Below are 50,919 nucleotides of genomic sequence, written 5' to 3'. Positions count from 1 at the left end.
TGTCTGAAGAGTAGGCTTTGGGAATGGTTTCAGCTCTGGGTTAACAGAACGTCCAGCAGCCAAAGATAATTTTTTAATATTAAAATTAAAATACCATTTAAAAATAACAGTTTTATATACTCCCATCAGAAACCTTACAGTAACTGGCAAACCCATATTCAGTTATGTCATCCCACCAGGCCAGGAAGAAGGTGAAGCTCATGCCACTCTAAGTGACCCACAACACAGTTAACTAACCCACAACCAGACCTGAAAAGACAACGGAAAAATACACTGAGTGCTGGTATTCGAGTTTCAGTCACGTTTCCTGTGAGAGTACTGGTATAGGTAATTTAAACTATAGTTGTTAATACAAATAACTTTCTGAATATTAATAGGTCCATGTTTTTATACATTGGGTTGTTTATGGTACCTAAAGCTGTCAAAGGAATTCGGATCAAAAATATTAAGGGGAAGGTACAGATGAGGGTGAGGTCTCCTAGGAAAGTTTCAGGACTGTTGATAAAAAGCAGTATTAGCACAGTAGCTAAAATTTTAGCTAAGCAAAGTAAGAAGTAATAAACTAACCCGTGTAAAAGCATTCTGCATGATACCTGACATATAGTAGGTTCTCAAAAATTAGCCTTAAAAAGACCAGACTTAATGGTCTGACTGAGACTAAAAGAACCCCAGAGGTCATGGTCCCCAGACCTTCTGTTAGCCCAAGACAGGAACCATTCCCAAACCCAACTCTTCAGACAGGGATTGGACTGGACTACAGAAAAAGATACTGGTGAGGAGTGAGCTTCTTGGATCAAGTACACACATGAGACTATGTGGGCAGCTCCTGTCTGGAGGGGAGATGAGACGATAGAGGGGGTTGGAAGCTGGCTGAATGGACACGAAAACAGGGTGGAGAGGAGTGTGCTGTCTCTAAGGGGGAGAGCAACTAAGAGTATATTGCAAAGTGTATATAAATTTTTGTATAAGAAAGAAACTTTCACTTAAAGCACAATAAAAAAAAAAATTTTAAATAGCCTTATAACCAACCAGCCCAATCCATTTAATAATACTGAAGTCACTCTTCTACATGCCAAGCTCTGTGCTAAGCACTCTATGTACAATCTCACTTAATCCTCACCTTGTAAAGTAGGTGATATTAATCCCGTTGTACAGATGAGCAAACAGCCTCAGATGTGTCCGATGGCTTGCTTAACATCACTGGTAAAGGAGGTAAATGGCAGAGCTGGCATTCATATCCAGTCTGTCAGACCTGCACCACGTCCAGCCCCGACATACCTTTGAGTTCCAAATGCATGCAGCCAGGTTCCTACCTAACACCTCTCAAATGTCCACAGGCAACTTAAACTCAACATGTTCAAAACTAAAGTCATGGAGGTTGATTTGTTTTCTAAAAGGATAACTAAAATTCAAGAAAGGAACCAACTTATACACAATCAAAACAACGTCCACCTAAGAGCATAAACCTTCAAGTACTTCATCAACTACGTTTTCTGCCTCAGTAAATGACAACACTACCCAACCATCCAATTCTACAAGCCAGAAAACGCAGAATCACTTTAGTCCCCTTCAGACTGGGGCGGGGGAGGAGGCAGAAAATCACTAACAAGTAAGCCTGGGTTTGTGGTAAGTGCATTAGATGAGAGCTGGAAAGATGGCAGGAGGAGGACTTCCTTAGCTATGGGTCACAGGAGCCTTCTCTAAGGAGGTGACATTTGATGACAAATGATGAACAGGCCTATCATGAGGAGGAAGAAACAGTAAACGTGGAAGCCCCAAGGTAAGAATGAATCTGTCTTCCAAACCGAAAACCAAACCAAAAAAAAGCAAACCAAACCCCCTGCCGTCGAGTCGATTCCGACTCAAGGTTTCCAAAAACCAAACCAGTTGCCATTAAGTCCAACTAAATGCCAGCATGGTCGCAGCACTGCAAAGGACAGCAACAGACAATTAGGCAGGTGCCAGAAGGAAGAACACTCTGTAAGCCCTGCTACAAAGTCTGAACTTGACTGTCACAGCCCTCTATCCCACACAGCCACACCTGTGCTCCAAGAACCCTCGGCAAGAATGTTTACTCAAGAATTCGTTCACTCAACAAATATTGACTGAGCATCTATCTCAAAGCAGGCATTCTCCTATGTGCTAGAACCTAGAAAGGAGGCAACATAGGAAGCCAGGAGACCAAAAATAGAAGGCTTTTGCAACAGTCCAGTCGAGAGGTGAGAGGGTGGTTTGGTCTAGGGTGGTGACAGCATGAACAGTGGAAAGTGGTCGCGGTCTGAAAATATTTTATGATATAACTGCCAGGATTTTCAGATTTTTATTTGATTTCTTGAAATAAATTATCTCAAATATCTTGAAATACCCAGCAGTTTTTTAAAACGATGAGGTAGAGTTATGTGTCCTGAAGTATGAAGTGCTCAAAAACATATACAATTCCATATATATGCACATCCATACATATGGTGTGCAACTTAATACTTATATTAAGTTTTAATTATACTAAAATGCACATCATATATACAGATATCCTACTATGTACCAAAACCCACAAAACTACATTCCTAATGTGTGAACTTGCATGTAAAGCCCAAGAAAAATACCTAGAACACTAAAGTGATTAAGTGACAACTTCCGGAAAAAAGAGCGAGATTGAAGACACGGCAAGAGGAGCTTTAAGTCACAGTAAAATTCCAGCAATAGCTAGCTCTCATAACATTACTTGTATAAATTAAAGAACAAAGTTCTTTCAAAAAGAAAGGCTATAACTAGCTCGTGCCAGTTGAAGCAGTAGTTTGCCTTTGGTCAAGCGTACATACACATACATATACATACGTTGCTGTCGTTAGGTTCCATCGAGTTGGTTCTGACTCATAGCGACCCTATGAGAACTAAACATTGCCCAGTCCTGCACCATCCCACAAACATTGCTATGTTTGAGCCCATTGCTCAACCCACTGTGTTATTCCATCTTGTTGATGGTCTTCCTCTTTTTCACTGACCCTCTACTTTAGCAAGCATGATGTCCTTCCCCAAAGTATGTGAGATGAAGTCTCGCCATCCTTGCTTCTAAGGCACATTCTGGCTGTCCTTCTTCTGAGACAGACTTATTCGTGCTGGCAGTCTGTGGTGTATTCAATATTCTTTGTCAACACCGTATTTCAAAGGTATCGATTCTTCTTCACTCTTCCTCGTTCACTGGCCAGCTTTCACGTGCACATGAGGTGACTGAAAACGTCGTGGCTGGAGTCAGGCGCACCTTACTCCTGAAAGTGACGTCTTCGCTTTTGAATACTTTAAGGAGATCTCTTGTGGCAGATTCGTCCAATGCAATATGTCACTTGATTTCTTGACTGTTGCTTCCATGGGTGTTGACTGCGAATCCAAGTAAAACGAAATCCTTGACAACCTCAATGTTTTCTCTGTTTATCATGATGTTGCTTATTGGTCCAGGTGTGAGGATTTGTTTTCTTTATGTTGAGGTACAATCCATACTGAAGGCTGCGGTCTTGGACCTCCATCAGCAAGTGCTTCCAATCCTCTTCGTTTTCAGCATGCAAGATTGTGTCATCTGCATAACACGGGTTTTTAAGGAGCCTTCCTCCAATCCTGATGTTACATTCTTCTTCACATAGTCCAGTTCCTTGGACTATTTGTTCAGCTTACAGACTGAATAAACCAAACCAGCTACTGTTGAGTCAATTCTGACTCACAGTGACCCTACAAGTACGGTGTCAGGATACAACCCTGACACACACTTTTCCTGACTTTAAATCACGCAGTATCACCTTCATCTGTTCGAATGACTGCCTCCTAGTCTATCTACAGGTTCCTCATGAGCACAATTAAGTGTTCTGGAATTTCTATTCTTCACAACACTATCCATAGTTTGTTATGATTCACAGTCAAATGCCTTTGCATAGTCAATAAGCACACACACACCCTCACACCCCTACCTACCAGAGGAGTAACAAGCATGTTACGATTCAATCCAGGCGGTGCGGATGAGACAGCAGCTCTCATCGGGTCTAGTGTAAAGACCCATCATACTGTAAGCACTCGACAACTGTGACTTACTAAGGCAGTTCATTCATTCAAACCACTCTGGCTTGAATTTATGGCAGTTCCCAGCCAATGTGCTGCTGCAACTGCTTCTGAATGATCCTCAGCAAAATTTTACTTGCCTGTGATATTAATGATATTGTTCGATAACTTCCATATTTACACATACACATACATACACATGGATATGGCCCTGGTGCTGTAGTGGTTAACAGCTCAGCTGCTAACCAAAAGGTTGGCAGTTTTAATCCACCAGCCACTCCTTGGAAACCCTATGGGGCAGCTCTATCCTGTCCTATGCGGTCCTTATGAGTCGGAATTCCCGTAACGGTTCTAAGAGATGCATGGACAGGGCTCTGAACAGTGGTTTAACGTGGGCTATCTCACTTGGTTTCCCTCTGGCTCTTCTAGCTGCTCCTCCTCAGTCTCCTTTGCCGTTCCATCTTTTCAACTTCTAAACATTCAATCACCCCAGGCTTGGGCCCTTGGACCTTTTCTCTCTACACCCACCCTCCTCTAGGATCTAACACTCAGAGTCTGGGTGGTCTCACCTCATTGGTCTCAAAGCCTTAAACTCCCAACTGCATAGCCCCAGCTGGTCTTCCTTCCACAACTCCAGATTGCCTATATTTATTGTCATCTAACAGGCATTTCAAAATTAACATGTCCATAAGCAAATCCCTGGTATTCTGTCCACCTTGAGTATTGTGCTCTTTTAAAGAATTAGCTATATGGGATCAAACTGACAACAGCTACTCAAAAGGTTAGATAGGAAGCTTCAGGGGCAATGAGTTTATATTAACGGTAGAGGAATAATTCAGGAAAGGATGAGAATAGCTGCACACCCTGAAGAATGTAATCAATGTCACTGAATTGTACGTGTAGAAATTGTAGAATTGGTGTATATTTTGCTGTATATTTTCAACAACAATTTTTGTTTTGTTTTTAAATCCCTGCTATTCCTCCACAAACCAGCTCTTCCTGCAGTTTTGTCTTTCTCAGTTAATGGCAACACGTACCAGCAGCTCAGGCCAGAAACCTTGTGTCACCCTTGACTGCTTTCTCTCTCCTATCCTATATCCAGTTCATCTACAAAACACTTGCCTCTACTTTTAAAACACATCCTAGATCTACCACTGCTCAGCATTCCTGCTGCTACCACCCTGGTCTAAGCCACCATCACATCTCTGGCTTGAATGATACCAAAAGCTTCCTCCCTAATCTCCCTGTTCCTGACTTTGGCTCCCATAGTCCATTCAACACAGCAGCAATCCTGTCAAAGCCAGAAGCCACATCATGTCATGGCTTGGCTCAAAACCCCAAAGCCTCCTCAAATGGCTTCCCTTCTCCCTCAGGTGCAGCAGCAAAGTCCTCACTATGACTTAAAAGGCAACTCTTGACCTTTCTGTTCTCTCTCTGGCCTCATCTATTATCTCCCCCTCAATCGCTCTGTTCCAGCAGCAGGTAGTAGATACAAAGTAGATACTCAATGACACCAAAAGCAGGAGCACAAAAGAAAAACATAGATAAATTGGACTTCATCAAAATTAAAAACTTTTGTGCATCAAAAGACATTATCAAGAAAATAAAGGGACAACCTACAGGATGTGAGGAAATATTCGTGAACCGTATATCTGACAAGGGTTTAATATCCAGAATATAGAAATAGCTCCTACAACTCAACGACAAAAGGACAAAAAAACCCAATTAAAAAATGGGCAAAGGACATGAATAGATATTTCTCCAAAGAAGATAAACGAATGGCCAATAAGCACACAAAAAGATGCTCAGTATCATCGGTCACTGCTGCTGTTGTTTTGTTTTTGGCTGCTGTCGAGCTGACTCTGACTCATGGCAATGCCGTGTGTTGCAGAGTAGAACCGTTCCAGAGGGTTTCCAAGGCTGCGACCTTCAGAAGTAGGTCTCCAGATGTATCTTCCAAAGTGCCTCCGGGTGGGTTCAAACTGCCAATCTTTCAGTTAGTAGTCCGGCGCTTTACTGTTTGTGCCACTCAGGCAGGGAAACACAAATCAAAACCACAACGAGATACCACTTCACACATACTAGGATGGCTATTGTCAGGAAAATGGAAAACAACAAGCGTTGGTGAAAATGCAGAGCAACTGGAAACCTCATGCATTGCTGGTGGAAACGCAAAATGAAGCAGCCACGGTGGAAAAGTGTAGTGAATCCTCAAGAAGTTAAACATAAAACTACCATGTGGCCCAGCAATCCCACTCCTAGATACATACCTAAGAGAAAGCAGGGATGCGAAAAGAGACTTGCACACCAATGTTCACTGCAGCACAATCCACAAAAGCCGAAAGGTGGAAATAACCCAAATGTCCACCAAGAGATGAATGGATAATAAAGTGTGGTATATACAGACAGTGGAATGTTACTCAGCCTTAAGGAGAAATGAAGTCCTGATACACGCCACAACATGAATGAACCTTGAAAACATTATGCTAAGTAAAATAAGACAGGTAAAAAATGAAAAACACCGTATGATCCCAGTGATATGAAATATCTAGAATAGGCAAATGTATAGAAACCGGTCTTTTAGTGGCCACCAGGACTAGAAGGGGTGGGGGGAAGGGGAATCAGCTCTTGGGAGACACCAAGTTTCTGTTAACGGTGATGGAATAATCTGGAAACAGTGGTGACGGCTGCACAAAATGAACGTAATCAACGTCATTGAATCGTACGTATAAAAAATGGTGAATTGGCAAATGTTTTGTTATATATATTTTTACCACAATAAAGCTTTCTTAAAACTTCAAAAAAAATGCAGAGATACTCAAATACTTTTTAAATTAATAGGAAACCCCGCTCTTACTGCCATGGAGTCAATTCTGACTCATAGCAACCCCACAGGGTTTCCGAGGCTGTAAATCTCTAAGAAGCAGACTGCCATGTCTTTCTCCCATGGAGCTGCTGGTGGATTTGAATCGCCGACCTTTCAGTTAGCAGTTGGGAGCTTTAACCACTGCGCCACCAGGACTCCTTAATTAATAGGAAAGCTACCTAATAAACTAAACCTGTTAAATAGACAAAAAGGTTATTAAAAAACATGGACTTTGTGGGTAAATGGAAAATAAGAATCCTTGGAGAACAACATAGGCGTCTACTAATATCTATGTGAGGTCTAAACAATGAAAGACAACAAGACATAAAGGAAAAAGAATATGCTCTGGAGACAAACACGTCCAGTTCTACAACATAACAGATATGTGGACTGGGACAACTTAGTTTCTCAACCTCTCTGACCCTTGACTTCCTCAGCTCTAAAGGGGAATTTCACCTGTCTGTCTGAAGGACTAAGGTTGCTCATATTGCCTGTGCTGCCTGACACAACACCAAACAAACACTAGACATTCAGCTTACAGTAAAACATTCCAAGAGGGAAAACTGAAATTAAGACTAACAGGAACTGGGTAAAAGTAATCACCAAATAATGGTAATGTGAAAGCTTCCTATGGTGAAGCCTTCTCAGGGACAAGGTAAACTTTAAGGTGTTGAAGACTCGAAGATAAAAAGTAAGAACTAAGCAAGACCATCATAAACTGGGAGTTGATGTGATTTGTTAAAACAGGGGAAAGCCTACCTCCCACAGAAAGCACAAGAAACACCCGGCAGGAAAAAGTGGGAGGGATGCAAGGCTCCATCTCGAAGGAAAGTGGGCCCTAAGAACACTGGAGGAGAATGCTCAAAATGGCATAACACAGCTGCCAGGTTCTTTCTCTTCATACACCAAGGTGAAGAAACAGGAATGTAAGGAGAAAAGAGCAGACTCCACAATCAGCACCAAGGGGCAAATGTAATACCACTCAGATATAAGAAGGAGGGAAACCCTTACGATCACTGAAAGTATCATTTACAAACCATTCGATTACTCACAGACCTCCCAACACCCAGGACTCTCCCACATCTCACCACAGAGAAGTGCTTTTTTCAGTCTTCTGACCAAAATCACACTAAGTACCCTCACGCTATGATCTGGTCCTTGTGCATATAAACACATCCATCTCCCAGATCAATTCATATCTGTACTACCTACAATGCATTCCGGTATTTTTCATTGCTTTTCTTTTTTCAATGTTGGTCGTTACTCATAAAACTCGTTAGGCTGATTGAGCAACCCTTTCAGGGACTGGAGTCAGTTGTCTCAGTGCAAGCTAATCTTACCGCCTTTTACTGCGGAATAGCTGATACTTAGAACAGCCTTCCTTCTATGTCACAAGTTTTCACACCAACATCAAAACTCGCCTTTACCAGGAAGTCCTCATTCGACAAGTAGCAGCATCCACCGTGTGCCAAGCATTGTGGTTCAGACTGGCTTCATGGATCAACTCACCCAAAATCTGAATCCCAGCTCTACTACTGCATTAGCTTCTTACTGCCGCCATAACAAATCACAAATTCAGCAGTTTAAAACATTTATTATTTCAGGTTCTGTAGGTGGCCTCAACGAGGTCCTCTACTGAGGGTCTCACAATGCCAAAACCACAGTGTTGACAGGTTGTTGGCCGAATTCAGTCCTTGAACCTGTAGGACTGAGGTCCCCATTTCTTTGCTGGCTGTCAACCGGGGTCCAGTATCTGCCCTTGGCTGCCACATTTCTTCTCAGGCTTTCCATGTGGCCCCTCTAGCAAAGGCAGGGCAAGTCCTTCTCACATTTCAAATCTCTCTGACTTCAGACAGACAAAAAGTTCTCTGCTCGTAAGGGCTCATGTGATCAGGGTGAGCTCCCCTGGATAATCAAGGGTAATCTCTCTATTTTAAGGTCCGTAACCTTAATTACAGGAGCACTGGTGGTGCAATGGTTAAAGTGCTCAGCTGCTAAACTAAAGGTCAGCGGTTAGACTCCACCAACTGCTGCACAGGAGAAAGATGTGACAGTCTACTTCTGTTAAGATTTCAGCCTTAGAGGGGAAGTTCCATTCTATCCTACAGCATCACTATGAGTTGGAATTGACTCAACAGCAATTGGTTTGGTTTTTTCGTTTAACTTCATTTACATCTAAAATCACTTTTCTCATGTATCATAACACATTCACAAGTTCCAAGAATTAAAGTGTGGACATCTTTGGGGGGTCATTCTGCCTACCACGACCACCTGCTATGTGAAGCTGAGCAACTCACTTTACCAGTCAAGTATGTTTTCTCATCTATAAGATAATGCCACCAGCCTCAAAGGGTTGTTGTGAAGACTAAATATGCTGTTGTTGTTGTTAGGTGCCATCGAGTTGGTTCCAGCTCACAGCAGCCCTATGTACTACAGAACGAAACACTGCCTGGTCCTGTGCTATGTTCACAATCGTTATGCTTAAGCCCATTGTTGCAGTCACTGTGTTAGTCCATCTCGTTGAGGGTCTTCCTCTTTTCACTGACCCTATACTTTACCAAGCATGATGTCCTCTCCAGGGACTGACCCCTTCTGATAACATGTTCAAAGTATGTAAGACGTGGTCTTGCCATCTTTGCTTCTATGGAGCATTCTGGTTGCACTTCTTCCAAGACAACATAAGGTTTTCACTGGCTATTTCTTTTTAGTATAGGGTTGTTATGAGTCAGAATTGACTCGACAGCAGTGGGTTTTAATTCTTTTTAGAAGAAGAGTGCTGGGTCCTTCTTCCTAGTCTCAGTCTGGAGGCTGAGCTAAAACCTGTCCTCCATGGGTGACCCTGTTGGTATCTGCATACCAGTGGCATAGCTTCTAGCATCACTGCAAAACGGAAGCCCTCATAGTACGACAAACTGACAGACACTATAAATAATATAGTTATGTTTAATTGAGTACCTACTGCATGCTCGGAACTATGTCACTGGATATACATGTGTTAAGGGTCTGGGGGGGTATTTCCAGAAGAATGTCATCTAAGCCAGCACTACTCACAGTGTGATTTGTAGACTGACATTGGTTGCCAGTCTGTCACCAGGGAAGTACAGAGGTTGAAACTTTCATGGTAATTTTACAAATGCTGAATCTAATAATTTATATAGAGCTTGTATTATGTCTTTCTTCATTTCTCTGAAATGTCATTTTAACTGGTTTTATAAAATTCTCAGTCTATAAAGACTAGAAATTTAGAAAACTGGTCCTCAGTAGTTCAAATGACATTTAAATCTACAATTTTGGCTTCCGACAAGGACAATAATAATTTACTTCCAATATCACAACGAGTAATTTTAAAACAATGCTCTTGGTGCCTACTCTCACCACTTCTATTCAATATTGCATTCGAAGTCCTAGATAAAGCAATAAGACAAGAAAAAGAAAAAGCATCCAGAAAAAAAAAAAAAAGTAAAATTATCTCTATTCCTGGAATGTATGATCTTATATATCAACACTCCCAGAGTCCACAAGAAAACGTCTGGAGCTTATAGAGGAATTTGGCAAAGTTACATGTATGAGGTTGACAAATAAAAATCAGTTGGGTTTCTATACATTAGTAATGAGAAATCAGAAAGGGAAATTAGGGAAACAATTCCATCTTTACTAGCATCTGAGAGAATAAAATACCTAAGAATAAATCTAACCAGGGACATTAAGGGCTTATACAACGAAAACTATAAAACACTTCTGAAAGAGATTAAAGAAAATACAAGTAAAATAGAAAGATGTTCAAGCTCATGGATTGGAAGACTTAATATTGCTAAGATGCCAATAATACCCAAAGCAATTTACAGATTCAATGCAATCCCATTCAAAATTCCCATAGCCTTCTTTACAGAAATAAAAAACCAATCCTCAGCTTTATGCGGAAAGGCAAGAGGCCTCAAATAGCTAAAGCAATGTCGAAAGAGAAGAATAAAGGAAGAAGGCTCACACTTCCTGCTTTTAAAACATACTATACAGCTACAGTAATCAAAACGGCCTGGTGCTGGTATAAGAGACACGTAGCCCCTTGCAGTATAGTTGACTCTGACTCACAGCAACCCTACAGGACAGGGTAGAATTGCCCCATATGTCTGCCAAGGAGTGCCTGGGGGGTTCAAACTGCTGACCTTTTGGTTCCAGCCACAGCTCTTAACCACTACGCCACCAGGATCAATGGAATAGAATCCGGAGTCCAGAAGTAAACCCACACATCTATTGTCAACTGATTGTTTTAACAAGAGTACTAAGTCCATTTAACGATGAAGGGAGAGTCTCTTCAATAAACGGTGCTGGGAAAACCGGATTTCCACACGCAGAAAAATGAAATAGGATCTGTGCCTTCCGTGCAATGGGTCACTTTTGTGTGGCCTTTCCCGCGATGGTCTTGTAACTCCCACCCAAGTCACTGGATGGGACAGTGTGATGGGGTAAGACGCGGTCCACCAAAATCACGCAAGCAGATTTACTGAGCGCAACTACTTAAATCAAAAGACAGGGGAAGGAGAAGGGTTAGTGACGCTGAGCAAAGAGCAGGGACCCTAGAGACACTCAGCTCCTGACAGAGGAGCCCCGGGCCCACGATGCCCAAAGGGTGACACCCGAGAGGCCAACGCAGGAGGCGCGAACCCCCGAGGCGCGAACCCCCGAGGCGCGAACCCCCGAGAGGCCAACGCAGGAGGCGCGAACCCCCGAGGCGCGAACCCCCGAGGGGCGAACCCCCGAGGCGCGAACCCGGCCGAGGCCCCGGGACAGCCGTGGGAAGGGGTGGCTGCTCTGAAGCAGCCATGGAAAGGACTCGGGGGGGCCGCGGGGTATCGGTGTCGCCCGGCCTCCCGGTGCCCCGGCCCAGCGCGGCCCGCTGCCGTCGCCCGGTCCTACCTCCCGAAGGCCGCGGCAGGCTCGGCGGGGGCCTGGGCCGCGGGGCTGGAGACCGCGCCCAGCCGCTGGGCCTCGTCCCTGGCCGCCTCGGCCGGGAAGGCGGGCGGGGCGCCCAAGAGCTCCACATTGGTCACGGTCTTGCCGATGGTGAACCAGTCGTTGATCTGGTCGAGGGTGAGCTTGCGCAGCATCCTCACAACCCGGCGTCGGCGGCCTCAACCGCCCAGTCAGCGCGGCGGGAAGCGGCGACGGCGGGAACGCGGCGGCGCCCTGCGAGCGCCCGCCCCCTCCGGGCTGGCCAATCAGAACGCGCCAGGTGCCGCGTTCGCCCCGCCAGCGCCCTGCCCCCTCCGGGCTGGCCAATCAGAACGCGCCAAGTGCCGCGTGCAGCCGCGCCCCTCGCCTCGCTCGGGCTCGCTAGGCCTGCCGGGAACGTTCTGTTTTTGCGCCTGGCGGGCAAGGTGTGAGGCTGCACCACCTACTCCGGGTGTCAGCCTGAAAAGGGAGACCCCGGGACTGGGATGGACAAGAACGTGGCCGGGAGCCACTCTCCGCGTCTCCCTTTAAGGGCGACAAGGTCTGAGACTTGCACACTTCCGGTGGACAAGAGACAGGCTTTTACTGAGCACCTGCTGTGTGCGTGGCCCAGTAAAGCCCCTCAGCACGGGGAACGTTGAAAGCAAACTAGAGAGCGTGTTTGTGTTGTATTTTAGAGGTAAGCTGCAGTGGGCTGCAAACCTGCCATATCTGTGTCCTTAATTTGGGCGAGAGGACCAGGAGGGTCGGGAAACGCTTCCTGGATAAAATCACAGCTAAGTAATTCGATTTGGCTCCTTTTCAAATCTGATTTTTTTTTTTTTTTACAATTTCCAATTCTCTGCTCAAGAATACACAGGAATGAGCCAGGTAAAGGGGAACTTCAGAGAGAGGATTACAAGAGAATGTAGTGTGTGGGTGAAGGCCTGAAGACAGGTGGCCCTAAATGACTGCGTTAAAGAACTAGATGAAGTTCTCTGGAGGTAAAACCCAACTAAGTTGGGTGTCTTGCCTTCCTTCCTAAATCTGCACCTCATATGGCAGTGTCTTACAGGCAGCTGTGGGGAGAGGTACAGATTTGGAGGTCCTTAGCAAATGTTAGTTACTGCCAAGTTGGGTCTAACTCTTGTCCACCTTAACGTATAACGGGACAAAGCATTGCCTGCTCCTGTGCCATCTTCATGATCGTTGGTATGTTCAAATCCATTGTTTTTGCTGTTATGTCAATTCATCTAATTTAGATTTCACTTGTTTTCACTGACCCTCTGTTTTATCAACCACGATGTCCTTTTTTTAGGGATCAGTTTTTTTTTTTTTTTTAAATGCTCAAAGTAAGCAAGCAGAAGTCTTGCCATCCTAACTTCTGAGCATTCTGGTTGTATTTCTTCTAAGACTGATTTGTTCATTCTTCTGGCAGCCCACGGTATATTCAACATTCTTCACCAACACCACAGTTTGAACACATCAATTCTTCTTCTGTCTTCCTTTTTTATTGTCCAGTTTTTGCATGCATATGGAGTGATTGAAGAGACCATGACTTGGGTGAGGCGCTTCTTAGTCATCAGAGTGACATGTTTGCCTTTTAAAACTTTAAAGAGGTCTTTTGCAGCAGATTTGCCCAATGCAGTATGTCATTTGATTTCCTGATTGTTGCTTCCATGGACATTGATTGTTGATCCAAGTAGAATCAAATCACTGAGAACTTCAATTTCTTCACCATTTATCATGAGGTTGTTTTCGGGTCCAGTTGTGAGGATTTTTATTTTCTTCATGTTCAGGCATAATCCATTCTGAAAGCTGTAATCTTTGCACTTCATCAGTAAGTGCTTCAAGTCCTCTTTACATATCACAGGTTGTTAATGAGTCTTCCTTCAATCCCAATGCTGCATTCTTCATATAATCCAGCTTCTCAGATTGTTTGTTCACCATAGAGATTGAATAAAGTGAAAGCATACAACCCTGCCACACACCTTTTCTAATTGTAAACCATGCAGCATTCCTTTGTTCTGTTCGAATGACTGCCTCCTGACCCGTGCCTCAGCAAATAGATGATAGTTGAGACCCCAAGAGCAGCTGAAATGGGCCAGGCCAAGTGCTACAAGAGTGAGGATAGAGAACAGACCCTAGAAAACACCCTGAAAGAAAGGGCAGAGGGGGAAAAAAATTCAACAAAGGTATAAAAAGGAAGGAAGGTGACTAGGAAGATCAAGAGAGGGATATGACCGGGGTCTGGACCATGACTGCCTGCCCACCAACATATCCTCAGTGCCTAGCACAGGGTGGGCTCTTTCCTGAGAGAATAATGGGCCCACCAATAGCAACCCATAGGACAGAGTAGAACTGCCCCATGACATTTCCAAGGAGCCACTGATGGATTCAAACTCCCAACCTTTTGGTTAATAGCAGAGCTCTTAACCACTGTCCATCCAGGGCTCCAAAAATCAGTTAAGGTCTGGAAAATAAATGCCCAGAAGAATTGCAAGTAAGAGGTTTGAGAACAGCGTAGGCAGAAGTTGGACTAAATTGGGGTGAAGTATTGGTGCTGAATTAAAAAAAAAAAAAAGAGGAGTGGAGCCAGGATCCTGGGTCCAAATCCTGGCCCTACCACTAACTCATGTTGAGAGCCCTGGGTCTCATATTCTGACCGACTGCTTCAAATACCACAGCTTCCAAAATGTGACTACACGCACACACACACTTTTTTGAATAACTTATCATATAGTCATTGACACAGTTATCATTCAGCCTTGATTGAAAATGTTACAATTTCACACTGTGGAGAGACTAAAACATAATTCTAAACTTCACAAAAGTATATTAAATTAAAAGGAGTCCTGTGGTCTGGTGAATATGTGCTTGCTGTTAACTGAGAGGTCCACACGAGAAAAATGTTGACAGTCAGCTTCTGTAAAGATTACAGCCTTGGAAAGCCTATGGGGCAGTTCTATTCTGTCGTACACGGTCACTGTGAGTGAGAATCGACTTGATGACAAGGTGTGTGTGTTTTTTTGTTTGTTTGTTTATATTAAAACCACTTCAACTTCAGAACTCAGTGGAAAATTTGTTTTTGCTGGTCTATTACTCTTCCCACATGCTTCAGTCTTTGTTGATATCACATGACAATTTTAAATACGTTTTAAGTGAGAGCTGCTCTTTTCTCTGAAGAGGGTTCATTCGATACGTTTTCTGGGGGCATTTTTTATGTTCAATACTTTTGGGTCTCTCTCTTTGCTTGTTTTGTGTTTTAACTGCCTAAGGACACTGCCTTGATGCACTTCAGTTTGGAAATTCTCATTTACTTGCCATTTTCTTGACTAAACACTAAACGCTAGTTTTATATATATAATTTTTATTGTGCTTTAAGTGAAAGTTTACAAATCAAGTCAGTCTCCCACACAAAAACCCATATACACCTTGCTACACACTCCCAATTAACTCTCCCTTTTAATGAGACAGCCCGCTCTCTCCCTCCACTCTCTCTTTTCATGTCCATTTCGCCAGCTTCTAACCCCCTCCACCCTCTCATTTCCCCTCCAGGCAGGAGATGCCAACAGCCTCAAGTGTCCACCTGATCCAAGAAGCTCACTCCTCACCAGCATCCCTCTCCAACCCATTGTCCAGTCCAATCCATGTCTGAAGAGTTGGCTTCGGGAATGGTTCCTGTCCTGGGGCAACAGGTCTGGGGGCCATGACCACCAGGGTCCTTCTAGTCTCAGTCAGACCATTAAGTCTGGTCTTATGAGAATTTGGGGTCTCCATCTCACTGCGTTCCTGCTCCCTCAGGGGTTCTCTGTTGTGTTCCCTGTCAGGGCAGTCATCGGTTGTAGCCAGGCACCATCTAGTTCTTCTGGTCTCAGGATGATGTAGTCTCTGGGTCATGTGGCCCTTTCTGCCTCTTGGGCTCGTAATCACCTTGTGTCCTTGATGTTCTTCATTCTGCTTTGATCCTGGTGGATTGAGACCAATTGATGCGTCTTAGATGGCCGCTTGCTAGCAACTAAATACTAGTTTTGTGTTGTCATTCTGAGCTTCCTTCATTTCATTCAGTAGTTCTTGGCACTGCATACTCACTTGGCCCAGCTCAACTTGCGTTCCTGTCTAAAGTTTGGAATGAGAAGGGATAGTCTGACATCCAACTAGTTGTCCTGGAAGCAATTCCAACTCAGGGCAACCCTACATGTGTCAGAGCAGAGCTGTGCTCCACAGGGTTTTCAGGGGTTGACTTTTCAGAAGTAGATCACCAGGCCTTTCTTCCGAGGCATCTCTAGGTGAACTCCAACCTCCAACCTTTCAGTTAGTAGTCGAGCATGTTAACCATTTGCACCACTCAAGGACAGCTGGACATCAGGCAGTTCTTAACAGGGTTGTAGTCATCTAAGCTCCTGCACATGGAAGGGCGCTGACAACCAGGTAAGCCTCCATGTCATATTTGCATTTACAGAAGGGTTTGCCCTGCAGACCTAAAGGACAAACAGAAAGCTGAGAGCAATAACAGATGAGCATTGATGCCCTTAAACAGCACTGTCGATAGAGCAGGAGAGTCTTTGCCCAAAGAGTATCTTCATGTCTTCTCTGACCTTCCCAGACACAAAATGCTGTGTCCTGCACCTTGAATAAATCTGCCGTGGTGGCCCTTTCTTCAGACATTTTTTTTGCTTTGAAGATGTGCTTTTCTTAAGGTGTTTTGGACTTCAAACTAAAGACATTAAAATTCTGTTGATCTCTGTCTAGTTTGAAGCTCAAAAGCTTTGTCTTGAAATAGCTTGTAATGATGTTTTTCCTTATGTTTTTCCTAAATGCTTGTTCTTGTCCTCAGCAGTTTTCTAAGTCATTTTAAGTGTAAAACATTCTAAGGCAGCAGTACTCAAACCTGGTCTTTGGTCTCAGAACACTCTTAAAAATTGTTGAAGACCCTAGGGAGCTTTTGTGTATCTAGGTTATATCTACTTTTGTTGTAACTAGGTGTCACTGAGTCGGTTCCAACTCACAGCAACCCTGTATACAACAGAACAAAACAGTGCCCAGTCCTGCACCGTCCTCACAACCATTACTGTGTTTGAGCCCATTGTTGCCCCAGTGTGTCAATCCATCTTGTTGAGGCTCTTCCTCTTTTTTGCTGACCTTCTACTTTCCCAAGCTTGGTGTTCTTCTCTAGGCACTGGATCCTCCTGGTAACATGTTCAAAAAATATGAGACGAAGTCTTGCCACTCTGCCTTCCAAGGAGCATTCTGGTTGTACTTCTTCCAAGATAGATTTGTTCATTCTTCTGGCAGTCCATTGCATATTCAATATTCTTTGCCAACACCATAATGCCAAGGCATCAATTCTTCCTTAGTCTTCCTTATTCATTTCCCAGCTTTCACATGCAGATAACTGAAAATACCGTGACTTGGGTCAGGTGCACCTTAGTCCTCAAAGTGACATCTTTGCTTTTAACACTTTAAAGAAGACTTTTGCAGCAGATTTGCCTAGTGCAATAAGTCATTTGATTTCTTGACTGCTGCTTCCATGGGCATTGCTTGTGGATCCAAGTAAAATGAAATCCTTGACAACCTCAGTATTTTCTCTGAGAAATGTACTAAGTGCTACTAATCTATTGAAAAACTAGAATAACAAATTCATTTAATGTTAAAGAGCATGTTTTTATGAACAGTTGCCCTATTTAAAAAAAAAATCTTCCTGAGAAGAGTGACAGTTTTCCATGTCCACAGGTCTCAATGTCTAGTTTAACAGAAGAGCTAGAACCTCACATCTGCGTCTGTTGTAGCACCACGAGTTACAGCCTCTGGAAGACTTCACTCACGAGAGAATCCTGGGAAAAGACAAGTAACACGTCAGCATTAGTATGGAAATGGTGTTGACCCCCAGGAGGTCGTGGAAACTCCCTGGCATGGATTAAATTGTGTCCTCAAAAAATGTGCATCAACTTGACAAGGCCACGATTCTCAATGTTGTGTAGTTGTCCTCCACTTGGTGATTTGATGTAATTTTCCTATGTGTTGTAAATCCTAATCTCTGCCTGTGGTTAATGAGGCAAGATTAGATTGTCTTAAAGAGGATTAGGGTGGAATGTAACACCCTTACTCGGGTCATATCTCTGCTCTGATGTTAAGGGGAGTTTCCCTGCATGTGGCCTACATCAACTTTTATCTTACAAGAGATAAAACGAGAGAAACAAGCAGAGAGAGAGCATTCTCATACCACCAAGAAAGAAGCACCGGGAGCAGAGCACATCCTTTGGACGTGGGGTCCCTGCGCTGAGAAGCTCCAAAACCCAGGAGAAAATTGATGGCAAGGACCTTCCCTTAGAGTCAACAGAGAGCCTTCCCCTGGAGCTCACACCCTGAATTTGGAATTCTAGCCTCCCAAACTGTGAGAGAATAAACTTTGTTTGTTAAAGCCACCCTCTTGTGGTATTTCTGTTATAGCAGCACTAGATAACTAAAAAAGATACTCCCAAACCACACTTTGAGAAATGCTACCCTAAAATAGCAAGCTTTTCAAGTTTTGCACACAGCCTCTCTTGATCCTTTTTTCCCTTTAATGCAAGACCATGTTTATTGCTTTTCATCCCTTCCTGAATCCCTGTCCTTCCATCTGAGATCATTTTCCTTCTGCCTGAATCATGAATGTTAATATTTCTTTTATCATGGGTATGCTAGTGATTGGAGCTCTGGTGGCACAGTGGTTAAGAGCTCAGCTGCTAACCAAAAGGTCAGCAAGTTGAATCCACCAGCTACTCCTTGGACACCCTATGGAGCAATTCTGCTCTGTGCTATACGGTTGCTATGAGTCATAATCAACTGGATAGCAACAGGTTTTGATTTGCCTAGTAATTATCCTGTCAGTCTTAGCTTGTTTGAAAATGTCTTTATTTCACTTTCTTTACTGAACAATAATTCCCCTATAGAACTCTAGATTGGCAGTTATTTCTTTAATATATTGAAAAGCCACTGTCTTCGCCTAACACCTCTGTTGAGCTGTTGTTGTTAGGTGCTGTCTTAGTTTTCTAGTGCTGCTATAACATAAATACCACAAGTGGTTGGCTTTAACAAGTGAAGTTTATCCTCTCACAGTCTAGTAGGCTAGGAGTCCAAATTCAGGGTGTCAGCTCCAGGGGAAGGCTTTCTCTGTGGGCCCTGAGGGAAGGTCCTCGTCATCAATCTTCCCCTGGACTAGGAGTTTCTCAGCACAAGAACCCTGGGTCCGAAGGACGCGCTTACTCCCCGGCTCTTGTTTCTTGGTGGTATGGGGTCCCCATGTGCCTCTGCTCACCTCTCTCTTCCATATCTCACAAGAGATTGGCTTAAGACAACCGTAATCTTGTAGTGCTGCCTCATCAATATAATTGCCTCTAAACCTGCTCAATTAACATCATAGAAGCAGGATTTACACCACACAGGATAATTATATCCTGTATGACAAAACCGGTGGACAGACACACAATACTGGGAATCATGGCCTAGCCAAGTTGGCACAAATTTTGCGGGGTCACAATTTAATCCATGAGAGTCAGCTTCGACTCATAGTGACCTTATGTGCAACAGCATAAAACACTGCCAAGTCCTGCCCCATCCTCTCATCCTTGCTATGTTTGAGCCCCTTGTGGAAGCCACTGTGTCAATTCATCTCGTGCATCTTCCTCTTTTTTGCTGACCCCTCTTTTGAGGGGAACTCTAATTTGCTCTTTTGACTGTAATTTGACTTTTTACTGTGGCTTCTTTTAAGATCCTCTCTTTGACTTTCATTTTCTATAGTTTCATTATCATGATTCCTTTTATTGGCCTGCTTGGTTTCTGTAAGGGTTTTTTAATCTTTGGCATGATTTTTTTCATCACTTTCGGAAAACTCTTAGCCATTATCTCTTCAAATATTCTGTCCCATCTCTCTTTCATTTACTTCTATGACTCCAATTACATGTATGGTGGATTTTCTTACCGTTTCTTCTATATCTCTTGTCCTATGTCTCCCCAAGCTTCTGAATGGTTTCTTCTAACCTGTCTCTCAGTTAAGTAAGTCTTCAACTGCTGCTAAACCCATCCAATTTCAATTGACTCTTATTAAGCTAGCTGGTTTTTGTTTTCGAACAATCTTTGGTTCTCTACTGAAATTTTCTATCTTATTTTTTATTTCCTTGAACATAGTAAGCATGGTCATCTTAAAGAGTGTGTCTGTTAGGTCCGTTACCTGGAACCCCTGTGGCTGTGTTTCTATTGTCAGTTGAGAAGAATTCATATGCAAAGAACAACAACATAGAAATAATGCAAAGCAAAAAACAATACACAGAGAATGGCAGGAAACAGATGGCAGACAAATTCTCTGACTTTAACATATCAAGTAAACAGGGCCCCGTTTCTTAGGTGGATCAGCTCGTCCCGGTTTGTCAAGGACTGGAAACCCGGTGTCCGGGAAAGCCCTGGACGGTTGGTCGCCCCATTGGGACGCCGCTAGTCCCCCAACGCTCCCTGCTCCACGCACGGTCCCTCCCTTGCGCTCCGCCGCCCTGGCCATTCCCAGGGCGCCCGCCAGAGGGCGCTGTGGTGCGCAGGCGCGACCGGAGGCGCTCGGTCCCCGCGGCGCCGCCGCTCCTTCCGGCTTCCCGGCAGGCCCCGCGCGGCTTCCGGCGCTCCGTGACTTGCGTGCCGCTGGCTTGCGTCCCCGGACCGCCGAGCCGCTCGTCCTTCGCCGAGGTGAGTGCGGGGCCCGCCGGCTCCGGGGGCGCGGAGGAGTGGGCGGCGGGCGGGAGGGGCCGCAGCCCCCCGGCCCCGGCGCCGCCCGCCGACCTGGGTCCCCGCCGGCCGGCGCAGCGCGCTTTTCCGCCGCGGCCTCGGGACCGTGATTCCAAGGCCGCCCACAGCGGTGGCCGTCCCGACCCCCGGCGACCCTGGCGGACAGAGTGGAGCCGCCCCATCGGGCTTCTCAGGCTGTCATCCTCAGGGAAGCAGACTGCTGCGTCGTCCTCCCGCGGAGCGGCCGGTGGGTTCGACCCGCCGACCTCTGGGTGACCCCTGAGCCACCAGGGCTCCTTCCCGAACGGCGAAGGGGGCCCAGACGTTGGCTCGTGGCCGCCCTTTCCCGGCTGTTAACGCGTTTAACGCACCTGCGTTGCCGTCCTGTTTTAAGTAGGAGCGTTCAGCGGCGTAGCCAAGGTCACACAAGTAGTTAGCGAAGAGCTGGAATCCAAACTAAGAGTTGTCATCCCGATCTTAGGGCCTTCTCAAGTTTCCTTGCAGGCCATCACACTTGTTCTCCCAGTTAGCCTTCTACACGTGCAGGTGGTGATTGTCAGCCCTGAATCCCGGGCCCGGCTCTGTGATTCAGACATCTTCTCTTTCCATTGTAAGGCCAAGTAAGAGTTTACTGTTTGCATGAGGTGCAAAATGCTACAGACTGAAGCGGACACAGTAGTGCCCGTTTGACCTTTGAGTGGGATGGACTGTTGAAGGATCCAGTGCTGTAAGACTGTCACACAGCTGGAAAATGGGCTAGACAGGACGCACTTGGAAAAGCAGTGATCTGCTCTTCGTTAAAATGTTAGGAACATGCCACCTGTCTGGCCAGATACTATCCTTGGAAGCCAGGAAAAGGGGAGACAGAAAGGGCCACATGAACCAGAGGCTACATCATCCTGAGACCAGAAGAACTAGATGGTACCCAGCTACAACCGATGACTGCCCTGACAGGGAACACAACAGAGAACCCCTGAGGGAGCAGGAGAGCAGCGGGACGCAGACCCCAAATTCTCATAAAAAGACCAGACTTAATGGTGTGACTGAGATTAGAAGGACCCCAGTGGTCATGGCCCCCAGACCTTCTGTTGGCCCAGGATAGGAACCATTCCCAAAGCCAACTTTTCAGACATGGATTGGACTGGACAATGGGTTGTAGAGGGATGCTGCTGAGGAGTGAGCTTCTTGGATCAGGTGGACACTTGAGACTACGTTGGTATCTCCTGCCTGGAGGGGAGACAAGAGGATAGAGGGGGTTAGAAGCTGGCGAAATGGACACGAAAAGAGAGAGTGGAAGGAGGGAGCGGGCTGTCTCCTTAGGGGGAGAGTAATTGGGAGTATGTGGCAAGGTGTATGTAAGTTTTTATGTGAGAGACTGATTTAATTTGTAAATTTCCTCTTAAAGCACAATAAAGATTATTAAAAAAAAAAAAAAAGAAAAGGAGAGAAAGAAAAGGTATTTGCACTTTACCATTTACCAGTCCTTAGGTTCTGAGCAAGGAGCCCTGGTGGTGCAGTGGTTAAAGCTCTTGGCTGCTAACCAAAAGGTCGACGGTTCAAACCCTTGAGCTGCTCCGCGGGAGAAAGATATGGCAGTCTGCTTCTGTGAAGATTTGCAGCCTTGGACACCGTGTGGGGCAGTTCTATTGTGCTCAGCAGGGCCACTCAACAGCCGTGGGCTGGGTTTGCGTTTGGTAGGCCCTGAGCAGAGTATCAACTGAAGCTTCTTCTGGTCCCTTCTCACCGCCTTTGCATGCTGCCGGTTCACCCTTTTCTTCTGAACCTTGCTCTGGGTAAGGCCCGCCTGGCTGCTCCTGCACTGCCTGAGTGAAAATGTCTCTTAAAGTCCTCGCCCCCAGAGTCCCGGTGGCTCAGCGTTGTTTCCAGCAGCAGGGTGTTTGCGGCGGTCCTTTCTGTTGTCGCTATGATCACTTACTGAGTTTATTCCATACCGGGCGTCAAGAACTCTGCGGGGCAGACAGAGGCATCCCTCTTTCACAGAAAAGGAAACTTCCGAAACAGCAGCTTCAGGGACTTGCCCAAGGTCAGGAGCGAAGCAGTGGCTGAGCTGGTATTGGAACTCGGGGCTCCCAGGCATTTGACCCCATTGGTCCTCCAGAACCTCCCTCCATTCCTTCCTTCCTTTCTTCCCAATCATCGTAGGGCTCAGAGAGGAGAGGAGTTCCAAAGGCTTCCTCTGGTCCTGTGTGCATCCCTCTCGGAGTCCCTTCTCAGGCCAGAGCTGTTGGCACCTTGGAACCTCATGCTTTGAGCATCCCAGTACAGTTGAGGACAGGAAATTTGAGGACGTACACTTCTGCAAGGGGTGTGGACACCCCTGGCTCTCCAGGAGGACCCAGCCACATACTCCAAGGTTACACTTGGGGCAAGTCTTCAGGACCTTTCTTCAGCTGAAATAAGTTTTCTTGTAGGGAGGAGCTGGGACCCAGGCCAGGAGGACAGACCTGTCATGATTAGGAGCACAGACATAGGTGACTTGAAGGCCTGGTGCAGGTGCAGTCCTGCCTGTCAGCTGTCTGATTGTGGATAGCTTTTCAGAAGTGCCCACTGTGGGGGCTTGGAGAATAGCATAGGACGTAATCACGTAAAGCACCTAGCACATAGTGAACCTAACCCAACCTGCTGCTTTGAGTCGATTCCGATTCGTAGCGACCCTATAGGACAGAGTAGAAGGCCCCATAGAGTTTCCAAGGAGCACCTGGTGGATTCGAACTGCCGACCTTTTGGTTAGCAGCTGTAGCACTTAACCACTACACCACCAGGGTTTCCAGCACATAGTAAAAAAAAATTTTTTTTTTTTTTTTTTTTAGTAGATGCTGCTAAATTTGGGAAACATTCTTGGAATAAGAAACCACCAACCAAACCTGTTGTTGTTGAGTCGATTCTGACTCATAGTGATCCTATAAGACAAAGTAGAATTGCCCCAAAGGGTTTCCAAGTTGCAGCTGATGGATTTGAACTGCTGACCTTTTGGTTAGCAGCCGTAGCTCTTAAACATTGCACCATCAGGGCTGCCTTAGAATAAAAGCTGAACTCTTTTCCAAGGCCTTAAGTGGCCTAGCCCGTCTTCCTGCCTTGGTCCAGCAATGGCATTTTCTATAACAGGCACTTAATATACGGTACCAGACGCTGTAAACACTCGACATGTTCCTGTTCCTTGTTTCTCAGTTTGTAACACGTGCCTGGCATCAAGTATATGCTATGTCGTTGTTGTTGTTGTTGTCGTTAGGTGCCGTCGAGTTGGTTCCAACTCATAGCGACCCTTTGCACAACAGAACGAAACACTGCCCGGTCCTGCGCCATCCTTAACAGTCGTTGTTATGCTTGAGCTCATTTTTGCAGCCATTTTGTCAATCCACCTCGTTAAGGGTCTTCCTGTTTTCCACTGACCCTGTACCTTGCCAAGCCCGATGTCCTTCTCCAGGGACTGATCCCTCCTGACAACATGTCCAAAGTATGTAAGACGCAGTCTTGCCATCCTTGCCTCTAGGGAGCATTCTGGTTGTACTTCTTATAAGACAGGTTCGTTCATTCTTTTGGCAGTCCATGGTATATTCAATATTCTTCGCCAACACCACAATTCAAAGGCATCAACTCTTCTTAGGTCTTCCTTATTCATTGTCCAGCTTTCACATGCACATGGCTTGGGTCAGGTGCACCTTAGTCTTCAAGGTGACGTCTTTGCTATGAGTTGGAATCAACTCAACGGTGATGGGTTTGTTTGTTTGTTTTTAATGCACGCTAAGTTCACATTTGTCAAATGAATGAGCGGTCACAGGATCCAGGTTCCTGTGATGGAAAACCAGAGAAGAGAAAATGAGGTTCTGTGTAACCTGAACAGTGGTGTGAACAGAAGATGAGCCTGGGGAGCAGGGGATGCAGTGGCGGGTAACCGAAGTCAGACGTTTTTAAGTAAAATGGAAAGTGCTTAGATCTAGTTGTGCCTGACAATGGTTTAAATTACTACAGACTCGTAAACCATTTCAGATGCTAGCAAATCATTTTAAAGTGAAAACGAGGGAACCTGATCTTGGGGTCTGTAGTGTAGGAAATTGTGAAAATAAAAGCATGACTTTAAAAGTTGCATATAAAAGTGAACTGTGAAGTTCAGGCATTGATGGATTTTCCCGGTCCAGCCCTGTAAGTAATTATTTCTACTTGTTGAATAACATCCGTTGTAGCTGCAGCTCTTAAGACTTGGTGTCTTTGTCTTGGGCCATCTGTTTTATGCTCCGCAGTGGATCTCAGAGCTGAGCTAGGTTGATCAGTGCACCCAGGCCTGTGTGCTGGTTTCACAGGGCAGTCACCATGCCCTGACCGTGTTCCTGTACAGCTCTGGACACCAACGCAGTTCTTAACGAGATGAGCATAGACTAGTTTTTCAGTTTGGAGCTTTAAGAGGTGAGTGCAGTTTTGGGCGTAGCGTTAGTGGAGGGTAACCCTGACAGAGAGGAGACGTTCAGATGACCGTGCGGGGTGACCTGGCTGTAACTGCGCTGGTGTTGAGTGAGATGACCACGTGCCAGTGCAGCCAAAGGAAGCAGCGAGGGAGTTGCACTTGCAGGGCTGTGGACAGGATCTGAGTAACAGATGGTGGAGAGCATGAGCCACCGTGTGAACGGGGATGTCTTTGCAGACCGGGGGCAGCAGCCTACCACAAGAGCAGCTCTCTGTCGGGTAACAGTGGGAAATAGGGTCAACTTAATGAATAAATGGAAATCTTTCACTAGTTAGGTTTAGAACAGTGTTGGGTGCCATTGAGCCAATTCTGGCTCATATGGCCCCATGAGACAGGAGAACTTTCCCATAGGGTTTCCAAGGCTGTAATCTTTATGGGAACCGATCTTTCTTCCACACAGCTGTGGGTGGGTTCAAACCTCCAACCTTTTGGTTAGCAGCCAAGGCCTTAACCATTGTACAACCGGGACTTCTAGGTTTCAAACAATAGTCATGTTCATATTTATCGCTGTGTTCTTTTTCAGATGTTTAAAACCTTTATTAAAACTGTTTGGATCCCCTTGAAGCCCTACTATACCGAAGTCTACCAGGAGATTTGGGTAGGAGTGGGTGTGTTGGGCTTCGTCATTTATAAGGTCGGGACTATTGGTAAGTTTCTTTGCATTTGATTTATTTGAGGTCAAGAAGAAAATTGTTCCCAAATACAGTTAAGTTCCTATTGAAAAGGAGCTCCAAGAATTCTGTGATCTCTGTGACTTGGTGCATGTGGCGTGTCCTCAGTAGGGACCTCTGACAACAGGTGTATCCTGAGGAAGGGTACACGTAAGGCTGTGGTTCTTAACTAGGAGTCGCATCAGTCACTGAGGGGGATCCTTTGTGTACACACATTGGAAGGCCTGCACCTCGCCAGCCCTAGCCCTAACTTCTATTTATAGGACATATGAGAGTGAGGAGAACAAATTAAACGCCGCCAGAAGGCAACAGATGTTATTGAGGGAGCATGGGTCTTTGGTCAGTTGTGAGATGGCAGAGTGCTTGTGGTTAAGGGGAAAAGGTCCTTACTGGTTATAGCTGCACACTGAGGCCTTTGAGGAAAACAACTGACTGGTATTTGCATTAAAATACACCAGGGAAAAGGGTCAGGGGTGCATGACACAAGATTGGCAGTCAGCAGAATCAGTGGTGGTGATTCTTGAAGCTGGGTGACGGCTGTGTGGATGTACCTTATTGTCTTCTCTGTGTTCCTGAATATGAACGTTTCCATATTAAAATGTTTAAAAAAAAAAAAGATACCAGAAGGAAACAAGATGGTGACTGGCGTGGTCTCTAAAAAGCCGGCGCATGGGGAAAAGAACCAGGGGGAGCTGTTCAGAGTAAGAAACTGAGAAGTCGTAGCAACCAGATACAGTGCAGGAACTTGGTAGGATGCCGGCGGGGGTCACGGGGAGGGCTTGTCAGCTGTAGAAGACACTTGGGGACAGTTGGGGAGATTTTAACGCCATCTTGATATTAAGGAATTAGGGGTTTTCTTAAGTATGACGGGGTTAGGGCAGTGTCTTTAAGAGATACAGACTGAAATATTTAAAGGTGAGGTGTCACGCTATGTGATGTTTATTGAACCTTCTCTAAAATTCTTTTCATGATAAAAATTTGGGGAGAAGTAACCACTTGGTTCTCTGTAGATCCAAGATAGGACCTGATCACATGTATTACTAAGCCATTGATTAAAAAGGAAGAAACCCAGTGTCGATCCGCAGATGAGTGGGTAAATAAAAGATGGTGTATATGTACAAGGGAACATTACTCAGAGATGGTGTAAGCATACAGTGAAATATTATTCAGAGATGGCGTACGTGTACAGCGGGATATTACTCAGAGATGGTGTACGTGTACAGCAGGGTATTACTCAGAGATGGTGTACGTGTACAGCGGGATATTACTCAGAGATGGTGTACGTGTACAGCAGGGTATTACTCAGAGATGGTGTACGTGTACAGCGGGATATTACTCAGAGATGGTGTACGTGTACAGCGGGATATTACTCAGAGATGGTGTACGTGTACAGCGGGATATTACTCAGAGATGGTGTACGTGTACAGCAGGGTATTACTCAGAGATGGCGTACGTGTACAGCGGGATATTACTCAGAGATGGCGTACGTGTACAGCGGGGTATTACTCAGAGATGGCGTACGTGTACAGCAGGGTATTACTCAGAGATGGCGTACGTGTACAGTGGGATATTACTCAGAGATGGCGTACGTGTACAGCAGGGTATTACTCAGAGATGGCGGACGTGTACAGCAGGGTATTACTCAGAGATGGCGTACGTGTACAGCGGGATATTACTCAGAGATGTTGTATGTGTACAGTGGGATATTACCCAGAGATGGTGTACGTGTACGGTGGGATATTACCCGGAGATGGTGTACGTGTACAGTGGGATATTACTCAGCCATAAACAGAGATGGAGGTCTGATACGTGCTATGACATGGACGAACCTCTTAAACATCGTATCAAGTGAAGTTAGTCAGCCACAAAAGGACAAGTACCGTATGATCCCACTTACGTGAAATATCTAGAATAAAAAAATGCATAGAGACCAAAGTTTATCAGAGGTCACCAGGGGCTGGGGAGGAGAAAATGAGGAGTTACTGCTGGTGGGGTGCTAAGTTTCTGTTTGGGGTGATAAAAAGGGTTTTAGAATTACACAATGGTAGCTGGTGGATTGGGCAACGTGGTGACTGTCATTAACGTCACTGAATTACACACTTTAAAATGGCAGGTTTTATTGTTAAGTATATTTTGTCACAACAACAAAAAAAAAACAATTATTTTTTTAAGAGGAAGAAGAAAACGTAATTTCTGAGGAAAACTTTTGAGGACACGGCAGGGACTGACTGCCCTAAGTCCCACAGGAGCTGTTAACCTCTTCACACAGCGTCTTTGGTAGCAGCTTTGCCGTTTCTTGGCTATGAGACATGACATTAGCTTTTCTATTATCCAAAAACTTTCTGTGATAGCTTTAATTAAGCTGTGAGCTTTCAGCCAAATGCTGATTTCAAGTGAGTTGACTAAAGGCATTTTTTTATGGTATTGATATGACTGATTTTTCTCTTTTATTTTAGGTAAAAAACGTAAAGCTTTGAAAGGTAAGATTCTTGCTTTTTAAAATGGCACTGTGGGTGGGGAATGAGAAGCACACGTTTATTTTCACTGTTCAGAAATGAAGCTGATACGTGGGTCAGTAAATGTGTAAGACACGAGTGGAAGACTTCAGGATGTGACATCTCCTGCCTGCTGCAAAAGAGAATTCTGACTTACTGCCTTTTACACTTTGAAAGTTAAAAACCGCTGCTCACCCCTCTGGGTCAAGTAAAACTCCCAGGAGCAATAGAAAAATGGGCTATCAGAGGTAGCTGGGGTCACCAGGAGGAAAGCCATGTTAGCTACGCGAGTGTGCCATCCTTGTAAGATCCCCTATTATATGTGCTTCTCACATATCTTGGAAAAAAGCACTGCGTAAATTTGTCTATGCTGACATTTCTCTTCAGTTTGTTTTCCAAACAACAGTGAAGCTGTAGTTGTTTGATTCACGCACAAAGCCAGTGCCAGGTCTTGGCACCTGTGGGCGGCTGCCACGTGTGGGCACTCATTTACACAGCCGTTGGACCCTCGGCGTCCCACGTGGAAATAGCCCTCCGTACTTTTTTATGGTGCACTTCCTGACAGTGACATCTGCATGATAAACTGTATCCCCCTTGCTCCTTCCTTTCTTCACGGTCTGTATGCTGTGTTTCTGTTGCAGAAGCTTCGAGTCCTGCGCCTGACCAAGGCCACCATTAAGCAGCCTTACATGGAGTGCCCTTCAGATGAGACGTCAGTCTGGCTGTAAATTGAAGCAAACAGTTTTAGACGGGGGCGGGGAGCATGGCTGTCTGCTCGTCCGAGCAGCATTTACTGGTGGCATGAATAAACATGTGAGATGAACCTCTGCCTATACCGGTCCTGCTTTCAGCGGCATTGCGGCAGCTCACTCCTGGGTGCTGGGCATAGCCTGAGCAGAGCCCCGGTAACGAGCGCAGCAGATGCAGTGGGGCCTCGCTGAGCTGCCCCAGCTCTGGGAAGCCTGAGGAACTGCAGGGTAAACGTCTCAGTTACCACAGGTGCCGAGGGTCCGGGGCTGGGCACTCACTCGCACCTCCAGTGTCTGGTAAATGTTTGTTACGTGGTTCTGCTGCCCACTCTTGTGGTCTCCGTGAGCCTCAGGTTTCTCCTTGGGAGAATGGAGATGATGGGATGCAAGTTCTAACTTCGTGTTATTGGGAGCGTGAGTCAGAGAAGGATGGGGAAGCATTTAAGTTGTGATGTGCTTTGGAAATCCAAGGAGGTGGTAGATCACATGGTGGGTGAAATTATAAGCTCTCGGAGAAATTTTAACAGGAAATAATCACTTATAAGGCAAGGTACACAGTATAAAAAAATTCATATTTGTTTCAGTCGAGCTAATACCAAAAGAATACCGCAAAATGTTTCTCTCCATCTAAGGCGGTTACCAAAACCCCCTAGAATTGCATGCAAGAAAAAGATTCCAAAGCAGTATGCATCAGGGGTACAGGTAAGCGCAGCTCGGTGGGAGCCTCGCTGTGGAGCAGATGCTGCCTGGGCGGGGTGTGCAGAGGCTAGCCCTGATGTTCATTGTAGACGAGTGACTGCCTCCTGCTAGTGACCTCTCTGAGCCTCAGTCTCTTCTTTTGTAAACTGGGGGTGAAACCGGCCTGTCTACCTCATTAACACCTTGGGGTTGTTGGGTTCTGAGAAGTTGACATGAAAGCATTGTATCCCTGGAAGACAGGTCAGTGGCGGTTAGAAGACAGCTTTGTATCACTCGTAACAGGAATCAGATTGCCTACCGTTGAGTATTCTGTTCTGTCCTGGCTCCAGAGTGTGAATCTAATGTGACTCGGAAAGACCCCAGGTTAAAAATTACCCGTCTGTGCCAGCAGTTCTCAAACGCGCGTGTGCCCTAGAATCACCTGGAAGGCTGTACGCAGATTCGCGGGCCCCGGTCCCAGTGTTTCTGATCCAGTGGGGCCAGTCTGGAATTTTCTAACAAGTTCCCAGGTGATCCTGATGCTACTGGCCCAGGGACCACACTGAAAACCCCTGATCTGTACAAAGAATGGGCACCCCGGACCTGGCATGACCCCTGTTGTACCATGACGCTGCTGGTCACTGGGTGCGCCGGGTGCCAGCCCTCGACCAGGCGTCTAACAATGAGCGTTTAGTCCTGAGACCCTGGCGAGGTTTTACAGAGGAAGATGCAGACAGATAAAAGCAAGTAATGTGCCAGAGGTGTCACAGCTGCAGGAGCCGGGGCCGGGGCCAGGACTCTGGAGTCTGCACCCCTCCGAAGAGGGTGAGGGGCTGGGGAATTGGCCCCCGAAGCAGGTCTGGTGTGCCTGCCCCGGGAGCGCCTCCCATGAGGCCTGAGTCGGTCCTTTTCCCCTTTACTCTGCAGGGGCTCCTTCAGTTAAAATCACCTGAATAAATAAAAGTCGTGTAATAAAAAATCTAGTAGAGAGGTCACTAGAATTTTTGTGAGGGAGATTTGGGCAAAATGTATTCTCTGGAAAGGCATAGCAGTCCGGGCAGGCTGCCTGCTACAGGGGGCGTTTGTGGACAGAGAGCAATGCGCCAGGGCAGGCTGGAGGTTGTCAGAGATGGATACCCCCTTGGAAGTTTTGCCAAGGTCTGTCCTGCCTCAGCAAGGGGAACAGAGCAGCCTTCCTGCTACACCAAGTGGCTTCTGGTCCTAAAATCTGGAACAGAGGTGAGGGAGGGAGAAGCTTCTAGAGTCCCTGTGGCTTTGGGAACAGCCAGGGAGGGTGCTGGAGGCAGCCTGTAGGTGGGGCCAGAGTGCCTGTGGCCAGGGACACCTGCTGGCAGGGACGCCAGACTTGGAAATGTGCAGACCGCTGTGCCCCTGTGGAGCAGAGGGGGCCCCTTGGTGGTGCCAACGGGTGGAAGGTATGCCTGGGGGGCTGTGGGGCAGCCAGTGTTCTGCAAGGAGGCTTGTCACCCCAAACCCACACACTCACCCCTTCCTTGCTCAATGCTTTTCAAACTACTGTGGGGTGGCCGAGGTGGAGCAAAGGGATCAAGGACCCAGCATGTGCAGACGTAGCTTTAAATGACACACCCTCGAGGATGTGAGCCTCCCCAGGAGGAGGGTTCCTTCCTTCTGCCATTGTCTCCTAGGGGTACATGCGCCCCATGGAGACCTGGGAGGGTGTGGTTCTTAGCATGCTCAGTGGATCTGGTTTCTCCTTAGAGCTAACAGGTGCTGTGCACCTGAGTGCCAGGCCCTCTTCTGACCACTTGCTTTTAACTCGATCTGTGACAACCCTGCGAGTCTGGTACTCTTACCCTGTTCCACACATGAGGATATGGAGGCCGGGAGAGGATGGTTAGCTTGCCCGAGTCACAGAGCTAGTAACTGGTGGGGCCAGGGTTCACCAGGGGCTACCTGCCACCAGAGTCAGGACTTGCCCTTCCACACTCTGGCTCCAAGGCGTATCTGTATTTTCTGTGCCAGGCGCGCTCATGCATGGATAATGGCAGATTAAATGAGTTTTAAGATTATGTATTTTAATATTAATCTAAGATTAATTTTAAAATACACCGGTAAGTGCTAGCAAATCAAAATAGACTGAAGGTGGGGGAGCAAGCATGCAGAGGAAATGAGGTTGGCTGTGGTGTGTGTTGAAGTTGGGTGATGGGTACCTGGGAATTCCTAACACAGTTCTCACTGCCTTTACATTTCTTTAAAATCCTCCCAATGAAACATTTTTTAAAAAACACTTCAGCAAAAACAAGCCATGCAGCCAAAGCCCGTCAGTATTATACCTGTCTAAGGAGTTGCCACTGTAGCCCCAGGTTATGTCCAGGAAACGGCCTTCTTGTTACTACTCCTTACAAGGAAGCCTGTGACCCCAACATCTGTTACTAAAATGACTAAAGATTCAACTTTCACGTCTGGTGTAGACCTCAGCTGGCAAATGTCAGTCTAGAAGATTGTGGTGAAAGTTCCCATTTTATTTTAGGAACAAAAACTTATTTTTTTTAATTAGATTTACAGTTAAAAACTGAGATGTTCATCTTTATAAAGGTGCCTTGATCGGCTTGATCTGTTTTACAAATGTGAGAACATAGTTGCTTTTTTCCTGCCCTCCTGATGCTCAAGGGAGCCCTGGTGGCTCAGTGGTTAAGAGCTCAGCTGCTGACCAAAAGGTTGGCAGTTTGAATCCACCAGCCGCTCCTTGAAAACTCTGTGTGGCGGTTCTCTGTCCTATAGGGTCGCTATGAGTTGGAATCGACTCAACTGCAATGGGTAATGCTCAAAAAATATATCTTGCTCCAAATTGTAAAAGGTTGAGTTTTGCAGTCTGCAGACCTTCGGATGCACAGTGTAGATGCGTACTGTTTGGCTGAGGAAAAGTGGAATTTAGGTGTCATTTTAAAGATAACAAATTCAAATCTTTTTTTTAAATGTTTAGCGTTTGGGAGTAGGGTGTCCTAGAAAGGGTCAAAAGAGAACCTAAAGGTTTACAGCTGCGATGTGCCCCTTTCTTGTGAGCTAAACCATGCCTCGTTAACTGTGTAGATACAGGGTCCGAATTCCTGAAAGTAGGCAGCAGGCAATGCTGTTGTGGCCCCAAACATCACGTGCAGCAGGAGAACTCCCTCCCACTTCAGTGGTTGGGGAATTGTATTTGGGTAAGCTGAGAAAGGGGTGTTTTCATGTGTGGAACTAGACATCACTATCACCCTGAGATTGCCAGGTTTCCAAGGTCACGAAACCCCACTGACTGCAGCACTTCGGGGGTCGCTACCTTTGTGAAGAGGACGTAGGTTCTCATAGACACGTCTTTTTTGTCGCTGCTCTCACCACCACCTCCTGGTACTGACTGGGCCCTCCCTGCCACAGGCCCTCTCTGTTGGTAAGTAGGGAGAAAAGCGTCTGGTCTGAGGTTATCAGCCAAGCTTAACCGCCAGGGGTGGTGGGCATTGAGAGCAAGTGGAAGACGCTGTTCCCTCTCGGTAGAAACTAAGTCATGTTGTGGGGGCTGGGTTGTTACAAGTGTTTGGGGAACTGGTGAAAACTTGGGGATGGTGTCTCAGTTTAGGGCTGCTGTAACAGGAATAGCACAAACGGGTGGCATTAGTGAACAGAAATTTTTCTCACAGTTTAGGAGACTAGAAGTCCGAATTCAGGGCACAGGCTCTAGGGCAAGACCTTCTCTCTCTTGGCTCTGGGGGAAGGTCCTCATCTCTTTTCAGCTTCTGTCTGGGTTCCTTGATCTTCACGTGGCATGTCTTCCCTGTCTGCTTGCTTGCTTCTGTGCCAGGTCTGCTCTTTTATGTCTCAAAAATGGTTGGCTTAAGACACACCCTACATTGATATGGGTTCATTAACAACAAAACCTTATTCCCAAAAGGGATTATATTGTATGTTGTGCGCCATCTAGTAGATTCCAACTCATAGCGACCCTATAGGACAGAACGGAACTGCCGCATAGGGCTTCCTAGGCTATAGTCTTTTCAGAAGCAGACTGCCACATCTTCCGTGGAGCAGCTGGTGAGTTCCGACTGCCGACCTTATGGTTAGGAGCCAAGCACTTAAACCACTGCGCCACCAGGGCTCCTTTCCACAGGTATAAAAAAAACAAAACCTGTTGCTGTCGAGTCGATTCTAACTCCTAGTGACTGTCCCATAATGTTTCCAAGGAGTGCCTCGTGGATTCAAGCTGCTGACTTTTTGGTTAGCAGCCAAATGCTTAAGGAGTTAGGGCTTGCAACACACATCTTTTATTTTTTTAATTGTGCTTTAAGTGAAAGTTTACAGTTCAAGTCAGTTTCTCATACAAAAACTTATACACACATTGTTATGTGACCCTAGTTGCTCTCCCTACCATGTGACAGCACACTCCTTCTCTCCACCCTGTATTTCCCGTGTCCATTCAACCTAAGCTCCTGTCCCCTTCTGCCTTCTCATCTCGCCTCCAAACAGGAGCTGCCCATTTAGTCTCATGTATCTACTTGAGCCAAGAAGCACACTTTTCACCAGCATCATGTTATGTCTTAGGCTCCAATCTGATCTTTGTCTCAAGAGTTGGCTTCAGGAATGGTTTTAGTTCTGGGCTAACAGGGTCCAGGGACCATGTCCTTTAGGGGCCCTCCAGTCTCAGTCAGACAAACAAGTCTGGTCTTTTTACTAGAATTTGAGTTCTGCACCCCGCTTTTGGCCATGCTCCAGCAGGGACTCTCTGTTGTGTTCGCTGTCAGGGCAGTCATTGGTGGTACCCAGTCTAGGTCTTCCAGTCTCAGGCTGATAGAGTCTCTGGTTTATGTGGTCCTTTCTGTCTCTTGGGCCCTTATTTTCGTTGTGTCTTTGCTGTCCTTCATTCTCTTTTGCTCCAGGTGGCTTGGGACCAATTGATGCATCTTAGATGGCCACTCCCTAGCTTTTAAGACCTCCGACGCCACTCGCCAAAGTGGTATGCAGAACATTTTCTTAATAAGCTTTGTTACACCGATTGGCCTAGGTGTAACACATACCTTGAGGGGCACAATTCAGTCCATTACATCTGGGAAAAGTAAAATGCTAAAATTTTTTAAGCTACGACAAATTCAGAAAATATGGCACACAGTATTTTTTTCTATTACAATCTTTCGGAAGAATTTTGTTAAGGGTCTGATCTTATGGGCCTTTTTTTTAACTGGCAGAATATGTGACAAAATGGCTTTAGGTTGCATACATAGATAAACAGCCTCATCAACTAGCTTCCTTCATTCAATACAACATCTTACTGAGCTCTTGCTATCTGCAGTGCACCTGCCATCCTTCCCAGCAGGAATTCCGTCCACTGAAGGTATAGCGTGTGTCTGTAGTGGTTTACATTAAAAGCAGATTCCTGTCAATGTGTTTGTGCAGCTTGTGTCCCCTGGCACCTGAGACCATTCTGACAAGCTGGATCTGGGTTTCAGCTGGCACTGCCATTTATATCTTGTGTGACCTCAGCACACAGCCCTGACTTCTCTGAGCCTCAGCTTCCTCCTCTCTAAAATGAGGGAGTTGGATTGAATGGCCTCCAGAGTTCGTCTCAGCTCCATAATTGTACGGCTAATGAGCCTAAATTCCATCATCTGAAAATAAACTGGCCTGTGGAGCAACTGTAGGATGACAGACCATAAATTACAAGATTTACGTAACAGATGCTCGTTCATCTCTGTGTGCCTGGTGCCTGACACAGGACCAGGCACTTACAGCAGCCACTCAGATGTTTTATGAGCCTAATTGAATAAGGATGCCAGTTTTAAAAGTTTCCTAGCTCTTGGTACAATGGGATAAGGCTCGTCTTTTGACTACGTTAACAATTGTTCTATTAATGGCGAGGAAGTGAGAGGGGTTTTTGACTTCACGGGCCAGGCCTCACAGAGCGCCAGGCTTCGGGGCTGTTATAGCGGTCCATGAATCTAATCCTTTCCATTGCCAGGGCAGAAGCTTGTTCTAGTCTGGGGGCCAGAGCTGATCATCCTGGAGGCAAGGAGTCACACATGATTCAACTCCAAGAGACTGCTGCGTAAACTAGACTCCTAATTGACACAAATAAAACTGCTAAGTGGACCAGATACTGAGACCTTAAGAAATTACAAAGAGAAAAGCAAATTAAACCCAAAGCAAGAAGAAGAAATAAGAAAGATAAGGACATAAATCAATCAAAAAGAAAACAGAAAAACTAGAGAAAAATCCATTAACTGAAAATTGGTTCTTTGAGATCAATAAAGTAGATAAGCCTCCAGCCAGATTGATGGGGGGTTGGGGGGTGGGGAATAAGGAACAATGCCGAGTCATCACTACCGGGAGTGAGAGAGGTGCCATCACTACCAGATTCTACAGGTATTAAAAGGATGGTACAGGAATATCACCAACGACTTATGCCAGAAAAGGAACATGAAATGGAAAACTTCTTTTAAGACACAAACTACCAAAGCTGACTCAAAAAGGAATAACTAACCTGAATTGTAGTACTACAACTATTAAAAAATTGAATTTGGAGTTTAAGACTTTCTCACAAAGAAAACTCTAGGCCCAGGTAGCTTTGCTGGTAAATTCTCCCAAACATTTAAGAATGAAGTAACACCAATTCTGAACAAATCGCAGCCAACTCATCCCGAGACAACAACTGTGGGTCAGGCTGCCGCTCTTACTCAGGGCTTGGCCTGAAATCACCTCCAGTGGCTTTGTCTTAGTCACCTAGTGCTGCTGGAACAGAAGTCCCACAAGTGGATGGCTGTAACAAAGAGAAATTTATTCTCTCACGGTATAGTAGGCTACAAGTCCAAAATCAGAGCGTCAGCTCCAGGGGAATGCTTTCTCTGTCAGTTCTGGAGGAAGGTCCTTGTCATCAGCCTTGCCCTGGATTTAGGAGATTCTCCATGTGAGAACTCCTGGTCCAAAGGATGTGCTCTTCTCCCGGCACTGCTTTTTCTTGGGGGTATAAAGTCCCCTGTCTCTCCGCTCATCTTTCTTTCTCATGTCTCGAAAGAGATTGGCTTAAGACACGTGTAGATCTCATCAGCATAACTGCTGCTAACCCATCTCGTTAACGTCATATCGGTAGGGTTTACAGCACACAGGAAAATCACAGAATGTTGAACAACCACACAATGCTGGGAATCATGGCCTAGCCAAGTTGACATTTTTGGTGGACACAATTCAATCCATGATAGGCTTCCTGGCTTGGTCACCTCCTCCCTCCTCAGCCCCTAAATTGCCTGCTCAGGAATCCTCATCCCAGAGCCGGGGTAGCCTCCAGAGCCCATCCTGAGGCTCCAGGGACAGGTCAAGGATGCAGACAGTGTGCATCTGTGTATCACTTCCCTTCAGGTGACTTGGTATCCCAACCCTGGGGCTTGGGAACATTGCCATGGGCTCAGCAGTGTCCCAAAGTATCCAGGATACTGGACACAAAGGGACTCCTGTGGAGACACAATGGGGCACTGCACAGGGAGCTAGCATGGCCAGCTCAGGTTCCGACAACCGGCCCACAGGCACCACTCCATGAAGACACTCCCCTTGGAACCAAAGGCTCTCTCTTGTGTGGTGGCTCTTCTCTGGCCTTGAGACAGAGTGGCTTCCGTGAACAGACCCTTGTGTACCCTGTGCACCCACCAGGAGGCCTGGGACCCTCCCATGAGTACCTTCCCTACCCTCCACCAATGGCACCTTCCTTACCCTCCTCCAGTGATACCTCCCCTACCCTCCTCCATGGACACCTTCCCTACCCTCCAGTGACACCTCCCCTACCCTCCTCCATGGACACCTTCCCTCCCCTCCTCCAGTGACACCTCCCCTACCCTCCTCCATGGACACCTTCCCTACCCTCCTCCATGGACACCTTTCCTACCCTCCTCCAGTGACACCTTCTACCCTTTTCCATGGGCAACTTACCTCCTCTGTTCTGAGTCCAAACACCTGAAGGAGACGATCTGATTAGCTCAGCCCACATTTCACACCAGGCTGTAGGTCACTGACCATCCAAGACCCAATTCCTTTGACTGGTGGGGTGATGGGAGCCGGCCATCCTTCCAGGGGTTGGTGGGGGACAGCTCGGATCAGCATCTCTAGTGCTGTAACTGCAGCCCCATCTGGGTGTGTTTGTGTCTTAAATACTTCATATAGGTGTGTGAAGTCTCCGTGTTCCCGAAGTTTTTTTTAACCTGTAAGAGGGACACATCATGGAATGCCACCCAACAGCCCTGATCTGGAAGTCCACATTTTGGTGGCAGCAGCTGTGGGCCACGAGAGTAGGGGTGTGCACTGAATCCAGGTGGCAGTGACCACGCTGGCGATCTGCACAGAGCACCCCACAGAGTTGCTGGTTGGGGTGAACAGAACAGAGGTTTCGTCTCAGAAGAGGAGAACCACCCTCTGCTCAGCCTTCGGTTTCACAGTTTAGGTAGTGAAGGGTTCACCCATCACCCTCCACTGGTCCTTCAGGGAGGGCTGATGAGGGCGGCCCTCATGCTGTGGTCCTCAGGGCTCAGCACAGGGGGGAGTCCTGGTGACGCTCGCTTCTCCTTGACCACCAAGGAGGTGGTTAATCACCACCCGGGTTGGCGGTGGGAATGCCTCTAGACCAGGAAATTAGCTGAGGAGCTCTCTGTCCGGATCTGGTGGCCTGTTAAAAGAGAAAGCCCACATGACACTGCAGTCCCAGGTAGACGTCCAGTGGAGTTCACTGTGGCTGGTAACAAAGCAGCCTTTGTTGTGGCTCCCACCCCTGGGAATGGCGGGTGCAGTGGCCAGTTAGCCAGTGTCCTGGGGTGGGCGTTAGCCTTCATGGGTTAGGCCCCCTGAGAGCAAGGGATCAATGGGGCTGCCAGCATCCCTCAAGGAGGCCGCGAGGAGGGCAGGCCCCACAGGCAGTGTGTTGGGGTGTGGGATCAGTCTCCACATGGCAGCGGCTCCATTTGGTATGGAGTGAACGTGCGCGTACCCCTCAGTGGAACCAGGGCAGCCCCCATGGGCCCACCTCCTCTGGGGTCTCCCCACAGCTCCCAGGTCCTCCTGAAGGTGGGCCCACAGACTCACAGGCTCTGAGCGTGTGACCCCAGATGTCCCCCAAATTTTTAAAGTTCCCAGCTTGCTTCAGAATGAGGTGGGAAGAAGAGAACAGAGTGGGGGTACTAATAAAACAAGGGGGGGCCGATTGTTGATAATTGTGATGGGCATGTGAGGGTTCGTTATTAATTCTGTCTACTTTCGTAAAATGCTTGATTTGTAAAATGCCACCAATGTTTGACGTCTTCCACAATAAGCTTTTTAAAATGCTCTCCAGGGATTCGGCTCCGCAGACAAGTTACCAGACGGAGATGCAGGTTCAGAAAGCAAGGGGGCGCTGCTGCACCCCAAAAAAAGAGCCTGCAGCCAGTTGAACATAGTTCTGCCTGACCCTACCAACAGCCCAGTGAGGGACAGCATGGGGTCCCCGCTAGGGAGAGACAAGGGAAATTTCAGGGGTCCCCGTGAAGGAGAGTTCAGAGTCCCCGTGAGGAGAGATGAGGGAGGGCATAGGGTCCCCATGTGACGGATGAAGAAGCCTGTAGGAGTAGAGGGCTGGGCCTGTCCAGGCTCAGGCCTGCAGAGTAAGGACCCAGGCTGAGAGAACCCTGCAGACCAAGCTCAAGGCTCCCTCGGTGGGACGCCTCCTCCTGTGCCCTGTGTGAATGTACCCAGACTTGCCGTGGTGGTGTGAATTAGGGGACGTGGAGTGAGCAAATGGAAGCCAGGCGGCTGGTGAGGGGCACCCCTGGGAACACCAGTCCAGACACACCCCACGTACCCTGAGTGTCCCCGGCCTGCCCCACCCTCAGGATCCAGGTCCCCTGCCTGGTGCAACCACATGCCTGGGGTGGGTCAGCAGAGCTGGGTCCCCCCACTGGGGAGGAGGGGCGTGACTGTCACCCAGCAGGCACCCCTGAGTTCTGGGCCCTGGGTGACTCTGAGCCCAGCGCTGAGTCAGAAGATAGCCCTGAGGAGAAGGCTGGGAGCCATTTCCGGCGCCCATCCTCCTCCCGTCCTAATTAGCACCTTGGCCGCTAGGCCTCAAAGCAGGTCACATCCCTGGCTGCCCTGGAGACCTGGCCTTTCTGGCATGTACCTCAGGGTCCACCCCAGAGCCGGCAGCCGAAGCTATCCCATGGGATTCTGGTGGCAGGGCCCGCCTCACCTGGGCCCATCTGGCAAGGTAGGGGGCGGGGCGCACCCAGCCCCAGCTGAGGAGGGAGAGTATGTGGATAAGTGGACAGACCTGGGACATTCTTCAGAGTCCAGCCAAGCACTGGGTGTCACCTCTGAATTACAACTCCATGCAGGGGGATTCCATAGTGCCCCCCGTCTCCTCCCTGCGGGCATTTGGGCTCAAGCTTTGGCTCCGCCTCGACTGCCACCCCCTTCTTAGCTCCCACACTTGGGAACCATGCCTGCCCTGTCTCAGCCCTCACCCAGCCCCTGACCCTCTCACAGCCTCATGTCCCTCCTGGGCCCCACCCCTTCCTTCTCCCCTCCGAGTCCTGATCCTGAGCACTGCCTGTGACCATGAGGGTGACTTCCTTATCCATAAAATGGGGATATACTTCTGTCGTGGACAGCCACTGCAGACTCAGGAGTCCTCGGCAGCCATTCCAGGTAACAAGGTGGGTCTCTGTGCAGTGATGCAGCAAGGTCTCCAAGGTGGTATTTGCTAAGGGGAAAGCAGTCTGCATAACGATGACCTACACAGTGATACCATTTGAGTTGAAAATCACAAACACAAAGCCAGAACTCTGTAGAAGCATGCGCACGTGTAAGTGACGCACAGGAAAAGGCTGGCAACAGAGACACCGAAGCAAGACAATAGGTCCTCTGGGAAGGGGGCAGGACTTAGGGGATCGATGAAAATGTGGATCAGGTTGAGTTCTGTTGGTGATATTTTAATTTTTATGAGAATGTATTCAAGGATTACTGTGATTTAAAAAAAAAAAAAAGTTTAAAACAGCACCCTTCTTGCAAGGATGTGGTGAGAGCTGCGTTGAGGCCCTAAAGCAGGGCCCACCCCTCCTCCTCCTCCTCTTCCCCCTCAGCGCCTCCATTCAAGGAACAAGAGGTCGTTTACTCTTTCAACAAGTGCACGCTGTCACCTCCTCCATGCTGTCCTCGGGCTGGACTCTGGGTCGGAGATGATTACCAGGCGGCCCTGCCCTGGAGAGGCGCACAGGCCCGTGGGGGCAGAAACAAGCCGGGAGGGGCCGGACTAGAAGGAAAACTTCACCCCGAGCCCTGGCCATGGGGGACCAGCTTCGACAGGTGTCTCCTGAATGTTTGCAGGTGCCAGGAAATCCAGCTCCAAACACCCAGGAATATTTTTCTTCGAGAGGGAAAATTGTACCAAAATTAACAAACAGTAAAATACACCCAGTGAACCTGGACTTCCAGCAATAAAGAAGAAACAGAAAGTAGGCAACTTGGAAGAGTTTTTCAAACACTGACACCTGTAAGGTGTTCCTGTCACTTCAGATCAGAGCCTGAGGCTCTCCTAAGTGCTCAGTTAGGCCCCAAATTGACTGTAGGCCCACCAGGGGTCTGCGGTGGCCCTCAGGTTGCACTTTTCACACCCTTCCTCCCAGCCCAAGCTCTCTAGGTGGGAAAGCCTGCCCACAGTCTGCTCTGGCCCCCTGAGCTCCTTCAGCAAACGCAGAGACCTGCTCTGGGCCCGGTGCTGGGGTGCAGCCTCCAGCCACAAGGCTAGGTTCCTAGGCTCGCCCCCTGGCTCTCGTGGGCTTCCCGGATCTGGCTGTCTTAGCCTGAGAAGCCTACCAAGGCCAGGGAGACACACAGGCCTGTGTCAGGCCCCGTGGAATGCAGTCCCGGGCCCCAGGAAAAACAAGTTCCGGGGCGGCCTTCCTGGAGGCCACACCCGCTGCCCAGCAACCGCTGGGCTTGGGCAGCACCCTGGGAGCTCTGCTCCCTGTGGATGGCAGCAACGTGTCCATCCGCCAGGCCCTGGAGAGCAGAGTGTGGGCGGGGACCAGGGGCACAGGAACAGCCCTGCTAGTGGCCAATGGAGGAGGGCAGGCAGGCAGGGGAGACCAGGACCAGGGAAGTCCAGTGGCAGGAAGTGAGGCCCTGGTACACAAGGCCAGGGCCTTAACCCTGGAAATGGGCAATGGCTGAGGCCTGGTCAGGAAAGGAAAGTGTAGAGAGCCGGCCTGACTCCAAGACCCCGGCATAATGGACAAGTCCCCTCAGTCCCAGATGCTCCTGCAGGCCGAGTGCCCGCCCTCAGGACCCCCTGGAAATCCAGGCACCTGTGGGGAGGGAGCGGAACAGTGACCCCACCGACCACCACTCTGGGAGGCTTGGCTACATGCCAGGCTCAACCACCCAGCGGGACTCAGGACACCGGCCAGGAGGTGCTGGCCTCAACGGCCAAGCCTGGTGGGCCTGGCCACAAGGCTCACGTCCCTCAGCCCTACTCTAGTCCCCAGGGCGTGTAAATGGGGGTCACAAACGGCTTCTAACCGGAAGGATGGAGGTTTGAGTCCACCAGGAGGTGCCTCAGAAGAAAGGCCTGATGCTTCACTTCAGAAAAATTAGCCGCTGAAAACCCCATGGAGCACAGCTGTGCTCTGACACACGTGAGGTCCCCATCAGTGGGAATCAGCTCCACATCGCCTGGTGCTCCACTCTGCCTCTGTAACCAGCACCGTGTCCCCCAGTGAATCCTCACAACTGCTCACGAGGCGGGCATGGTCATGATCCCCACACCCCAGATGGGAAAGTGAAGCTCAGAGGAGGTTGGTCACCTGTCCAAGGGCACACAGCTCCCACTCAGCAGGACCAAGGTTCAGACTTGGTCTGAGGCCAGAACTCCAGCTCTGAGCACAGCTGTGCCACCAACCACCATCCCCCCACCCCAGAGCCGCATCAGATCAACCGTCCCTGCCTGGGTCAGACTGCGGCCCTCCGGTCACCTCCCGGCCACTGACCTGCATCCTGTGAGGCAGTGAGATGAGCGGGGGGGGCAGGGCTTCTGTAGTCAGACAACACCAGGTTCCAACTCACAGTCAGCCTCTAGGTCATGTGTGACCTTGGCCAAGTGACCTTCACCCCTCCCCAGCCTCAGCTTTCTGGCCTGTAAAATGGCGTGTGAGGACACATCAGCAGGTCGTGCAGAGGCTGCAGGAGAAAACGAGCGACCCATGTCCGTCAAGACAGGACAGGCAGGGGGAGGTGTCAGCCCCACACCAGGGCCACAGTAAGGGTCATAGGTCACCCCCGGGAGCTCCCCCAGGAGCCTCCAGCCCGGCTGGCCCAGAATAGGCCTCCAGGGCTGGCGGAGGGCCTCCAACCCATGGTGTCCTCATGTGGAGAAAGGGTCAAACCCCCTCTCCTGGCCCTCAGTGGCCCCCCCTGACCCTGGGGGGCTGGAAGGGAAGCATAGCGCCAGCCCTTGTCCCCCGCCCACCCCAGGCTGGGCACCAGGAAGCAGCTGGGGAAACAAGATAGCCAGAGCCGGCGGCCGTGCTGGTCACCAGCGATCTGGGACTATGGCCCCCTTTGAGCCCCGGCCTGCCTGGTTGTCCAGGAAGTACTCACACTGGGGGCCGACTTTTGGGTGGAGCAGAGGGTCCTGACCAGGCTTCTTTTCCCGGGGCCCCGGCTGTGTCCCCAGGGCCAAAATACTCCTTGGTGTTGTTGCTGCTGAGCCTGACGGATTCTCACCCCTGAGCGCAGCTAACACCACCACCCCTCGACCATGATGGCTTCTGTAATCAGAAAATGACAACACGGCGTTCTAAAACAATAGCATAATCATCCTGTGGCCCAGTTGTAGCATCAAATGAGGTCACGTCGAGAGGGCTGTCTAAGCTCCCATCCCCGTGCCAGGTCCCATGCCACCAACCTGACTGTCCCAGGACCGAGGAAGTCCAGGGTTAGTCAGCCTCACCACACGGCTCTAACTGCCACCTTCAGCCAGCATCTCCGCACCTTTGCCTGAAGCAGAGGCTGGGCCCAGCTGCTTCCTGCCACTGCCAGCGTTGGCACAGGTTACCAAGAAGGTCAGAGGCCTCAGATAGCCCTCAAGGTAGGCATCCACTGAGCCATGCTCTAACCTCTGTCCCAGACCAATGGGCTGTTTCCTCAATTTTCCCTGTGGATATAGAGGCGTTAGTAGGGCTGGGACCAAGTGCTGGAGAGTGAAGGCCAGAGTGCTGGAGAGTGGGGGGCCAGGGTGCTGGAGAGTAAGAGGCCAGGGTGCACTCACTCTTGGCTCCCACCCCCAGGAACCCCACAAGCATGAGCTCGAGTCCCTCCTTCGAAGTTGCCCTCAGAGCCGCACCCCTGCCCCACCCCACAGAGAGCTTAAACCCAGAGGCCTCAGAGATCCAAGCCACTTAGGATTTGGGGAAACTGAGAAGCTAAAAAAGATAGATGCCAGGCCACGGTTCCAAACACCGAGAGTTGCCTGATAGCTTACGTCTCTGCAAGAATCATTCACCAGCCCCACACCCCACAAGTAACCTCATTGAAAGAGGGTCAAAGGTCTACAGCTGAGGCCTCTGTGAGGGGGCTCCTGGGGCCCCCCTGCCCACTCTAGGCCCTGCCCTCCTGCTCTGCACCCACAATGCCCGAGGCCTGAACCTGGCACCCAGCCTGGAGGCTTCTCTGGGGCTGCAGGGCTCAGCACAGCTCAGGCTCAGTGAGGGTGGACAGAGGGCCATTGGGCACAGGTCAGTGGGGTACAGGACAGTGGGGTGCTGGAAGACAGTGGGGTACAGGCAAGTTGGGTCCTGGAGAACAGTGGGGCTTGGAAGGGCAGTGAGGCACAGGGCTGGGCTGATGAGGTCACTGACTATGCCATCACTGTCCCTCTCCTGGTCTCTGAGAGTGACCGTCTAGTGATGACCCACTTCCTCCTCCTGGCTCTGGTGACCCACCTGGCCCTCTGCTCCTGGGGGACCTCGAACCCCTGACTCACCATCAGTGCCAGCTCAACAGGCTACTGGCAGGTGGCACAGTATGTCTGCCGCCTCACCACGGGGCTTCCGTCACGCAGCTCCGAGGGTCGCAGTCCTTCCGCCTACACAGCACTGCCCAGTCTGCACCACACAGCCCTCATCTTCGCCAGGGTGGGGGTGGGGGTGCGGGGGGGCTGGGAATTCCATTTGGCTGACAGGAAACCGGGTTCCAGAGGAGACTAATGGCCCAGCGGGGGGTCGGCCGGATGGGATGCAGCCCCGAGCTGAGGGCTCCCCAACAGTGGGAGGGGTACAAGTCTGCAGTGGAAAGGGCAGGGCCGAAGGCCTGCACTCAGATGACCTGCAGCTGGGGCGTCGGGAGGCCATTGCTCCTGAGGCCAGCTGCCTCTGCCCCTAGGCCTGCGTGTCTTTCTGCTGACCATCACCAAACCCAGGGTGTCCACTCTGCCCTCCCCCCATCCTGGGAAAGGTTAGAGGTCAGAGAAGGCTCAGGAGGTGGCCAGCCTGTTGGGGTCCCTGCCGCAGCAGAGGTAAGCAAAGAGCCGCATTCCCACTGAGGGGGTATGGCAGACGACACCCCTTCACTCTGGGTGCTGTGTGTGCTGACGCTGGCTTTTCTCACACTGCCCTGAGGAGGCTGTTATCACAGGAAGGGAAACTGAGAACATCTGGAGGGGACTTGGCTTCCTCCCAATCTGGGATCCAAGGCTGGCCACGCCCTAGTGGGGGCCACACAGCCTGTCCTGTGGCAGGCGGGAAGCTCAGCTCCATGAAGCCTGATTCCTCAAAGGTCCTGCCTCAGCCCTGTCCCTGAGGGGCCTGGCCCACCACCCTGTGAGGCCACATGCCCTGAACCTCAGTGTCCAGAAGCCCTGATGGTCCTGTTGTGTCCTTCCAGTGGCTAGCGGCCCAGTGCCCATGCCTAGCCTGGCCGGAGCCCAGCAGGCGCCCAGTGAGTGTGGCTGTGGGGTCTGGCACAACCTCGGAAGACAGGACAGGAGCCCACTCCAGGCTGGCAGACTGGTGGGAGCTTCTACTTTTACATCCACTGCTTCCAGCTCCTCTTCCGGTTACAGTGAAGACTGACCGGTTCCACAGGTTGGGGTTCCTCTGAGAGGTGGAGGCAGCCAGGCTGTGCCCCGCCCAGCCTGGTCTGTGGCTGTGAAGCCTGAGATGTGTGGCTCCCACACACGTCCCCGTAGGGGACCCTCCTCCTACTGGGCAGTGGCCTGGGGAACATCTCCGCCTGCTGCCGGGGGCGGATCCAGGACGCTGCTGTAGCGGGCTCGTGCCAGGAGCTGGGCGGCCACTGCCCACCTGTTTCTGTCCTGATCCCTGCTCTCGGCTCACCCCAGACTCATCCCCCCCATGCCTGCCCTGGGCCCCGCCTAAGAGCAAATGGTAGGAGGAACGGGAAGGAAGGAAACGTGGGCAGGAGAAACTGGGGAGGAAGCGGCTTGGCTTTATTTTAAAAAGCAATTCTGGACAGTAATTCTCGGAACACCGATTTAGGATGGCAGATCCCTGTTTACATCTCAGCTGGGCTTGTTCCTAGTTCCTGCCCGGGGTGAGGGAGCTGAGCTCTCAAGCCTCAGTCTCCTCACCTGCGAAATGGGCTTCAGGGCTGGGGAGATGATGAAGAGATCCTCAGCCTCATGGTCAGGGGCCACCGTTACAAATTACCACAAAGTGGCAGTTTAAAAACAGTAGTTTATTCTTTCACAGTTCTGGGGGCTGAGAGCCCAAATCAGGGTGTCCGTTGGCAGGGCCATGTTCCCTCCCAAGGCCCTTCCTTGCCTCTTCCAGCTTCTGGTGGCCCCCGCATTCCTTGGTTTGTGGCAGCACGGCGCCCATCTCTGCCGCGTCTTCGTGTGGTGTCCCTCCTCTGTGTCTCTCTGTGTCTTCTCTTGTAGGACATCAGTCACTTTGGATCAGGGCCACCCCACTATAGCGTGACCTCATGACAGCTGAACTGATCACTCCTGCGAACACCTCGTTTTCAAACAGGGTCGCCTTCACAGGCACCAGGGCTTAGACCTTAGACATTTTTGGGGGGACACAAATCAACCCGCAACAGTGACAGACGGGCATCAGTTCCTTCGGCTGCCAGCACCAAGAAACCAGTTGAGGACAACTCAGGCAAAAAGAAGTCGGTGTTGGAAGGAGGTGAGAGGCCTCTCAGGTTTCAAGGGGCGTTGAAACAGAGGGATCTCCTCTAGGCAGGCCAGTGGCTCCGTTAGGCATGAGGCCAGGGGGTGGGGGGGCCGGGAGTGGGGGAGGCCAGGGCCCATGCTACTTTCAGGGGCCCACAGAAATGTTTTTATTTCTTTTAAAATCAGAATGGGGGGGAATCTGAACCTTTAAAAAAAAAAAATTTTTTTTTTTTTTTTTAGGTGGCAGAAAAAGGTTTGCTTTTCCAGGATGATTACATTATTTTTAATATTTCTGGAGCACTCAGGGTATTTTAGATTTCTAGGAAGGAGGTTCAGACAGCCAGCGTGAGCCAGAGTCCATACCTGGACCAATCAACTGAGGCCAGTGGGGCAGGTGACCCGGCCCAGACTGGCCACTGGGTCACCCCTGTTTTGAAGGGCATTCCTGGAGAACGAGGAGTGTCAGGGAGCCACCACGGTGGGGGTCTACCATGACCACTGGGGTCCCTTTGTGTTGGTTGTCACTAGACTCCCCCATTTGGGGCCTTTTACTGCCCAAGGAGATAAGCCTCCAGGCCCTGAGAGCAGGCCTCCATGTGCCAGAGCTCACGCTGCAGGCAGCCCAGCGGAGGTCTCTGTGGCCAGGCATTCTCATGGTCTGAGTCACCAGCCCCATCCTTGGCCAAGGGAAGCCTCAAGGCCACTTCTGGGCACCCCACAGCTTGCTGGGGAGCCCATCAGAGAGAGAGGCTCCACCAGGTTCCCCCAATAGTTGGGTGGGGGGCTCTTTGGGTAATTTGGGGAATATCCACCCAAACCTGCTGTCTTGGGGGTGGTGTGGCACCATCTTCACTGGCCACGGGTGAAGCCTGGACCAACCCCTTCTTAGTCCCGTCCGGCTCCCCGTGACGTAAACCCCTCCCCAGGCCAGGGCAGACGCCACTGGAGGGATGCGGGGTGTGGGGCCATGCGGCCTACCTGGCACCACCGGGAGAGGGTCAGGGTTTCTGGACACCAGCCCACTACCCAGAGGCCCCAGGAAGATGGTCTGAAAATGCAGACGTTGTGGGAGTGAGTGATGGGGGTCCGTGTGAGGCGCCCTGTCCAGCATGGCCCACCGTGGGGCTGGCAAGTCGTGAGGAAGCATCCACCTGAACTCAAGACACTCTCCTTCTCGGACCCTCCACCGGGCACCAGGCAGGAAAATGCCCTGGGTTGTCGTTTCCACGACCCACGGAGCTGTCCGAGCCGGAGGGCCTTAAGGAACAGCCTTTCGTAGAAGGGGAAACTGAGGCCAGAGTTGGAGAATGATGGACCCAAGGACACATGGTATTTACGGCAGAACCTGGCCGCCCTATGTGAGGATACACCAGCTTGGATTTAAAGCCTGGACTCAGACAAGCTGTGGAATTTGGGCTGGGCTCCTTGCTCTCCGAGCCTCATTTTCCTCATCTGTAAAATAACAGAGGCCAGGTCGGGCCCCAGGCTGGTCCCCACAGGTCTGCGTGGGGGTGTCAGGGTCTGGGGACCCACTGAGACTAGCCCGGGGCCCCAGGCTGGTCCCCACGGGCCTGCGTGTGGGCACTAACAGGGCCTGGGAACCCTGACTGCATTCGTTTCTAGAGCTGCCACAACAAAATACCACAAGCTGGGATGCTTATAAGAATATGAATTTATTTTCTCACCATTCTGGGGGCTAGAAGTCCAAGATCAGGGTGTGAGCCATGCTGGTTCTTTGTGGGACTTGAGGGAGAATCTGCTCTCTGCCTCTCTCCAGCCTTCTGGTAGCTGCAGGTGTTCTGTGCCTCGCCGCACGGCATCCTTCCTTGTCTCCCATCTCTGTGCCTCTTCGTTTCCTTTATGAGGATACCAGTCATATCACTTATAGGATTAGGACCCCCCGCAGTGTGACCACCTGTTAACTGATAACACCTACAAAGACCGTGTCCCACACAAGGTCACATTCACAGGTACAGGGGTCAGGAGTCAAGCATGTCTTTTTGAAGGAACACAATCCGACCAGTAACACCAACTCAGGCCTGCACCCTCTCCCTGCCCTGGCCTGCCCCTGGTTCAGGCCTGGCCATCTGGCACACACACAAAGCACTTGGCAGGAGCTCAGCCTGGGCAGGGCCCAGAGTGGGAGGCGCCTCCCAACATCTGGAAAACATCACCCCTCTCCCCTGCGGCGCCGGAGATAACAGCCTGTGTGTTTGGAGAGATGCACCTTCCCTGACCTGAGTGTGGGGGTGGCGGGAGCATGAGGGGTGGCGGGGGGCGGGGGGGCGTGGGGATGGCAGGGAGTGTCGGGGCGGCGAGGAGTGCGGGGGGAACCTCTCACCTTTCCGTCAAGCTGCGTTTTCACCCGATGTCTGGCCAGGGAGCAGGCAGCTGTACTCAACTCCTGAGAGTGAGTGTCCCTCCTGGGGGGACCCACACCCCTACATGTTCTTCTAAAGCTTTCAGAGTTCTGGTGTTTTTTACGCTGAGCTCTTTAATCCCTCTGGACTGTCTTTGTGGATGGTGTGAAGTAAAGCTATTGAATAACCAGCTTTCCCTCCTAAGAACTGTCCAAACCCTGTTTACCGAAGAGGCTATCCTTTCTCCACTACCTGTGAAGTCCTTTGTGGGTCAAGTTCTTCATTAACAGTTTGGGTTTAGCCCTAAAAGCAACAGAGACCAGTAAGCGCTCTAAGCAGAGAGTGGGCTGGGCAGAGCCAGAGAGAAGAGGAAGACCCGCTAGGCAGCCATGGCTTTGTCCTGGTGGTGCAGAGGAGAGGACAGGCATGGAAGGGACTTGAAGGTCTGCCTGGTGAGGCCCTGGCCACCCTTCCCTGTGAGTGCCCCTGTGGACAGGGTCTGCCTCTTCCCTGGCAGGACCCTGAGTCTCGAGACGAGGCAGACCACTGGAGGTCTCCTGCCCAAGTCTGCCTTCACTTTCTGGATCCTGGGAAGGCTCTTCGGGGCAGTGGGCAGCCCCAATGGGTGTGTCTGTCCTGTAGCCCTGGTCAGCCCTTCCACTGCATGGCCAGCCCCGTACACCATGGGTGGAGTCTCTGGACCTGAGTCTGGCCATCGAAGTCATGGCTGGCAGGCCAGAAGGCCTCCAGAGGTCACCAGGACCCCATGCTGCACACAGAAGTCCACACCTGGCAGGCAGGGGATCTGGGGAACAACAGGCTGGGTCTGTGGCCAGGCCCAGCTCTGGCCTCAACCCCCTGTGTGGCCTAGGCCCGCCAGCTCTCGGTCTCTGGCATCCTGTCTGAGCATTTGACCCGCTGGCCTCTAAGGCCCTTCCAGCCATCAAATTCTAGGCTGTTCACCATTGTGCCGGGCCACATGCAGGCATCCCCTGAGCAAGGCGATGACAACTGGTCCAGCTGGACCCAGCTGCTGCCAAGGTGGATGGCACGGACAGGGCACTGCCCGCCAGAGCTCATGGCTTTACCGGCTACCACCTGCCCCAGGGAAGCTACAGCCTCGAGGTTTGCTGGAACATAGGAAGTGGAAGGAGAAGATGGTAGGCTTCAGTCTCAGGTTCCTGGGGGAGGGCGAGCAGGGCTGTGGGGAGATGCCCAGAGTGGTCAGCAGGGTCAGGAGATCTGGTGGAGTCTGTGACTTTAGCCGTGGAGCAGTCAGCATTTCAGTCTGGGGTTTGGGGGTGGGGCAGGCCTCAGAGAGCTGCCTCTCCACAGAGCTGAGACTTAGGTGGTGGTCTCTTACCCGAGCTGAGAGGGTGTGGAGAGGGAAGGCCTTGCCGGGAGGCCTGGGTCATGAAGCCCAGGGGTAAGGAGCGGGAGACAGGCGACCATGCCCCTCCCTCCCAGGCAGCCTCCCCAGATGGACCAGGAAGGAATGCTGCCCACGTTGGAGGCTCTGGGGGGCTGGCTCAGCGTCCACCCTGCTGTCTCGGAGTTCCGGGGAGGAGGAGAAAGGAGAGGCCGGGGCTGGGGTACCTGCTGGTGACTTGCAAGAAGCCTACTTAGGACGTGGAGAGTCAGGGCCTCCCTGCCTGCTGGAATACACAGGACGGGGCACTCATTTCTGCACCGGCAGCCTCAGAGCTCCTCCTGGAGAAAGCCACCCCCAGGACTTGGCGGGGGGGGG

General features: G+C 49.4%; 2 long non-coding RNA genes across 2 annotated transcripts; one reads left to right on the top strand and one right to left on the bottom strand.

The window, feature by feature from the left end:
• The first annotated feature begins 20,451 nt into the window (after positions 1-20,451).
• LOC104845770 (uncharacterized) lies at positions 20,452-29,059 on the top strand. Its single transcript, XR_775661.3, has 4 exons — positions 20,452-20,551; positions 25,594-25,717; positions 28,198-28,221; positions 28,878-29,059. It is a non-coding gene; the product is annotated as an uncharacterized LOC104845770 (long non-coding RNA).
• A 4,687-nt stretch (positions 29,060-33,746) lies between these two features.
• Positions 33,747-43,697, bottom strand: LOC111750194 (uncharacterized). The gene is made up of 3 exons (XR_002785364.2): positions 43,275-43,697; positions 42,665-42,854; positions 33,747-38,316 (listed from the first exon to the last, which is right to left on the bottom strand). It is a non-coding gene; the product is annotated as an uncharacterized LOC111750194 (long non-coding RNA).
• Positions 43,698-50,919: the final 7,222 nt, after the last annotated feature.

This window comes from Loxodonta africana, chromosome 10 (assembly GCF_030014295.1).
Source record: "Loxodonta africana isolate mLoxAfr1 chromosome 10, mLoxAfr1.hap2, whole genome shotgun sequence".
Taxonomy (NCBI): Eukaryota; Metazoa; Chordata; class Mammalia; order Proboscidea; family Elephantidae; genus Loxodonta; species Loxodonta africana.
This window is presented reverse-complemented; position numbering and strand designations above follow the sequence as displayed.